This window comes from Triticum aestivum, chromosome 4B (assembly GCF_018294505.1).
Source record: "Triticum aestivum cultivar Chinese Spring chromosome 4B, IWGSC CS RefSeq v2.1, whole genome shotgun sequence".
Classification (NCBI taxonomy): domain Eukaryota; kingdom Viridiplantae; phylum Streptophyta; class Magnoliopsida; order Poales; family Poaceae; genus Triticum; species Triticum aestivum.
In genome coordinates, this window is record NC_057804.1 from 191,520,346 (window position 1) to 191,592,434 (window position 72,089).

The following is a 72,089-nucleotide window of genomic DNA, read 5'->3' on the forward strand; positions in this document are numbered from 1 at the left end:
CGCCACCATGGACAGTGACAACGTGATACTCGACAAACGACCCAAGTCCACCTCATTTAAACCCCCAGACAAGATAGTCAAATTCCAGGTCCATCTAACGGACCCCAGGAAGACAGCTTCCATCGGGACACAGTTGAGCCCCACAATGGACGCCGCACTATGAGACTTCCTACGCGAGAATTGGGACATTTTCGCCTGGCATCCTTCGGACATGCCGGGCATCCCACGCAGACTGGCCGAACACAGCCTCAATATACTGAAAGGATACAAGCCTGTCAAACAGACTCTTAGGCGCTTCTCAGAGCCCAAACGGCAAGCCATGGGAGAAGAGCTAGCCAAGCTACTTGAGGCCGGATTCATCAGAGATATCAAGCATCCGGATTGGCTGGCAAATCTGGCAATGGTACCAAAGAAGGACAAATCCTGGCGCTTATGCATCAACTTCAAAGACCTCAATAAGGCTTGCCCCAAGGATCACTTCCCCCTTCCTCGCATCGACCAAATCATCGACGCCACCGCAGGACACGACTCATTATGCTTCCTCGACGCATACTTCGGATACCATCAAATAAAGATGGCAGAGTCCGACCAAGCCGCAACGGCCTTCATAATGCCATATGGTCCTTTCTGCTTCAACACTATGCCTTTTGGGCTTAAAAATGCCGGCACAACCTATCAACACATGATTCAAACACGCCTGGAGAAGCAAATCGGCAAAATAGTGGAGGCATATGTGGACGACGTGGTCATAAAAACAAGACACGTCGAAACCCTAATCCATGACTTGAGGCTTACGTTCGATAACCTCCGAACATACGGCATCAAGCTAAACCCGAAAAAATGTGTTTTTGGAGTACCCTCCAGGAAGTTGCTCGGCTTCATTGTTTCCAATAGAGGAATTGAAACAAATCCGACAAAAATCCAAGCTCTATCACAGTTGGCTATCCCAACAGACCTCAAGCATATCCAGAAACTAGCTCGATGCGTGGCTGCCTTAAGCCGCTTTATCTCCCGATTAGGAGAAAAGGCGTTACCTCTTTACCGCCTTCTTCGCCGCACCGAACACTTCGTGTGGACGGATGCAGCCGCGGCCAGACTGGACGAAATAAAGACCTTATTGGCCAGTAATCCAATCCTAACAACGCCAAATACTGGCGAACCTATGCTATTGCACATAGCTGCAACACATCAAGTTGTAAGCGCAGTGCTAGTCGTCGAACGAGAGGCTGACGTATACAAATTCCCGCTCCAGAAGCCGGTATATTACGTATCCACGGTCCTCACCCCATGCAAATCCCGATACCCACACTATCAAAATATAGCATACGCGGTCTTCATGGAATCCCGGAAGCTACGACACTACTTCCATGAGTGTTCGATTACGGTGGCCTCCAAAGTACCACTCAACGACATAATAAACAACCGCGATGCTACGGGCCGGATTGCTAAATGGGCCATCGAGCTCCTTCCGTTTGACATAACATACAAACCACGGCGGGCCATTAAGTCGCAAGTACTGGCCGACTTTGTCACCGAATGGACAGAAGCCAAACTCCCTAAAGAGTACAGCGCATACTCTAATTGGATCATGCACTTCGATGGCTCTAAAATGCTGGCCGGATTGGGAGCAGGTGTAGTCCTGATGTCCTCCACCAGAGACACGGTCCAATACGTACTCCAAATATTATACACAGACCTCAACAACGCAGCCGGATACGAGGCTCTGTTGCATGGTCTTCGGATGGCAGTCTCTATGGGCATTCAACACCTAGAGGTGCGGGGGGATTCAAACCTCACAATATCACAAATAAACGGAGACTTTGATGCCAAGGATCCAAAAATGGCGGCCTACCGTAATGCCGTCCTCAAAATGTCAGCTCGATTCGAGGGGCTCGAATTCCACCATGTGGCTTGAGAAAACAATCAGGCGGCGGATATCCTCGCCCGCATCAGCGCTAAACGCGACCCTGTCCCACCTAACATATTCCTGGAAAGGCTGTTCAAGCCATCCATGGTATGGGAAGGGGAGTCCGGCAACACTAGCACGGATCCGAACACACCCCCAGATTCCGAACCATCAGACGTAATCAGAGGCTCTACAACCGAAATAAGTATTATTCGGCCCATAAAATCATGGCTGCAATCGCCTCGTGGACCGAGCCTTTCTGGCCCTACTGATACGTCTCCAACGTATCTATAATTTATGAAGCATTCATGCTATTTTATTATCTGTTTTGAATGATTACGGGCTTTATTATACACTTTTATGTTACTTTTGGGACTAACCTATTAACCGGAGGCCCAGCCCATATTACTGTTTTATTGCCTGTTTCAGTATTTCGAGGAAAATGAATATCAAACGGAGTCCAAACGGGATGAAAGCTTCGACAACGTCATTTTTTGGAAGAATATGATCCTGGAGACTTGGAGTTCACGTCAGAAGATCCTCGAGGAGGCCAGGAGATAGGGGGCATGCCCCCCTACTGGGCGCGCCCCCCTGTGTCATGGGCCCCTCGAGCACCCCCCGACCAACTTCTTTCGCCTATATAAGCCTACATACCCTAAAAACATCGATAACGAAGATAGATCGGGAGTTCCACCGCCGCAAGCCTCTATAGCCACCAAAAACCTCTCGGGAGCCCGTTCCGGCACCCTGCCGGAGGGGGAACCCATCACCGGTGGCCATCTTCATCATCCCGGCGCTATCCATGACGAGGAGGGAGTAGTTCACCCTCGGGGCTGAGGGTATGTACCAGTAGCTATGTGTTTGATCTCTCTCTCTCTCTCTCTCTCTCTCTCTCTCTCTCTCGTGTTCTCTCTATGGCACGATCTTGATGTATCGCGAGCTTTGTTATTGTAGTTGGATCTTATGATGTTTCTCCCCCTCTACTCTCTTTTGATGAATTGAGTTTCCCTCTTGAAGTTATCTTATCAGATTGAGTCTTTATTTGAGAACACTTGATGTATGTCTTGCCGTGTTTATCTGTGGTGACAATGGGATATCACGTGCCACTTGATGTATGTTTTGGTGACCAACTTGCGGGCTCCGCCCATGAACCTATGCATAGGGGTTGGCACACGTTTTCTTGACTCTCCAGTAGAAACTTTGGGGCACTCTTTGAAGTACTTTGTGTTGGTTGGATGCATCTGAGCTTGTGTGATGCATATCGTATAATCATGCCCACGGATACTTGAGGTGACAATGGAGTATCTAGGTGACATTAGGGTTTTGGTTGATTTGTGTCTTAATGTGTTATTCTAGTACGGACTCTTGAATAGATTGATCCGAAAAAATAACTTTGAGGTGGTTTCGTACCCTACCATAATCTCTTCACTTGTTCTCCGCTATTAGTGGCTTTGAAGTGACACTTTGTCGCATGTTGAGGGATTGTTATATGATCTATCTATGTTATTATTGTTGAGAGAACTTGCACTAGTGAAAGTATGAACCCTATGCCTTGTTTCCTATCATTGCAATACCGTTTACGCTCACTTTTATCTTTAGTTACCTTGTTGTTTTTATATTTTTAGATTACAAAAACCTATATCTACTATCCATATTGCACTTGTATTACCATCTCTTCGCCGAACTAGTGCACCTATACAATTCAGCATTGTATTGGGTGTGTTGGGCACACAAGAGACTCTTTGTTATTTGGTTGCAGGGTTGTTTGAGAGAGACCATCTTCATCCTACGCCTCCCACGGATTGATAAACCTTAGGTCATCCACTTGAGGGAAATTTGCTACTGTTCTACAAACCTGTGCACTTGCAGGCCCAACAACGTCTACAAGAAGAAGGTTGTGTAGTAGGCATCACCTACCTAAATAGGCAGGAGCTCCCCGAGGACCAAAATGAAGCACGTTGCATTGTGCGGCATTTCAAAGCCTACAAAGTCCATGAGGGAGAACTCTATAAGAAAAGTGTGACCGGAGTACTCCAAAGATACATCTCCTAAGAAGAAGGGCGCCAGCTCTTGGCTGAAATCCATGCCGGACTCGGCGGACACCACGCTGCGGCTCGGGCACTTGTCAGCAAGGCCTTCCGTACAGGCTTTTATTGGCCGACAGCCCGAGCAGACGCACATGACCTCGTCCAACACTGCGTCGGTTACCAGCTCTTTGCCAATCAGAGCCACATGCCCCCACTGCTCTCCAAACAATCCCCATTACTTGGCCCTTCGCTGTCTGGGGGCTGGATATGGTCGGACTGTTGGGGAACATAGTAATTTCAAAAAATTTCCTACGTACACGCAAGATCATGGTGATGGCATAGCAACGAGGGGAGAGAGTGTTGTCCACATACCCTCGTAGACCGTAAGCGGAAGCGTTATGACAACGCGGTTGATGTAGTCGTACGTCTTCACGATCCGACCGATCCAAGTACCGAACGTACGGCACCTCCGAGTTTAGCACACGTTCAGCTCGATGACGATACCCGGGCTCCGATCCAGCAAAGCTTCGGGGATGAGTTCCGTCAGCACGACGGCGTGGTGACGATGATGATGCTCTACCGGCGCAGGGCTTCGCCTAAACTCCGCGACGATATGACCGAGGTGGAATATGGTGGAGGGGGGCACCGCACACGGCTAAGGAACGATCCATAGATCAACTTGTGTGTTCTAGGGTGCCCCCTGGCCCCGTATATAAAGGAGTAAGGGGGGAGGCCGGCCGGCCCCTTGGCGCGCGCCAAGGAGGAGGAGTCCTCCTCCTAGTAGGAGTAGGACTCCCCCTTTCCTACTCCTACTAGGAGGGGGAAAGGAAGGGGGAGAGGGGGAAGGAAAGAGGGGGGCGCCGCCCCCCCTCCTAGTCCAATTCGGACCAGAGGGAGAGGGGGCGCGCGGCCCACCCTGGCCGCCCCTCTCTCTTCCCACCAAGGCCCATGTGGCCCATTAACTCTCCCGGGGGGGGGGTTCCGGTAACCCTCCGGCACTCCGGTTTTCTCCGAAATCACCCGGAACACTTCCGGTGTCCGAATATAGTCGTCCAATATATCAATCTTTATGTCTCGACCATTTCGAGACTCCTCGTCATGTCCGTGATCACATCCGGGACTCCGAACAAACTTCGGTACATCAAAACTTATAAACTCATAATAAAACTGTCATCGTAACGTTAAGCGTGCGGACCCTACGGGTTCGAGAACTATGTAGACATGACCTAGAACTATTCTCGGTCAATAACCAATAGCGGAACCTGGATGCCCATATTGGTTCCTACATATTCTACGAAGATCTTTATCGGTCAAACCGCATAACAACATACGTTGTTCCCTTTGTCATCGGTATGTTACTTGCCCGAGATTTGATCGTCGGTATCCAATACCTAGTTCAATCTCGTTACCGGCAAGTCTCTTTACTCGTTACGTAATGCATCATCCCGTAACCAACTCATTGGTCACATTGCTTGCAAGGCTTATAGTGATGTGCATTACCGAGAGGGCCCAGAGATACCTCTCCGACAATCGGAGTGACAAAACCTAATCTCGAAATACGCCAACTCAACATGTACCTTCGGAGACACCTGTAGTACTCCTTTATAATCACCCAGTTACGTTGTGACGTTTGGTAGTACCCAAAGTGTTCCTCCGGTAAACGGGAGTTGCATAATCTCATAGTTACAGGAACATGTATAAGTCATGAAGAAAGCAATAGCAATATACTAAACGATCAAGTGCTAGGCTAACGGAATGGGTCATGTCAATCACATCATTCTCCTAATGATGTGATCCCATTAATCAAATGACAACACATGTCTATGGTTAGGAAACATAACCATCTTTGATTAATGAGCTAGTCAAGTAGAGGCATACTAGTGACTATATGTTTGTCTATGTATTCACACATGTATCATGTTTCCGGTTAATACAATTCTAGCATGAATAATAAACATTTATCATGATATGAGGAAATAAATAATAACTTTATTATTGCCTCTAGGGCATATTTCCTTCAGTCTCCCACTTGCACTAGAGTCAATAATCTAGATTACATAGTAATGATTCTAACACCCATGGAGTCTTGGTGCTGATCATGTTTTGCTCGTGAGAGAGGCTTAGTCAATGGGTCTGCAACATTCAGATCCGTATGTATCTTGCAAATTTCTATGTCTCCCACTTGGACTTGGTCCCGGATGGAATTGAAGCGTCTCTTGATGTGCTTGGTCCTCTTGTGAAATCTGGATTCCTTTGCCAAAGCAATTGCACCAGTATTGTCACAGAAGATCTTCATTGGTCCCGATGCACTAGGTATGACACCTAGATCGGAAATGAACTCCTTCATCCAGACTCCTTCATTTGCTGCTTCCGAAGCAGCTATGTACTCAGCTTCACATGTAGATCCCGCCACGACGCTTTGTTTAGAACTGCACCAACTTACAGCTCCACCGTTTAATAAAAACACGTATCCGGTTTGCGATTTAGAATCGTCCGGATCAGTGTCAAAGCTTGCATCGACGTAACCATTTACGACTAGCTCTTTGTCACCTCCATATACGAGAAACATATCCTTAGTCCTTTTCAGGTATTTCAGGATGTTCTTGACCGCTGTCCAGTGATCCACTCCTGGATTACTTTGGTACCTCCCTGCCAAACTTATTGCTAAGCATACGTCAGGTCTGGTACACAGCATTGCATACATGATAGAGCCTATGGCTGAAGCATAGGGAATATCTTTCATTTTCTCTCTATCTTCTGCTGTGGTCGGGCATTGAGTTTGACTCAACTTCACACCTTGAAGCACGGGCAAGAACCCTTTCTTTGCCTGATCCATTTTGAACTTTTTCAAAATTTTATCAAGGTATGTGCTTTGTGAAAGTCCTATTAAGCGTCTTGATCTATCTCTATAGATCTTGATGCCCAATATGTAAGCAGCTTCACCTAGATCTTTCATTGAAAAACTTTTATTCAAGTATCCCTTTATGCTATCCAGAAATTCTATATCATTTCCAATTAATAATATGTCATCTACATATAATATCAGAAATGCTACAGAGCTCCCACTCACTTTCTTGTAAATACAGGCTTCTCCAAAAGTCTGTATAAAACCATATGCTTTGATCACACTATCAAAGCGTTTATTCCAACTCCGAGATGCTTGCACCAGTCCATAAATGGATCGCTGGAGCTTGCACACTTTGTTAGCACCTTTTGGATCAACAAAACCTTCTGGCTGCATCATATACAACTCTTCTTCCAGAAATCCATTCAAGAATGCAGTTTTGACATCCATTTGCCAGATTTCATAATCATGAAATGCAGCAATAGCTAACATGATTCGGACAGACTTAAGCATCGCTACGGGTGAGAAAGTCTCATCGTAGTCAACCCCTTGAACTTGTCGAAAACCTTTCGCAACAAGTCGAGCTTTATAGACAGTTACATTACCATCAGCGTCAGTCTTCTTCTTAAAGATCCATTTATTCTCAATGGCTTGCCGATCATCGGGCAAGTCAACCAAAGTCCATACTTTGTTCTCATACATGGATCCCATCTCAGATTTCATGGCCTCTAGCCATTTTGCGGAATCTGGGCTCATCATCGCTTCCTCATAGTTCGTAGGTTCATCATGGTCAAGTAACATGACTTCCAGAATAGGATTACCGTACCACTCTGGTGCGGATCTTACTCTGGTAGACCTACGAGGTTCAGTAGAAACTTGATCTGAAGTTTCATGATCAATATCATTAGCTTCCTCACTAATTGGTGTAGTTGTCACAGGAACCGGTTCTTGTGATGAACTACTTTCCAACAAGGGAGTAGATACAGTTATCTCATCAAGTTCTACTTTCCTCCCACTCACTTCTTTCGAGAGAAACTCCTTCTCTAGAAAGGATCCGATTTTAGCAATAAAAATCTTGCCCTCAGATCTGTGATAGAAGGTGTACCCAATGGTCTCTTTTGGGTATCCTATGAAGACACATTTCTCCGATTTAGGTTCGAGCTTATCTGGTTGAAGTTTCTTCACATAAGCATCGCAGCCCCAAACTTTAAGAAACGACAACTTTGGTTTCTTGCCAAACCACAGTTCATAAGGCGTCGTCTCAACGGATTTTGATGGTGCCCTATTTAACGTGAATGCGGCCGTCTCTAAAGCATAACCCCAAAACGATAGCGGTAAATCAGTAAGAGACATCATAGATCGCACCATATCTAGTAAAGTACGATTACGACGTTCGGACACACCATTTCGTTGTGGTGTTCCGGGTGGCGTGAGTTGCGAAACTATTCCGCATTGTTTCAAATGTAAACCAAACTCGTAACTCAAATATTCTCCTCCACGATCAGATCGTAGAAACTTTATTTTCTTGTTACGATGATTTTCCACTTCACTCTGAAATTCTTTGAACTTTTCAAATGTTTCAGACTTGTGTTTCATCAAGTAGATATACCCATATCTGCTCAAGTCATCTGTGAAGGTGAGAAAATAACGATACCCGCCGCGAGCTTCAACATTCATTGGCCACAAACATCAGTATGTATGATTTCCAACAAATCAGTTGCTCGCTCCATAGTTCCGGAGAACGGCGTTTTAGTCATCTTGCCCATAAGGCACGGTTCGCAAGTACCAAGTGATTCATAATCAAGTGATTCCAAAAGCCCATCAGTATGGAGTTTCTTCATGCGCTTTACACCGATATGACCTAAACGGCAGTGCCATAAATAAGTTGCACTATCATTATCAACTCTGCATCTTTTGGTTTCAACACTATGAATATGTGTATCACTACTATCGAGATTCAATAAAAATAGACCACTCTTCAAGGGTGCATGACCATAAAAGATATTACTCATATAAATAGAACAACCATTATTCTCTGATTTAAATGAATAACCGTCTCGCATCAAACAAGATCCAGATATAATGTTCATGCTTAACGCTGGCACCAAATAACAATTATTTAGGTCTAAAACTAATCCCGATGGTAGATGTAGAGGTAGCGTGCCGACCGCGATCACATCGACTTTGGAACCATTTCCCACGCGCATCGTCACCTCGTCCTTAGCCAATCTTCGCTTAATCCGTAGTCCCTGTTTCGAGTTGCAAATATTAGCAACAGAACCAGTATCAAATACCCAGGTACTACTGCGAGCATTAGTAAGGTACACATCAATAACATGTATATCACATATACCTTTGTTCACTTTGCCATCCTTCTTATCCGCCAAATACTTGGGGCAGTTCCGCTTCCAGTGCCCAGTCTGCTTGCAGTAGAAGCACTCAGTTTCAGGCTTTGGTCCAGACTTGGGTTTCTTCTCTTGAGCAGCAACTTGTTTGCTGTTCTTCTTGAAGTTCCCCTTCTTCTTCCCTTTGCCCTTTTTCTTGAAACTGGTGGTCTTGTTAACCATCAACACTTGATGCTCCTTCTTGATTTCTACCTCCGCGGCTTTTAGCATTGCGAAGAGCTCGGGAATAGTCTTGTCCATCCCTTGCATATTATAGTTCATCACGAAGCTCTTGTAGCTTGGTGGCAGTGATTGGAGAATTCTGTCAATGACACTATCATCAGGAAGATTAACTCCCAGTTGAATCAAGTGATTATTATACCCAGACATTTTGAGTATGTGTTCACTGACAGAACTATTCTCTTCCATCTTGCAGCTATAGAACTTATTGGAGACTTCATATCTCTCAATCCGGGCATTTGCTTGAAATATTAACTTCAACTCCTGGAACATCTCATATGCCCCATGACGTTCAAAACGTCGTTGAAGACCCGGTTCTAAGCCGTAAAGCATGGCACACTGAACTATCGAGTAGTCATCAGCTTTGCTCTGCCAGACGTTCTTAACGTCGTCAGTTGCATCAGCAGCAGGCCTGGCACCCAGCGGTGCTTCCAGGACGTAATTCTTCTGTGCAGCAATGAGGATAATCCTCAGGTTACGGACCCAGTCCGTGTAATTGCTACCATCATCTTTCAACTTTGCTTTCTCAAGGAACGCATTAAAATTCAACGGAACAACAGCACGAGCCATCTATCTACAACAAACATAGACAAGCAAAATACTATCAGGTACTAAGTTCATGATAAATTTAAGTTCAATTAATCATATTACTTAAGAACTCCCACTTAGACAGACATCTCTCTAGTCATCTAAGTGATCACGTGATCCAAATCAACTAAACCATGTCCGATCATCACGTGAGATGGAGTAGTTTCAATGGTGAACATCATTATGTTGATCATATCTACTATATGATTCACGCTCGACCTTTCGGTCTTCGTGTTCCGAGGCCATATCTGTATATGCTAGGCTCGTCAAGTTTAACCCGAGTATTCCGCGTGTGCAACTGTTTTGCACCCGTTGTATTTGAACGTAGAGCCTATCACACCCGATCATCACGTGGTGTCTCAGCACGAAGAACTTTCGCAACGGTGCATACTCAGGGAGAACACTTCTTGATAATTAGTGAGAGATCATCTTAAAATGCTACCGTCAATCAAAGCAAGATAAGATGCATAAAGGATAAACATCACATGCAATCAATATAAGTGATATGATATGGCCATCATCATATTGTGCTTGTGATCTCCATCTTCGAAGCACCGTCGTGATCACCATAGTCACCGGCGCGACACCTTGATCTCCATCGTAGCATCATTGTCGTTACGCCATCTATTGCTTCTACAACTATCGCTACCGCTTAGTGATAAAGTAAAGCAATTACAGGGCGTTTGCATTTCATACAATAAAGCGACAACCATATGGCTCCTGCCAGTTGCCGATAACTTCGGTTACAAAACATGATCATCTCATACAATAAAATATAGCATCACGTCTTGACCATATCACATCACAACATGCCCTGCAAAAACAAGTTAGACGTCCTCTACTTTGTTGTTGCAAATTTTACGTGGCTGCTACGGGCTTAGCAAGAACCGTTCTTACCTACGCATCAAAACCACAACGATAGTTCGTCAAGTTAGTGCTATTTTAACCTTCGCAAGGACCGGGCGTAGCCACACTCGATTCAGCTAAAGTGAGAGAGACAGACACCCGCCAGCCACCTTTAAGCACGAGTGCTCGTAACGGTGAAACCAGTCTCGCGTAAGCGTACGTGCAATGTCGGTCCAGGCCGCTTCATCTCACAATACCGCCGAACCAAAGTATGACATGCTGGTAAGCAGTGTGACTTGTATCGCCCACAACTCACTTGTGTTATACTCGTGCATATGACATCTATGCATAAAACCTGGCTCGGATGCCACTATTGGGGAACGTAGTAATTTCAAAAAATTTCCTACATACACGCAAGATCATGGTGATGGCATAGCAACGAGGGGAGAGAGTGTTGTCCACATACCCTCATAGATCGTAAGCGGAAGCGTTATGACAACGCGGTTGATGTAGTCGTACGTCTTCACGATCCGACCGATCCAAGTACCGAACATACGGCACCTCCGAGTTTAGCACACGTTCAGCTCGATGATGATCCCCGGGCTCCGATCCAGCAAAGCTTCGGGGATGAGTTCCCTCAGCACGACGGCGTGGTGACGATGATGATGCTATACCGGCACAGGGCTTTGCCTAAACTCCACGACGATATGACCGAGGTGGAATATGGTGGAGGGGGGCACCGCACACGGCTAAGGAACGATCCGTAGATCAACTTGTGTGTTCTAGGGTGCCCCCCTGCCCCCGTATATAAAGCAGTAAGGGGGGAGGCCAGCCGGCCCCTTGGGGCGCGCCAAGGAGGAGTCCTCCTCCTCCTAGTAGGAGTAGGACTCCCCCTTTCCTACTCCTACTTCCTACTCCTACTAGGAGGGGGAAAGGAAGGGGGAGAGGGGGAAGGAAAGAGGGGGGCCGCCCCCCCTCCTAGTCCTATACGAACCAGAGGGAGAGGGGGCACGCGGCCCACCCTGGCCGCCCCTCTCTCTTCCCACCAAGGCCCATGTGGCCCATTAACTCTCCGGGGGGGGGGGGGGTTCCGGTAACCCTCCAGCACTCCTGTTTTCTCCGAAATCACCCGGAACACTTCCGGTGTTCGAATATAGTTGTCCAATATATCAATCTTTATGTCTCGACCATTTCGAGACTCCTCGTCATGTCCGTGATTGTCACAGCCCTAGAATATTGTTTGTAAATAGTTCCATCTTCATCCAGGCATCATATTTAAATTTCTGAAACATGAATTGAGGATTGTTGAAGCCTCAAAACTTTAATTAAAAGCAGGGCAAAAGAACCCTGGAAATTGCATTCAGTGTTTCCAAAATGGCCTTAATAATGTTAGTTATATTTGGCAAAGGTTTTTGCACCAAACCAAAAATAATGAGCATTTTGAGGAATATTTTGGGCACTGAAATTAAATCATTATTTTATTTGCATTTGGAATTATATTCATAACTTGTATAGAATATATTTCCAAATACCCTGAAACATTTTATGTGCTTTTGGAAAAGTCCATCAAGCAACATAAAAATATTCAGAGGAGTTACTGGCATTGTTTGAATTATTTTAAAATTCAAACAGTGGCAAAACAAATCTAACAAAATAAAACAGAACAGAAATAATAGAAAGAGAGAGAAGGACTACCTGGCGCTCACCTGGTAGCCCACCTGGCCCAGCAGCACGGCCCAGCCCATCTCCACTTCCCCCCCTGTCGTCTTCCTCTGCCAGTAGGCAGAGGCGAGGTGTGGCGCGCGCCCGAGAGGCCTCGGCCACCTCCTGCTTCCCCTGGCCACCTCCTGCTTCCTCTCGTCGCCCTGGACCCCGTCCGCGACGCCACGCACCCTCCCAGGCCTCGCACTCTCCCCGTGCCTTCTCCCCCCTTCTCTGGCTCCCTCTCTCTTCCACCGAGCGGAGCCCCGTCGCCACCGACGCCGTTCGCCGCGGCCACAACCACCGCCTCGTCTCCCCGACGCCTCCCAAAGCTCTGCCTCGACCTACTCTTCCTCCCCACCGCTCCAAGCAACACCAGGAGCCCTGCAGTGACGCCATTGCCGCCATCTTCACCGACGGGCATCGAAGATCGCCGGCCCGATTCGCCGTCTCCGTCGCCTCCCCGAGCACGCCGACCCTCTCTTCGAACTCACCGTGAGCCCCTGAGCATTTCCCCTCTGCCCCCCTGCTTGCTCCCGCCCTCTAGCCGTAGCCCCGAGGTCACCCGAGGCCGCCGTCCGCCATGGCCGGCAAGCCCGCGTTCCCGAGCCTCTCCTGCTCGCACCAGGGGCACTGACACGCTCCTGGCGCCTCCAGGAGGATGCCTCTCCACTCCGTTTGCTCGCTCGAGCGCTGCAGCCGCGTCCCTGCCCCAGCCCGAACTCCGGCCACCGCGGAAGTGCTCGCCGCCGTCGTCTCCGGCCACCCCGCGGCCCCTCGTGCAGCCAGCTAGGTGCGGCCGTGTACGGGCTACCTTCTGGTGGCCTTCGCGCGTCCAGCCGCCGCCCGTAGCGCAACCCCGGTGAACATCCGCCGCGTCTCGGGTCGCCGCCGGCCGAACTCCGGTGGCCAGTGACGTGGCGCTGTCATTAGCCACTAATGACGCACTAACCAACCCCCTAGGCCACTGACAGTGGGCCCCACCCCTGGTCAAACCCCAGTCAGCGCTGGGTTTGACCGGATTAGGTCCTGTGTCACTGACGTGTGGCCCCCACACGTCAGGTTTGACCCGAGCCAGCCCAGTTGACCCTGCTGACGTCACAGTGACGTGGTGCTGACGCCATAATTCATTTCTGGATTTATTATTATTCAGGAAATTTCAGAAAATAGCTAAAACTTCAATAAATCATAGAAAATTAACCGTAACTCCAAATTAAATAATTTATATATGAAAAATTATCAGAAAAATTCAAGGAATCCATCTGTACCACTTTCATGCATGTTAGAACAACTTATAGCTGCTGTTTGCACAAATCAATTAAATGGCATTTGAATAATCACATATGTAGTTTAAATTTGAATCTTGTATTCAAACCAACTTCATTTAATCTGTTGCTAGATGCATTAGCCCAAAACACATTCATATTGCCATGTCATAGCATGCATCATATTGTGCATTGCATTGATCGTGTTTCTTCTGTGTTTGCCGGTGTTGTTCTCCCTCGGTAGACGTTGTACCGACGATGTGATCGTTGACACTGATGAAGACTCAATGTTATCTTCAGAAGTGCCAGGCAAGCAAAAACCCCTTGTTCATTCCGATACAATCCTACTCTCTCGCTCCTGCTCTCTTTTACTGCATTAGGACAACACCGATTCATCTGTTACTTGCTGCGGTAGCTGAACCCCTTTATCCTTTGCATGACCTGTCATTGCCACAGTAAATAGATGAAACCCACTAGAATGAGTAGGAGTTGTTTGAGCCCTGTTGTGCCTACTCATTCATGCTTGTTTGTCATGTCTGCTACTGCTTAGAGTTGAGTCAGGTCTGATTCATCGGGGATGAATCAGAGGTGTGTGAACATGTCCTACTGTTAAGAGCTAAGTGTGTGAACACGATTTGGTAAAGGTAGCGGTGAGAGGCCATGTAGGAGTACATGGTGGGTTGTCTCATTGAAGCCGTCCTTAGGAACTGAGTTCTGTGTTTGTGATACATGATTCAGCTACTACCATACATTGGGCCCTGAAATATGACCCCGCTCGACTTCTTATTCACCCTCGTCCTCTGTCCAGGAGTTGCAAGTAGTTTCTGGTGTTTGTAGTATGCTGGAGGCCGTGGACAGCGCTGACCGTAGGGGTGGGCTGTGATGCGGTAGGCACGTGGCCGGGTATACCAGGCGCCCGTTTGGTGTCACGGAACCCTGTTCACATTGTTTGGGGCTGTGAGCGAAACTCCGGCCGGATCTCCTCATGGATGGAACCCGAATAGGCGATACGCCTGGACTAGAGACTTGAGTGTTTAGGTAGGTCGTGGTCTACACCCACGTCGGCTTTCGCTTGAAGTCTGCCGAGCACATGTCGTGTGGAGACGCTAAGTGGTGGAAACATGTATGAAGAAGTACACCCCTGCAGGGTTAACATCATCTATTCGAATAGCCGTGTCCACGGTAAAGGACTTCTGGGTTGCTTATATCAGTTCATAGACAAGTGAAAGTGGATACTCTAAAATACGCAAGATAAGCGTGAGTGCTATGGATGGCGCTCTCGTAGGGAGACGGGAGCGGATCCATAGTGGTGTATTGATATGGGGAATATGTGGACTCGTGTGCGCCACCTCAAAAGAGTTACATTGCAGTCGTAGTTCAGGATAGCCACCGAGTCAAAGCTGGCTTGCTGCAGTTAAACCCCACCATCCCCTTTGTTGATAATGATGCATATGTAGTTAGTTCTGATGTAAGTCTTGCTGGGTACATTTGTACTCACGTTTGCCTATTTTATGTTTTTGCAGAGAGACTTCGGTCTCACTAGTAGTTTCGCGTGGACTTCGACGTTTAGCTTGTTACCTCAGCTACGATCTTGTGCCCCGGCAGGATCTGGTAGATAGTCAGGCTTCTCAGCCTTTTTCAGTTATAGATGTCTGTACCCAGACATGATAGCTTCCGCTTGTGCTTTGATTTGTATGCTCTGATGTTGGGTCATGAGACCCATGTTTGTAATATCTCGCTCCTCGGAGCCTATTGAATAAATTACTTGAGTCGTAGAGTCATGTTGTGATGCCATGTTGTATTTGCACATATCGAGCATATTGTGTGTATGTTATTGAAATGCTTGGTATGTGTGGGATCTGACCATCTAGTTGTTTATCTTTAGTAGCCTCTCTTACGGGGAAATGTCTCCTAGTGTTTCCACCGAGCCATGGTAGCTTGCTACTGCTCCGGAACACTTAGGCTGGCCGGCATGTGTCCTTCTTCGTTCCTGTGTCTGTCCCTTCGGGGAAATGTCACGCGATGAATACCGGAGTCCTGTTAGCCCGCTACAGCCCGGTTCACCGGAGTCCTGCTAGCCCAGTGCTACAGCCTGGATTCACTCGCTGATGACCGACACGTTCGATGCTGGGTCATGGATGCCTGTCCCTGTAAGTCTGTGCCACTTTGGGTTTACGACTAGCCATGTCAGCCCGGGCTCCTTATCATATGGATGCTAGCGACACTGTCATATACGTGTGCCAAAAGGCGCAAACGGTCCCGGGCAAAGGTAAGGCGACACCCGTGGGAATACCGTGCGTGAGGCCGCAAAGTGATATGAGGTGTTACATGCTAGATCGATGTGGCATTGAGTCGGGGTCCTGACAGCGTTGGTATCAGAGCTTGACTGCCTGTAGGATTACCAAGCCAAACTGGTCGAAGTTGAGTCTAGAAATTCTTTAGTTATATAAGGGAATTGATTGTGGGATGGAACGTAAGGCTCTTTTTACTCCTTATACCTCATGCCTTCTGATCTGAGTCATCATCTTCTCTTCTACGGGGATTAAGAACTAGGCTATCTCTTCTTTCTATCAGGATCACGTGTTACTAATCCGTAGACTTATAAGATTGTTGGACTTAAGCCTCGTTTCAGTTCCTACTACGTCTGTATGATTACTGTTGATCTCGGAACCTTGATACTGTGATGTTGAGTGGTTATGCCACCATTTTGTGATTGTCTCAAATCTTTTTGAGCATTTACAGCCGTTATGCTGTCCGAGTCATCCCAGGTCTCTAAACAGTCTGATGCATTTGCAAATCCTTTCCTTCCGTCTCCGATGTCCCTTTTGGTCGGAATAAGCACACTAATCGGTAGGTTGAGGTACTTTGTTACCTCGGCGTAGATGTTGGAGCTATTATTATGACCTTAGGTGTTTAGGAAGTCACCTAGCAATTTAGCAATGCTTTTGTATCCCCAGTGTGATGATTCTGGCCATTATTTTTGAAAGCATCCCGTGATGTTATTAGTTAGTAGGCATTCTATTTCTGGGTTTTGAACCCGAGATTCACTCTACTTACTTCATGTTGATAGTGTTTGCTAGTTCCTTCAGGATATTAGTAACTTTGCGATAGTCCTCGAGGTCCATGGTATTTCCTTCTTCCAAATACTATGAACCGCTTATGGCAGATGTTTATTGGATCAAAGATCACAATTAGAGTACTCTTGAGGAGATCTCCATTCATAAATCGTGACTCTGCCAGTCCTACCTCTCTGCATGGGTTATCTGGAAGAAATGTTGATCTCGCTCGACATACTAATCTATGCATCCACAACTCAGAAAATTATATGTTCCTTTGAGTTGTCCCTCTTTAGTTGTCTACTGACCTTCGTCTATCAATTGATAGTCAAGGGTATGCATGCATTCGTTTATCGATGCCTATTACCCTTGTGGTCCGTCAAGCCATTCTGTCCTGGATGACTTGGAGAAACAAACTCCAGTACCACATCCATATCTAGGATTGGGTCAAAGTAGTTGTATTCCGCAGATCAAATGCCAATCCAGCTTTTGGTTCTGTTCTACCTTGGAGTATTACCCCCTTTATGTCAGAATTGTCATGAGAACTGCACCAACTCTCATGAATTTTGACGTAGTGATACTTCTCACCATCATTAGTCATTCCTCGGCCCTCGTGTTGATGCAACCGGAATACCGACAAATGAATTGTGATGTGTGAAATCAATACTCCCAGCGACCTCGTTGCTTGGTAGTTAAAGGATAATAATTTCATTCTTAGCATGTTGGTTTTTGAATCATCCTTCTAAGACTGATCGTGCTACCTAGTCCTTATTTCGGTGCACCCTTCGATTGATGAGTTAGGATCTTGTCAAGTCCTCACTCATTTGATCATATCGTCTTGCCCTCAAAAGCGAGATTGTTCTCGAGCTTAGTAACATACCGGTGGTTCGTGATTTTCCGAATATCTTCTCGGAAGTATTACCAGGTTGTCCCCTAACTGTTATGTTGAGCTCGTGATCAAGTTGGTTTCTTGTGAACCACCTTCTCTCCAAGAATCGGTGTTAGATATCCCTGAGCTAGTTGGTTAAGCTAGACAACAACTTGGAGAGTTGGAAGATAAAAGCTTGCCTGACTTAGTTCGTTCAAAAGGGATATCCTTGTGTAGTGTGTGTTGAAGAAAGATGATATCTTCATCGATTGGTCCCTGTGATCAGTTGCTGGACCTATTGTCTTATCAAAACTTTGATTTGAGTATGGGCTATCCTCAAATCAAGTTAGAACCAACGATGTTCGTAATGTTGTCTTACTCGTGGATTTTCCTCGAGCATACACCATTACATCTTTTGGTCTGATCAATGCTATCACTGTGTTCACTTAACTATGGAATTCCTTTTATATGGAAACCTGGATGAATTGTTGTTGAGCCCATCGACAACATCCTTGTCTTCTCCATAATTTTGTTGAACATTAAGTTAGTGTTGGAAACTTTTGAAGCATTTGTTCATGCTAGCTCATGAAGCATATGTTCGGATGTAAGAAGTGACTTCCTCTAGTTCATGTGCATTTGATGCAAGTTGCTGCCGTGGACTCGAGAAAGTCAATGTTGCTTCCTCTGGAATCATCGCAAGTCAGTCATGCATACGTGCGAAGTATTCTGTGGTTCGGAGACTTGCAACCTCCATTCCATAGGTGTCCCGAGCACACCAAGCCACTGATTGATTTGTTCAAGGAGAAGGAGTTCCTTCATAATAGCTAATCCGGACTTATGTAGGGATTTCGATACCCTCGTTGATGGTTCCCCCTCCTGAACTCGGTAGTGTTTTATTATAAGACTACTTTGTGGTCATGCTTGTCTGGAACAACGTGTTCACATGTTTGTAGCAGAACCAGCTCATGTTTTGGAGCTTACTATCATAGTTCATTTCCCGAGAATCTCGCAACGTCATCTCGTCGATTTGTGTTGCAAACTTTCGTTTTTCTTCCTAGACTCGATGAGTCTGGAATATCCTAACACCAACCAGATCTGAATCTCAAGCAGATGTGATGGTTGGAACATTTCCCAAGAACTATATATTGGTCTCTCGATAACCGGTAAGGTGGATGTCGTGGCCAACACACCCATCCGGTAGACCTATTATTATAGTATCTTATTTGAGGAAGTTGGCCACCTTCCCATAAGGACTTCGTAGGATTTACTCCCTAGTTGTGCCTTATGATTTTTTGTCATCCCGAAGTCCGACCTTTTTGCTTGATGTTCTAGATATCAAACCATATCTATGAATGGGTTACACTAGCACATCAAGGAGAACATTAGAAACGGAGTGCTAAATGTCTCTCGGTCGATCATCCAGATTTTATTTCCTTGGCCCCGCCAAGGGTGAAATCTGAGAAGGTGTTATCTTCCTTGCATCTGCATCCTCCATCACCCTTCATCATGGTAGTAAGTTGTGTTACCGGACCCTTGACACGGATGTTGGTAAAACCTTAATGATTATGGAATTGCTCAAGTTCTTGAGAGCACGCGCAAGTGCTAGGTTTGATCGTCGGCATTAACTGTATAGCGCTCTCAATTTCCTCGGTTATGCTATAACCATTCCAATAGTGGAATAACTCTCTATTGTTGAGCCTCTCCCCAGTTACCAGAATCATTCCCAGCATTTGCATTTTGTTCCCAGTTTGCACCGCCAATGTGCCATTCTACCATGGGTCTCTTCCATTTCCGGTGATAAGCAAATTCATCCATTGCGTTGTCTTCAACAAGGTAATCCACATCATCCAAGTCCGAGTATGCCATTCTACTGACCCCCTCCAAACGATCGGTCGAGAATTGCCTTAGGTTGGTTTAAAGAGTCTCAATGATCTCTGAATCAAAGGTAATTCTTTTTGCCACTTAAGGGGATATTTCTATGAGTCACCTTCCCTAAGGTGCATCGTTATGGTATTATGGAAACTCAACTCCTCGCTACGTTGACAACCGTTCACCACCCTCTTAGGTGTGGAATTGTGGTCTACCTAGTGAACCTTCGTCATCTGCTTCACTCCATTCCTATAGATGTGTGCTTCGCCTCTCAGCTCGAGAGATGTTGCTATGTCTCATTCCGTGAGTTAATCCTGAGTTGTTCGACCTTCGAGAAGAACCATCCTTTTAGGGTCTTTCCTTTCCTCTCGTTGTCATGTTAGTTGGAGTTCTCAGAGCAAGACTTCGAGACAATAATGGTGAACGAATCAACGTTCAATTGGAGTGCAACTGGATCGTGAAGATTATACTAGTTTGCGTTTCCCCTTCACCTTACCCTACACTTGAATCTCGGGTCGAGATTCTTGTTTAGTGGGGGTGAGTTGTCACAGCCCTAGAATATTGTTTGTAAATAGTTCCATCTTCATCCAGGCATCATATTTAAATTTCTGAAACATGAATTGAGGATTGTTGAAGCCTCAAAACTTTAATTAAAAGCAGGGCAAAAGAACCCTGGAAATTGCATTCAGTGTTTCCAAAATGGCCTTAATAATGTTGGTTATATTTGGCAAAGGTTTTTGCACCAAACCAAAAATAATGAGCATTTTGAGGAATATTTTGGGCACTGAATTTAAATCATTATTTTATTTGCATTTGGAATTATATTCATAACTTGTATAGAATATATTTCCAAATACCCTGAAACATTTTATGTGCTTTTGGAAAAGTCCATCAAGCAACATAAAATATTCAGAGGAGTTACTGGCATTGTTTGAATTATTTTAAAATTCAAACAGTGGCAAAACAAATCTAACAAAATAAAACAGAACAGAAATAATAGAAAGAGAGAGAAGGACTACCTGGCGCTCACCTGGTAGCCCACCTGGCCCAGCAGCACGGCCCAGCCCATCTCCACTTCCCCCCCTGTCGTCTTCCTCTGCCAGTAGGCAGAGGCGAGGTGTGGCGCGCGCCCGAGAGGCCTCGGCCACCTCCTGCTTCCCCTGGCCACCTCCTGCTTCCTCTCGTCGCCCTGGACCCCGTCCGCGACGCCACGCACCCTCCCAGGCCTCGCACTCTCCCCGTGCCTTCTCCCCCCTTCTCTGGCTCCCTCTCTCTTCCACCGAGCGGAGCCCCGTCGCCACCGACGCCGTTCGCCGCGGCCACAACCACCGCCTCGTCTCCCCGACGCCTCCCAAAGCTCTGCCTCGACCTACTCTTCCTCCCCACCGCTCCAAGCAACACCAGGAGCCCTGCAGTGACGCCATTGCCGCCATCTTCACCGACGGGCATCGAAGATCGCCGGCCCGATTCGCCGTCTCCGTCGCCTCCCCGAGCACGCCGACCCTCTCTTCGAACTCACCGTGAGCCCCTGAGCATTTCCCCTCTGCCCCCCTGCTTGCTCCCGCCCTCTAGCCGTAGCCCCGAGGTCACCCGAGGCCGCCGTCCGCCATGGCCGGCAAGCCCGCGTTCCCGAGCCTCTCCTGCTCGCACCAGGGGCACTGACACGCTCCTGGCGCCTCCAGGAGGATGCCTCTCCACTCCGTTTGCTCGCTCGAGCGCTGCAGCCGCGTCCCTGCCCCAGCCCGAACTCCGGCCACCGCGGAAGTGCTCGCCGCCGTCGTCTCCGGCCACCCCGCGGCCCCTCGTGCAGCCAGCTAGGTGCGGCCGTGTACGGGCTACCTTCTGGTGGCCTTCGCGCGTCCAGCCGCCGCCCGTAGCGCAACCCCGGTGAACATCCGCCGCGTCTCGGGTCGCCGCCGGCCGAACTCCGGTGGCCAGTGACGTGGCGCTGTCATTAGCCACTAATGACGCACTAACCAACCCCCTAGGCCACTGACAGTGGGCCCCACCCCTGGTCAAACCCCAGTCAGCGCTGGGTTTGACCGGGATTAGGTCCTGTGTCACTGACGTGTGGCCCCCACACGTCAGGTTTGACCCGAGCCAGCCCAGTTGACCCTGCTGACGTCACAGTGACGTGGTGCTGACGCCATAATTCATTTCTGGATTTATTATTATTCAGGAAATTTCAGAAAATGCCTAAACTTCAATAAATCATAGAAAATTAACCGTAACTCCAAATTAAATAATTTATATATGAAAAATTATCAGAAAAATTCAAGGAATCCATCTGTACCACTTTCATGCATGTTAGAACAACTTATAGCTGCTGTTTGCACAAATCAATTAAATGGCATTTGAATAATCACATATGTAGTTTAAATTTGAATCTTGTATTCAAACCAACTTCATTTAATCTGTTGCTAGATGCATTAGCCCAAAACACATTCATATTGCCATGTCATAGCATGCATCATATTGTGCATTGCATTGATCGTGTTTCTTCTGTGTTTGCCGGTGTTGTTCTCCCTCGGTAGACGTTGTACCGACGATGTGATCGTTGACACTGATGAAGACTCAATGTTATCTTCAGAAGTGCCAGGCAAGCAAAACCCCCTTGTTCATTCCGATACAATCCCACTCTCTCGCTCCTGCTCTCTTTTACTGCATTAGGACAACATCGATTCATCTGTTACTTGCTGTGGTAGCTGAACCCCTTTATCCTTTGCATGACCTGTCATTGCCACAGTAAATAGATGAAACCCACTAGCATGAGTAGGAGTTGTTTGAGCCCTGTTGTGCCTACTCATTCATGCTTGTTTGTCATGCCTGCTACTGCTTAGAGTTGAGTCAGGTCTGATTCATCGGGGATGAATCAGAGGTGTGTGAACATGTCCTACTGTTAAGAGCTAAGTGTGTGAACACGATTTGGTAAAGGTAGCGGTGAGAGGCCATGTAGGAGTACATGGTGGGTTGTCTCATTGAAGCCGTCCTTAGGAACTGAGTTCTGTGTTTGTGATCCATGATTCAGCTACTACCATACATTGGGCCCTGAAATATGACCCCGCTCGACTTCTTATTCACCCTTGTCCTCTGTCCAGGAGTTGCAAGTAGTTTCTGGTGTTTGTAGTATGCTGGAGGCCGTGGACAGCGCTGACCGTAGGGGTGGGCTGTGATGCGGTAGGCACGTGGCTGGGTATACCGGGCGCCTGTTTGGTGTCACGGAACCCTGTTCACATCGTTTGGGGCTGTGAGCGAAACTCCGGCCGGATCTCCTCATGGATGGAACCCGAATAGGCGATAAACCTGGACTAGAGACTTGAGTGTTTAGGTAGGTCGTGGTCTACACCCACGTCGGCTTTCGCTTGAAGTCTGCCGAGCACATGTCGTGTGCAGACGCTAAGTGGTGGAAACATGTATGAAGAAGTACACCCCTGCAGGGTTAACATCATCTATTCGAATAGCCGTGTCCACGGTAAAGGACTTCTGGGTTGCTTATATCAGTTCATAGACAAGTGAAAGTGGATACTCTAAAATACGCAAGATAAGCGTGAGTGCTATGGATGGCGTTCTCGTAGGGAGACGGGAGCGGATCCATAGTGGTGTATTGATATGGTGAATATGTGGACTCGTGTGCGCCACCTCAAAAGAGTTACTTGCAGTCGTAGTTCAGGATAGCCACCGAGTCAAAGCTGGCTTGCTGCAGTTAAACCCCACCATCCCCTTTGTTGATAATGATGCATATGTAGTTAGTTCTGATGTAAGTCTTGCTGGGTACATTTGTACTCACGTTTGCCTATTTTATGTTTTTGCAGAGAGACTTCGGTCTCACTAGTAGTTTCGCGTGGACTTCGACGTTTAGCTTGTTACCTCAGCTACGATCTTGTGCCTCGGCAGGATCTGGTAGATAGTCAGGCTTCTCAGCCTTTTTCATTTATAGATGTCTGTACTCAGACATGATAGCTTCCGCTTGTGCTTTGATTTGTATGCTCTGAATGTTGGGTCATGAGACCCATGTTTGTAATATCTCGCTCCTCGGAGCCTATTGAATAAATTACTTGAGTCGTAGAGTCATGTTGTGATGCCATGTTGTATTTGCACATATCGAGCATATTGTGTGTATGTTATTGAAATGCTTGGTATGTGTGGGATCTGACCATCTAGTTGTTTATCTTTAGTAGCCTCTCTTACGGGGAAATGTCTCCTAGTGTTTCCACCTGAGCCATGGTAGCTTGCTACTGCTCCGGAACACTTAGGCTGGCCGGCATGTGTCCTTCTTCGTTCCTGTGTCTGTCCCTTCGGGGAAATGTCACGCGATGAATACCGGAGTCCTGTTAGCCCGCTATAGCCCGGTTCACCGGAGTCCTGCTAGCCCAGTGCTACAGCCTAGATTCACTCGCTGATGACCGACACGTTCGATGCTGGGTCATGGATGCCTGTCCCTGTAAGTCTGTGCCACTTTGGGTTTACGACTAGCCATGTCAGCCCGGGCTCCTTATCATATGGATGCTAGCGACACTGTCATATACGTGTGCCAAAAGGCGCAAACGGTCCCGGGCAAAGGTAAGGCGACACCCGTGGGAATACCGTGCGTGAGGCCGCAAAGTGATATGAGGTGTTACATGCTAAATCGATGTGGCATTGAGTCGGGGTCCTGACAGTGATCACATCCGGGACTCCGAACAAACTTCGGTACATCAAAACTTATAAACTCATAATAAAACTATCATCGTAACGTTAAGCGTGCGGACCCTACGGGTTCGAGAACTATGTAGACATGACCTAGAACTATTCTCGGTCAATAACCAATAGCGGAACCTGGATGCCCATATTGGTTCCTACATATTCTACGAAGATCTTTATCGGTCAAACCGCATAACAACATACGTTGTTCCCTTTGTCATCGGTATGTTACTTGCCCGAGATTTGATCGTCGGTATCCAATACCTAGTTCAATCTCGTTACCGGCAAGTCTCTTTACTCGTTACGTAATGCATCATCCCGTAACCAACTCATTGGTCACATTGCTTGCAAGGCTTATAGTGATGTGCATTACTGAGAGGGCCCAGAGATACCTCTCCGACAATCGGAGTGACAAAACCTAATCTCGAAATACGCCAACTCAACATGTACCTTCGGAGACACCTGTAGTACTACTTTATAATCACCCAGTTACGTTGTGACGTTTGGTAGTACCCAAAGTGTTCCTCCGGTAAACGGGAGTTGCATAATCTCATAGTTACAGGAACATGTATAAGTCATGAAGAAAGCAATAGCAATATACTAAACGATCAAGTGCTAGGCTAACGGAATGGGTCATGTCAATCACATCATTCTCCTAATGATGTGATCCCATTAATCAAATGACAACACATGTCTATGGTTAGGAAACATAACCATCTTTGATTAATGAGCTAGTCAAGTAGAGGCATACTAGTGACTATATGTTTGTCTATGTATTCACACATGTATCATGTTTCCGGTTAATACAATTCTAGCATGAATAATAAACATTTATCATGATATGAGGAAATAAATAATAACTTTATTATTGCCTCTAGGGCATATTTCCTTCACGGACCCCTTAAGGGGGGAAGCCATAAGAAAAAAAATACTTATTGGTCATGGTGGACAAGTTCACCAAATGGATAGAAGCCAAACCAGTTAAAACGGCCGAATCCGGACCAGTGATAGACTTTATATCCGGGGTTGTACACCGTTACAGCGTCCCCCACAGCATCATCACTGATAATGGCTCAAACTTCACAGCCAATGAAGTGAAAACTTGGTGTGGCAACATGGGAATTAAGCTCGATTACGCCTCCGTCTAGCATCCCCAAACAAACGGCCAGGTCAAACGTGCAAATGGTCTCATCATGAGCGGCATCAAACCCAGACTAGTGCAGTCCTTGACTGAATCGGACACGCACTAGGTCGAGGAGCTCGACTCTGTACTCTAGGGGCTGCAGACCACGCTGAATCGCACCACCAGATACACACCATATTTTATGGTGTACGGCGCAGAAGCAGTAGTATCCCGCGACATAATCCATGACTCACCTCGCGTGCGCATGTACGAAGAGAAGGAGGCCGATTTAGATCGGCAGGACAACTTAGATGCCCTGGAGGAGGAGTGCGACGTCGCAAAAGCCCGTTCCGCATTCTATCAGCAACAGGCTCGACGGTATCAAAGCAGAGAAGTGCAGGCCAAAACTTATAATATTTGCGGACTTGTTCTACGCCTACCGGAGAAGAAGAAGGACAAGCTCAAACCGAAGTGGGAGGGTCCCTTCATTATTGATAAAGTTCTCACTGGAGGAGCGTACCGCCTGCGTAATGCATCCGATAACAGACTCGAGCCGAACCCATGGAACGCGGCCAGACTCCGGAGATTCTACGCCTAGCGCCGAACTCAGTGTTCGTCTCCTTACCCCCCTTTTTTTCAATTATGTTCCTCCCCTTTTTCCCTTTTCTCCCTTTTTTACTTCTTCACACAAAGTACTATGCGGATTCTCGGATCACTCCGACCGCACTATGTGTGTAAACCATACCTGGGGGCTTCCTATACCTAAGCTAAATATAATTACTTTCATGGCTTCTTGCCCATCACATATGCGTTCTTTTTTCATATGTGCCTTTTCTTCACGATTATATGCATCGATATGACTTAAGATGTGGCCATGCTGGGTTGCCTGGCTCTTGTGTTTATGCCCTACGTTCGCTTAATTCGGCTAGGGCATAAGGGGAGCACCTCTGCGATCGTTACTGCCGGTTCAGCCGAATGTGTACCTCAGACTGGGTGAAGCCGAAAGCTAGCGTTCTTAAGGGAATATTCGGTCGGTGAACAAAAGATGTTTCTTTCGTTTATTACAACGCGGATCCCCAGAAGTTTTGTATCCTGCGTTTCTGTTCACAGTCCGGACATGTACGTCGATGCATGCGTACCCAGGGAAAGGAACCCCTAACGGAACTATTCTCCCTGGAAGATGTTTCTTACTACCCATGTAATATAACATAACTAGTTGGGTACTTGTCTGTTCAAGCACTTATGACCCCTACGCCTGGTTTCCACGCATACCCCGGTTCTGCATAACTGAGCAGGTATTCCGATACACCCCAGACTGTCGGATCCGGGGGCTGAAGCGAAAAGGTCCGCCATGACAAATGATTTTTAATCCGGCTAGGGACTACATATGTCCATTGAATTACATAGTCACTTGGACTGACTATATTCTTCCTCCATACCGTCCAACAGGCTATCTAGCTTACAATCCTGTTGGGAATACTTTGCGGCTAACGCTACCTGGTCATACACCAGACTCACGGGAATTTCTTGCCCATCTGGCCCCGCCGGTCTGACTTCGGCCATATGGTTCGGGTCCAGCTTGGTGTAGTGCGTCTTCACCATGGCCCAGGCTTCTCTTGCACCTTGTCGGCAGGCTGACATCTTCCATAATTAGAAGCACCGCCGTGCTCCTTGGAGCATATCTACGAGCCCCCATACCTTTTGGCAGTGAGGTGGATGGCCACAAGGCCTGGGCAATACCCTGCATCACCTGCCGAGCTCGCTCGTGCAGTTGTGAGAGGTCTTGCAGTAAATCACCTGCGGACGTGGGCATCTCCTCTTTAGGGCGGCCCGTCAACATAACTACAGATATAAACTCTTTCAATATGCTTCCTCGCCGAGCTGTACTACAGTTCGTCTAGGCACTTACCATAAATGCCACGATGAAGCCTTATGTTCTCCTTCACGGAGTCCGCCAGCTGAGCGCGAACATCTCCTAATTCGACTCCTAGCCGGACATTGGCGCCTTGAAGATTGTTCTTCTCCCACCTAACTTGCGTAAGAACACACTCACCAACTTTTAGCTGCCTTTGGAGATGTGACTCGCTATCTCTTACGGTCTCCGGATTCTCCCCGGGATTGTCTGCAGAATTTTCTGTTGGACTTATCAAACAAGCCACTTATTAACTGGTACATTTCCATAAAATTTCTCTATTGAGACAAATGTTACCAGATGAGGCCTTTTGGGATTCCTCTAGTTTGGCAACCACGGCCCTCAGCTGGGTCTTGCACTCCTCCAGCTCTTGAGACAATTGGGCATTCTTATCTACAAGGACCTGTGCATAAATTGATCCTTAAAACAGTTGTTCCGACCGCTTCAAGTCTCAGGGGCTACTGCTATACATGCTTATCAAATTTTCTTACCCGTATATCTTTGGCATACTGGTCCGTCGCCCGGGCGAGCCCGCCTTGAGTAGCTCGGATGTATGTGTCTCCCAAATTGAAAGCATTAAATGCCTCTTCGGAAAATATGTTATTGCAAAGTACGGCCCGTCGGCGCCGGTGATTCATGGTACTCTCTACTTCGGAATTCGTGGCGGAGATCATATCCGCATCCTCTGTCGGAGGACAATTCGGCATCGGCTCCACATTGGCCTCCTCTCTCGAAGCCGGTTCTGGAATCCGGCTGGTGGAGGCGTGATCGGCAGGATCTCCGGATATAGTACGACAACTCCTCTTTCTGCCAGGACACAAAGGACGCTGTTTCATTTCAAACACAATAATCAGAGAGCAGGTTTTTACCGTACCTCTATAACGGCGTTTCGGCCCTAACCGCCTTCCTCTTAAGCCTGCCCGAGCCAGACGCCCTTTGCCGATGAGCCCCCATGGGCTCGGCGCGGCGTTCCGATGGTCGTCTCTACAAAAATACGATATTTTAGGCATAAGGCATGGTATCAGAAAGGAGTCCTCTTCAGAGGATAAGGTTTCGGCTTTGCTTACACGCGATGCAGGTAGCAGTCCGGGATAGTCGGCGACAATAGTCATCGAGGTGCCATCGCAGCTGGCCTGATAAAACGTCTCATTGACAAGCTCCACAGTAATATCCGGATCTTCTTCGAGTCCTGGATCAAAGGCCCTTCTGGGGTCCTCTGGCTGCAGGGAGGGGCTGTTGAATCCTTCTACGGCCCTCCTCAGTTCCTGCTCAGAAATATCGAGGTAAATAATCAAGACGAAGGACGCCAGAATGAATGGAGCGGGGGAAAAAGTGACGACTTACCCAGCTCGTGGGGTTGTACATAGAAAACCCATCCCACGGTTTAATATGAAGGAATTCTTCTTCTTCTCCTTTATACAAATCGGACAATATCCTCACTAGAGTAGTGGTGGAGTCCGGACCTTTACGACCACAGGGGGTGGCATCATCTTCCCCGTTGTAATGCCAGATGGGCTTCCCCCGATATTGATGCGGCTGCACTCCCCGTGTTATGCATATTGCTATAACCTCAACTATTGTCAACCCTGATTTGGCCAGTATCTTTATCCTGCTCATCAGGAAGTGTACTTCTCTGGTATCCTCCTCTTGGGGGCCCTGCGGGCGCCAACTTCGGCGTGCCTTCGGCGGAGTGTTACTGAACTCAGGGAGACCTGTTCGGACTGGATCCGGAAGGGGAACGTCATCAACATAAAACCACTCCGAGGGCCAGTTTTCAGGTGCCTTCTTGGGAGTACCGGACAGGTATCCGATCTCGGCGACGCGCCGTACTTCGGCTCCGCCCACTTGACATATGGATTCCCCCTAGTTGCGAGGGACGGGGCAGAACAACTTCTTCCATAACCCGAAGTGAGCCTCGCAGCCAAGAAATAGTTCATAAAGGGCAACGTATCCTGCTATGTGCAGCACGGAGGCGGGGGTGAAGTTGTGCAGCTGGAGGCCATAGAACTCCAGGAGCCCGCAAAGGAATGTGTGGATTGGAAACTCGACGCCTCTTAGCAGATGCGGGATGAGGCATATTCGCTCCCCCGGGAATGGATTAGGAGATCTCTCCGCTTGCTCTCTGCCATTATAGGTGGCTAGTCCAGCTCGGACAGGAACCATGAACACCGGTGGAAGAAACCCTTGGGTCTGTAACTCTATCAAACGGCTTTGAGGAACTGAACACTCTTCCCAGTCGCCTGGCTTGGAGCGAAGGGAACAGGAAGAAGAGCTGCGGCGACCGGCCATGTTGGAATGGTTTTTTCTGGAGCGCTCTGTTGGATGCTTGCTCAAGGGAAGAAGGAGAGGTTTGGATCTGAGGATCCCCGTCCCTTCAAATAGACAGTTTGTTTGCAGGGCCGGGGTGGCAAATGCAAAAATACCCCGGCTCCTCGTATTCACTCGACACGTGGAGATGGCCATTATTGAAGCACAGAAGCCAAGGAGTACAACATTGATGGGAAGCCGAACACTGTTCATTGCAACAGGTACTTTGGAGTATTCGGAGATGGAACCCGCCTTGCAATGCCGAAGACAAACTGCGCATCAGACTCATCGTCATTGAAGCCTGGTTCAGGGGCTACTGAGGGAGTCCTGGATTAGGGGGTATCCGGACAGCCAGACTATATACTTTGGCCGGACTGATGGACCGTGAAGATACAAGACTCAAGACTTCGTCCTGTGTCTGGAGGGGACACTCCTTTGCATGGAAGACAAGCCTGGCGATCCGGATATTAGATCTCCTCCTTTGTAACCGACTCTGTGTAAACCCTAGCCCCCTCCGGTGTCTATATAAACCGGAGGGTTTGGTCCGTATAGGGACAATCACAATCATCATAGGCTAGCTCCTAGGGTTTAGCCTCTACGATCTCGTGGTAGATCAACTCTTGTAATACTCATATCATCAATATCAATCAAGCAGGAAGTAGGGTTTTACCTCCATCGAGAGGGCCCGAACATGGGTAAAACATCATGTCCCTTGCCTCCTATTACCATTAGCCTTAGACGCATAGATCGGGACCCCCTACCCGAGGTCCGCCGGTTTTGACACTGACAGGTGCCGCTCTCCGACGTGGAGGACATGTAGCTAGAGATGTGGCGGAGGAGGCGTTGCTGCTCCTTTGTGTGGCAGCCTCCTTCTCTCTCTTGAGGTGCTTGGACTCTTCGAGACCGAGGTAGAGTGCCTTCATGTTCTTGCGTCGGAGGCGCCGCTTGTCGGTCTCCTCCGTGGTCATCGACCGTGACCATGCAGAGGAGCGCTTCCTCCGGATCGACAGGGATGGAGTGTGCCCGCTGGCGAGAAGAGCTGGGCTCTGTCACCGCCGCCTGCTATTGCTCACACCGGACCACCTTCTCCTGCTATTGCTCGCGTTGGACTACCTTCACCTCCGGCTCCGGCATGCGCATCCACACTAGAACCGCGGGTGCAAGCACCCACCGCTACCCGGGTGGTGCACGCGCTAGAAGGGAAGGGAAGACACCCGCACTCCAGATCTGGAGCGGCGTTGATCTAGAAAGGCGAGTGCAGGACAAGCTGGCGCGACCCACATTCCGTTGTCGAGACATGGAGGAGCTTGTTGCGGAAATGATGGAACTCGAGCTCCCGCTAGTGTCCACGTGTGAGCTCCTCTTCGTCCACCACGTATGAGCTCCCGCTAGTGTTCACGAGACTATCCCAGTCCATGGGAACAACCTTGCTGCCAGATTCCTGACTAGAGTTGGCCATGGCGGATGGAAGGGTCAGAGGAGCTGAAGGAAGCGGATGAGACGAGTGTGGATGGAGAAAGTGGGTCTTACTATGGTTTTGTCTAATGGGATGGGGTTTTTCCGGGGTCATCGACGTGGGGACTAGCGGACCAGGCCTACGTGGCGGTCAATCCGGGCCTTTTGGCCGGCCATGAGGAAGCAAGTTGGGTGACGTTTCTACATCCGGACATTGACCGGGGAGGTTGTCTGGACGTTTAGGGTTGGTATGGGGTTTTAGTTGTAGATGTAAGAGCATCTACGGCCGCATATGACAAATATGAGCCCTGAAAGAACATGCGGTGCCCCCATGTTTGGTTTTGGTAATTGATGACAATCTTTGAGGACTAATGGTTTCCTTGAGTTATATTTGAAGGTTTGTCCATAGGCATTTCTTGAAGTACATGTGTTGGTTTCAAGGAGTTTATGAGATGACCAAGGTGCTATTCAAGGAGTTATCCAAAGATTGGTCATGTAGAAGACATGATACAAGGTTGATCAAGACCAAGTAAAAGAGTGAATCAAGTTGATCAACACACGAAGTGTACAATATGTACCGAGAGGTATCAAGTGATCCCGTGGTATGTGTGCAAGTTCAAGTGGAGCATCACAAAGAGACCATGCTTGAAGCTTGCCGTCAATTGTGGTGAAAATGGACTTATGAAGATGCTCCAAAGTGTGGCTCACCCATAGTGGAGTATGGGGGAGAAATCTACTAGTCTTCATCAAGCCAACACAATCAACAAAGGTGGTACAACTTGAGAGAGTCAAGATCGTCATCATCTAGCTCAAGTGGACTATGTGCAAGGCAAAGGTTTGCCTGTGATAGGTTTTCTATTTTACCGGTCTCATGGTGGTAGTTGGGAGACCGGGTTATAGGATCGATTGCCATACTATGAAGGGGGGCTCTCAAGTTAGTAGTTTGATCGTATCATTCCTAGAGAGCTCAGACCATTGCATTCTTGCATCATCTTTCTTCGTTCTTGTTTGGTGTTTCTCTTTGTGTGTTTTAGAGCTTATGGTCATCTTCATGACAAGCTCGAGTTCATCGAAAATGGAGTTAATATATGCATCTTCTATGATGTTTTTGATGTTGGAGTTTTTGTCGGTTATTGATTCATAGAGGTTTCACATCTCTATATCTTAGGCATACTCGTTGTTGGATAGTATTTGTCGTCATCTATCCAACAAGCTTGAGTTTGCTCAATTCGGAGCTCATTTGCAGAAGTTATGGCAGTTCAGGCTTTCCTGCACATCCATTTGTTTTGTATAGGCCTTTTGTTGCTCTCTAGCGGTAGTACCGCCCTGGGCAGTGGTAGTACCACTTGCGCGGTACTTCGGCAGTTCCAGTGCCGCGGGCACTACCGCTTGTATTTGGGATTTTGGACTCGCTTTTGCTTCGATAACAGTAGGGTGGCAGTTGGGCAAGGTAGTATAGTTTCGGAAGGTAGTACCGCACCAGTCCAGCAGTAGTACCGCTTGTCACGCTACTTCCGTGCCCAACTACTGTCACTCTTCTGCTTAGTTTTTAGCCTCTGTATATGTTTTACCTCTGCGCGGAAGTAGAGCGGCAGTACTGCGCTGCTTTATTTTACTACCACGGCTTCACCTGTACTCACAACACCTAGCGGTAGTACCGCTCCAGCAGCACTACCGCCTCCTTGAGTTTCTCAGTTGCACGTTACGACTGAAATTATCGTGCAAGCGGAAGTACTGCTCGCCCGAGCGGTACTACCGCTTGTGTGCGGACTGAGGGCATAATGGTTAGATTTGGGGGTGCCTATAAAAGGGGGTCTTCTTCCCCAATGAACTGAATCTTTTGAGCTTGTGTTCTTCCCCCATTGCTGACCTTCTTCGAGCTTGCTAACTCTCAATCCCTCCAATGATTCTTGCTACTTCTTGAGGGAAAAGAGAGAGCAGATCTAGATCCACATTTCCACCAATCACTTTCTCCTCTTTGTGGGGGGGAACCCTTTTGATCTAGATCTTGGAGTTCTTGGTGTTCTCCTTCTTGTTCTTTGTCTCATTTTTCTCCATAGATTTCATTGCTTTGGTGGGATTTGAGAGTGAGGGACTTGGCAAGTCCGTGTGCCCTTGTCATTGCATTAGTTGCATCGATTTGAGTTCTCCATGGTGATACGTGGAAGTGAAAAGTTGAGAAGCTTATTAGTCTTGTGTGCTTGGTACCCTAGAGCTTGTTCCTCTTGGGTGCTTGGGGCGCCCTAGACGGTTGGTGGTGTCTCGGAGCTCAACCATTGTGGTGCAAAGCTCCGGGCTTGCGTCAGGGTCTCCAATTAGGTTGTGGAAATTGCCCCGAGCAATTTGTACGGGTTCCGTTGACCGCCCCCAAGGGTTGGAAAAGTGTATGGGTTCGGTGACCGCCCACAAGGGTTGACATTTGTACGGTTCGATGATCGCCCTCAAGGGTCCCTTAGTGGAATCACGACATCTTGCATTGTGAGAGGGCGTGAGGATATTACGGTGGCCCTAGTGGTTTCTTGGGAAGCATATTGTGCCTCCACACCGCATCAAATGGAGAGTAGCATCCACAGGTGTGTGAACTTCGGGATACATCATCCTCTCCGCGTGCCTTGGTTATCTCTTACCCGAGCCCTTTACTTATGCTCTTCACTTTGTGATAGCCATAGTGTTTCATGTTATATCTTGATATCACTTAATTGCTTATCTTTCTTAGCATAAGTTGTTGGTGCGCATAGGTGAGCCTACACTACTGCAGAATGTTGCTAACGCGACACTACGATCAGAGACCCTTTGACGAAACTGTGTGCGATGCGTTAATCACAAACGGTGTTGTAAAAAAACATCATAAATGACACGAAATGTTTGAGATGGCAGAGACATAAAAAATGATTCAGGTTATAGTTGCATGTGGGATGTGTGGCATATGGTTCACTCCAATGAACTGTTTGCGATGAGCCAGAACAACAGAAACAGACAGCCAGTTGACGGTGTGTGCGATATACGACATACAATTCACTCAGATGAATGGTTTGCTACTAGGGAACACAACAGAAACGGTCGCTCAGATCAAGGTGTGTGCAATAGAGGGCATACAGTTCACTCGGATGAACTGTTTGTGTTGAGCCATGATGTCTGCTAGAACTACGTTGGTATTTCCCCAAAGAGGAAGGGATGAAGCAGTATAGCGACGGTAGGTATTTACCTCAGTGATGAGACCAAGGTTATCGAACCAGTAGGAGAACCTCCTCACACCACGTAAACAGCACCTGCACACAAATAACAAATACTCGCAACCCAACGTGTTAAAGGGGTCGTCAATCCCTTTCGGGTACGGCGCCTCTAGATAGGCAAATAACGTGAGGTAAAAGTGGTAGATAGGATAAATAGATCGCAGAACAAATAAATTGCAGCATGGTATTTTTGTATTTTTGGTTTAATAGATCTGAAAATAAATGCAAAGGAAAATAGATCGCAAAGGCAAATATGATGAAAAGAGACCTGGGGCCGTAGGTCTCACTAGTGGCTTCTCTCGAGAAAAACAATTACTGTTGGGCAATTGATAGGACTTCAAATAATCATGACGATATCTAGGCAATGATCATTATATAGGCATCACGTCCAAGATTAGTAGACCGACTCCTGCCTGCATCTACTACTATTACTCCACACATCGACCACTATCCAGCATGCATCTAGTGTATTAAGTTCATGGAGGAACAGAGTAATGCAATAATAATGATGACATGATGTAGACAGGATCTATTTATGTAGAAATAGACCCCATCTTGTTATCCTTAATAGCAATGATACATACGTGTCGTTTCCCTTTCTATCACCGGGATCAAGCATCGTAAGATTGAACCCATAACAACCTTTTCCCATTGCAAGAAAAATAGATCAGTTGGCCAAACAAAGCCCAAATATCGGAGAAGAAATACAAGGCTATAATCAATCACGCATATAAGAGATCAAAAAGGATTCAAATAACTTTCATGGATAAAAACATAGATCTGACCATAAACTCAAAGTTCATCGGATCCCAACAAAAAACACGGCAAAAAGACTTACATCATACGGATCTCCAAGAGACCATTGTATTGATAATCAAGAGAGAGAGAGAGGAAGCCATCTAGCTACTAACTATGGACCTGTAGGTCTACAAAGAACTACTCAAACATCATCGGAGAGGAACTAATGGAGATGATGCACCCCTCCGTGATGGTGTCTAGATTGGATCTGGTGTTTTTGGACTCTGCGGCGTCTAGAATTGATTTTCATCGACTCCCCTAGGGTTTCTGGAATATTGGGGTATTTATAGAGCAAAGAGGCGGTTCAAGGGGCACCCGAGGTGGGCACAACCCACCAGGGCGCGCGTGGGCCTCCAAGCGCGCCCTGGTGGGTTGTGCTCCCCTCGGAGCACCCCCAGGTGCTTTCCTGGCCCATTGGATGTCTTCTGGCCCAAAAAAATCCTCAAGAAGTTTCGCTGCATTTGGACTCCGTTTGGTATTGATTTCCTGTGATGTAAAAAACCTGCAAAAACATCAACTGGCACTGGGCACTATGTCAATAGGTTAGTACCAAAAAATGATATAAAATGATTGTCAAACATCCAAGAATGATAATATAACAACATGGAACAATAAAAAATTATAGATTCCTTGGAGACGTATCAGCATCCCCAAGATTAATTCTTGCTCGTCCTCGAGTAGGTAAGTGATAAAAACAAAATTTTTCATGTGGAATGCTGCCTAACATGTTCATCGCATTTCTGTTCTTTATAGCATGGACATTTGGACTTTTATATGATTCAAAGCAATAGTCTAGTTTTGACATGAAGACTTTAATACTCAAGCATACCAACAAGAAACCATGTCTTTCAAAATATCAACACTAAAGCAAGTTATCCCTAGCCCATTATGCTCAGTCATTGATCCATTCATCAAACACACTCGAATATTAGGTACGCCTAGTGCTCAAATACGATCATAGTGCCCCTTAGTTGGTGCTTTATAAGAGAAGATGGAGACTCAAATTCAAAATAAAAATTGCATAAGTAAAAGAAAGGCCCTTCGCGGAGGGAAGCAGGGATTTGTAGAGGCGCAAGAGTTCAAAGCTTAAATGAGAGATAAAAACATTTTTGAGAGGCATACTTTTCCCACCAATGAAAATGACTTAGAGCTCCCAACACTTTCCATGCTAGATACATCGTAGGCGGTTCCCAAACAGAAAATAAAGTTTATTCCTTTTCCATCATTACTTTCACTTTCCATGGTTAGTCGAATCCACGCTTGCTCTCCATACCAACACTTTCCAAGGAATTTATTATTTGACAATATAAAGTAAATTTATTTTTCTTTTAGGGCCTGGGCATCCCTAATACCTTTGCCGTACTCTCGTGCAATGACAAGTGAATAAACACTCATCATGAGAATAACACATCTAGCATGGAAAATATTGGCCACCCCTCACCGCCTCGCGAGCGGTAGAGCACACAAAAGAGAAATTTATTTTGAAAATTAGAGATGGCACATGCAAATTTGCTTAGAACGGCATGGAAATACCGCATATAGGTAGGTATAGTGGACTCATAAGGCAAAGCTGGTTTAAAGGGTCTTGGATACACAAGTAGTGATCATACTTAGTGCAAAATGAAGGCTAGCAAAAAGATTGAGAAGCGACCAACCAAAAAGCAAAAAATCTCGTACCCGAGCATTAAGCATAAGTAATACCAAATAATGCACCACAAGTAGGATGTAAATTTCATTGCATAACTATTGACTTTCGTGCTTTCATAGGGAATCACAAACCTTAACATTAATATTCTTACTAAAGCACAATTACTCATCAACATGACTCACATATCATATCATCATATCTCAAAACCATTACTAAGAATCAAGTTTATTTTGTCCAATGATCTTCAGGAAAGTTTATGTTATATCCTCCTTGGATATCTATCACTCTGGGACTATTTTCATATGTTGCTTTTGATAAGCTCAAACAAATATAAGTGAAGAACATGAGCATAATTTTTCATTCTCTCAAAATAATCTAAGTGAAGTAAGAGAGAATTTCTGAAAATTTTACTAACTCCTAAATAAATCTAAGTGAAGCATGAGAGCAATTCTTCAAAAATAACAAAGCACACCGTGCTCAAAAAGATATAAGTGAAGTACTAGAGCAAATCCATGGCTCTAAAAATTTAAGTGAAGCATAGGAGCAAGTATAACATAATTTTTGGCTCTCTCAAAAAGGTATGTTCAGCAAGGATTCAACACTTAAAACACAAAGCAAAACAAGCAAAGACTCATATCATACAAGACGCTCCAAGGAAAACTCATAATATGTGATGAATAAAAATATAGCTTCAAGTAAAATACCGATGGTTGTTAGAAGAAAGCGGGGATGCCACTCAGGGCATCCCCAAGCTTAGTTGCTTGCTATTTATTGAATATTATCTTGGGGTGCCTCGGGCATCCCCAAGCTTAGCCTTGTGCTAATCGTTATTCCTTCATCCATCATAAGATCACCCAAAACTTGAAAACTTCAATCACACAAAACTCAACAAAACCTTTGTGAGATCCGTTAGTATAAAAAAGCAAACCACTACTACAAGTACTGTTGCAAACCTATTCTTATTTTGTTTTTTTAATTATATCTACTGTATTCCAACTTTTCTATGGCAAAAACTCATCAAAGAAAACCATAGAATCATCAAAACAAGCACACAACGCAAAGAAAACAGAATCTGTCAAGAACAGAACAGTCTGTAGCAATCTGACTATTTCTTTAAATCCAAAAATTCCAAACAAATTAGGTTGACGTGAGAAATTTGTATTTTAATCTTTTGCAAAAAGAATCAACTCAAAATCACTCTTCTGTTAAAAATGCCAAATAATCTCGTGAGCGGAAAAGTTTCTGTTTGTCAGCAAGATCAAATCAACTTTTACCCAAATCATCCCAAAGGCCTTGCTTGGCACAAACACAAATTTAAACCACAAAAAACACATCTTACCAGAGGTATAATTGGGTATTTTATTGAAAACAGCAAGAAAACCAAAAAGCAAGAAGATACGAGTTGGGTTGCCTCCCAACGAGCGCTATCGTTTGACGCCCCTAGCTACGCATAATGCGTAGGATCTGAGTGTTGCCCTCTGTTATCTTTGCCACTTCAGTAAGGGTCTTTTCAAGCACAGGAGGCTCTTTGCGCTTCCCTAAATTTTCCGAAAAAGAAACCATCTTGAGATCTAATATCCAACCATTTATTGCAAAGGGAAGTCAAAGTGTTCATACGATTAATACTACCATTGAGATGTTTGAGAGGTTCATTATATTTTTGCAATTCAACCATATGCTTATGCAAATCACCGAGTTTGTCCAAAATTTGGACTCCCTCTGGGTTAAAAGAAAACCCTTTCTTTCGTCGTGGAACCCCCAAAATTCCTTCTAAAATTTCATAGGCAGCATTGACATCAAGCTCAATAAAATTCCCTTTTCCGGCAAAATCCAAGAGTTGTCTATGATGCAAAGCCAATCATACGTAAATATTTCTAAGCAAAATTTTTGCATCTCCCTTTTGATTGCAAACACGGTAAGACTCCATAAGCCTATACCAAGCATCTTTCAAATTTTCTCCTTGTCTTTCTTTGAAGTATAAAACTTCAAAATCTGGTAACAAAGTAGGAGCATTCAAACTAGCCATAGTGATGAGAAAACAAGAACACGAATAGATCTGATGAGAAAATGGCGGACGAAAAAGAGGGTGAATAAAATGGAAATTTTTTGTGAAGTGGGGGAGAGGAAAACGAGAGGCAAATGGCAAATAATGTAAATTGCAAGGAGATGAGATTTGTGATTAGGAACATGGTTGATGTTGAAGATCCTCCCCGGCAACGGCGCCAGAAATTCCTTTTGATGTCTGCTAGAACTACGTCGGTATTTCCTCAAAGAGGAAGGGATGATGCAGTATAGTGACGGTAGGTATTTCCCTCAGTGATGAGACCAAGGTTATCGAACCAGTAGGAGAACCTCCTCACACCACGTAAACAACACCTGCACACAAATGACAGATGCTCGGAACCCGACATGTTAAAGGGGCTGTCAATCCCTTTCGGGTACGACGCCTCTAGATAGGCAAATAACGTGAGCTAAAAGTGGTAGATAGGATAAATAGATCGCGGAACAAATAATTTGCAGCAATAAATGCAAAGGAAAATAGATCACAAAGGCAAATATGATGAAAAGAGACCTGGGGGCCGTAGGTTTCACTAGTGGCTTCTCTCGAGAAAAATTGCAAACGATGGGAAAACAATTACTGTTGGGCAATTGATAGAACTTCAAATAATTATGAAGATATCCAGGCAATGATCATTATATAGGCATCGTGTCCAAGATTAGTAGACCGACTCCTGCCTCCATCTACTACTATTACTCCACACATCGACCACTATCCAGCATGCATCTAGTGTATTAAGTACATGGAGAGACAGAGTAATGCAATAAGAACGATGACATGATGTAGACAAGATCTATTTATGTAGAAATAGACCCCATCTTGTTATCCTTAATAGCAACGACACATACATGTCGTTTCCCTTTCTGTCACTAGGATCAAGCACCGTAAGATCGAACCCATCACAAAGCACCTCTTCCCATTGCAAGATAAATAGATCAAGTTGGCCAAACAAAACCCAAATATCGGAGAAGAAATACGAGGCTATAATCAATCACGCATATAAGAGATCGAAGAAGACTCAAATAACTTGCGTGGATAAAAACATAGATCTGATCATAAACTCAAAGATCATCGGATCCCAACAAAGACACCGCAAAAATACTTACATCATATGTATCTCCAAGAGACCATTGTATTGATAATCAAGAGAGAGGGAGAGAGAGAGAGAGGAAGCCATCTAGCTACTAACTACGGACCCGTAGGTCTACAAAGAACTACTCACGCATCATCGGAGAGGCACCAACGGAAATGATGCACCCCTCCGTGATGGTGTCTAGATTGGATCTGGTGTTTCTAGACTCTGCGGCGGCTGGAATTGATTTTCATGGACTCCCCTAGGGTTTCTGGAATATTGGGGGTATTTATAGAGCAAAGAGGCGGTTCTAGGGGCACCTGAGGTGGGCACAACCCACAGGGGTGTGCCTGGGCCTCCAGGCGCCCCCTGGTGGGTTGTGCTCCCCTCGGAGCACCCCCTGGTGCTTTCCTGGCCCACTAGATGTCTTTTGGCCCAAAAAATCCTCAAGAAGTTGCACTGTGTTTGGACTCCATTTGGTATTGATTTCCTGCAATGTAAAAAACATGCAGAAAACAACAACTGGCACTGGGCACTATGGCAATAGGTTAGTACCAAAAATGATATAAAATGACTATAAAATGATTGTAAAACATCCAAGAATGATAATATAACATCATGGAACAATAAAAAAATTATAGATATGTTAGAGACGTATCAAGCCAAGGGAATAGAAACGTGCACAACCAAATTAAACATCCAATTCAATAGGTGGCTAGTACACGCATGACATTTGCACACACCAAAGTAAACTATTACATGCATAATTAACTAGGATAAATGATCATCTAATCATCATCTACTTCTTCTTGTGACGCTTGCCTCCACTGCTCTACTGGTAGCTCGATCCGGCCTCATCGATTACGGGAAGGAGGCACTCCCTCATGTCAACGATCCGCTTGTGCATCTCGTAGCATGTGTACACGTTCTTGGCCGCAAAACTGAGGTGAGCTTCATCCAGTTGCTGCATCCAGGCCCCGTGCCATGATACGGGGTGTGTTCTATTGGCACCCTGCTTCATATTTTCGTAGTAGGGGTCGATGATGGCCGAGGCGAGTTCAACCAGGGAGTCCTTCTTTGTGCTTCCCCAGACCTTGTAGTGGGCACGGATTTGGACAAGGTTCTTGCAGGCCAAGCCCGTAACCTTGAGCGCTTTTACATTGTCGGAGGTTTCCACCATAGCGAACTTGTAGTCAGTGTTGTTGACAAACCTGGAAAAACGATCGGAAGGCTCTGTGGCCATGCAGTAGTGGTAGATGAGTACATGATGGTGCACACACAACTGGGTGATGGCAACCTTCTGATCTTTCTCGGGATGACCACCGGTGTACTGGAGGTCGATGCCGACCACTTTGTACTTATCTCAAGCAAGCAACTACACAGTGTTGATGTAGTCCTCCACCATGGCCGGGTCGATGGTATACACCATAGAGAGTTATCAGTTTCCCTCGCGTGGGTCTCCACTTGATGCACGCCAAACTCCATTGGAGCACCGCTAGATTTCCTCTCTGTATGTGTCATCGTGGGTGTGCTTGTTGTGTTGTGGGGCGCGATCGAAAGGTTGAAGAGACTAAGGTTATAATGGCCACGAGAATTAATGGGGAAGCCATATGGCCTGGAATATTGGCATGCCCGGATGGCGGTTTTTGCAGCGGGTAACTCCATTGTACCGCACGTAACTCCATCGTGCTGCACATAACAGCATCGTGCCGCACGTAACTGCATCATGGCAACGCATCGGCACAACCGCATGCATATGGGCCCCCCCAAGGTGATCGGTTGATGCGCCAGCCCCAACCGCTGGCAGAGCGCAGGCGCGGAGGGACGCGAGAGCAGAGCGCACGGAGGGACACCAGCAGAGCGCTCCGCGGCTGCCTCAGCGGCGATCAACCATATGCATATAGCAGTCAAACACACAAGGAAAAGCCGTCCACAATCCGAGCGCATGGAAGGACGCGAGCAGAGCATGCAGTGGCGTCTAACGACGAGCAGAGCGCACTGAGGGACACAAGTAGAGGCCAGCACAGTGAGGTGAACTCGGGCAATTGACAGGGGTGCACCGGCTAATTATGTGGGAAGACCGATAAGAACAATGACATTTCCTAAGTTGTGTGTGTTCTTGGCAAACGACGCTTGTTGGTAAATTATGGTCTGCCATTCTTGGAATCATCATCAACATGTTCCTTAGTTTAATCATTTTCCATGATCTGCTCTGTCTACACAACATCTACGCTCTTTGAGTATAGAACAATATTATTTACTATGAATAGTGTGCTCTGTTGGGCACACAAGTATATGGATCATAGTCTTGGGCGAGCAAAGTGCCCGCACACGCCATGCTAGCTCGTTGTTCCTTCTATGCTAAATTTCCATTAATTGATGTCGTTTTATGAACACGCCGCAGTTTCCCACCATTTCCTCATTGATTTCCCGCCGCCACCCAATGATATTGCACATAAACCTAGGAGGCATGCGACACATCGAGGCAACAAGCGCAGCCTAGCCCATCCACCTTTTCCAAGCATGGAAACCTATCAAAGCGCCACCTCTGATATCAACCTCCTCGACGAGGAAAATGAGAAGGCGCTGAAGGAAATATGCCCTAGAGGCAATAATAAAGTTGTTATTTTATATTTCCTTATTCATGATAAAGGTTTATTATTCATGCTAGAATTGTATTGATTGGAAACTGAAATACACGTGTGGATACATAAACAAATACTGTGTCCCTAGTGAGCCTCTAGTTGACTAGTTCGTTGATCAATTATGGTTAAGGTTTCCTAGCCATATACATGTGTTGTCACTTGATAACGGGATCACATCATTAGGAGAATGATGTGATGGACAAGACCCATCCGCAAGCTTAGCATTTGATTGTGCAAGTTTATTGCTATTGCTTTCTTAATGTCAAATACATATTCCTTTGACTATGAGATTATGCAACTCCCGAATATCGGAGGAATACCTTGTGTGCTATCAAACATCACAACATTACTGGGTGATCATAAAGATACTCTACAGGTATCTCCGAAGGAGTTTGTTGAGTTGGCATAGATCGAGATTAGGATTTGTCACTCTGTGTATCGGATAGGTATCTTTGGGCCCTTTCAGTAATACTGTCAAGCCCAATATGCGATACTATCCTAAAGAGACTCGAAGGTCCCACCAAGGATAGAACCACATATTGATATGCTTTTGCAAGGTGGATATCATTACATCAACATTACATAATAGATGGGGATACATACAAGGCATACAAATGCCACAAGAGTACATCAATACAACATACATAAGATCAACATCCGACTACGGATGAAACACAAACAGAAGCTCAAACAATATCCACCCTTCTAGCCCAGGCTGCCGACCTGGAACCTATCCCCTGATCGAAGAAGAAGCGGAAGAAGAACTCCAAAACAGGTAAGCATCGCTCTCGCGTCATGATCATCGCATTACATATACCTGCAACTGTTGTTGTAGAATCTGTGAGCCACGAGGACTCAGCAATCCCATTACCATGGGTATCAAGACTAGCAAACCTTAATGGGTAAGGAAGGGGTAAAGTGGTGAGGTTTCAGCAGTGACTAAGCATGATATGGTGGCTAACATACGCAAATAAGAGCGAGAATAGAAGTAAATGGAACGGTCGAGAAGCTAGAAGTGATCAAGAAGTGATCCTGAAACTACTTACGTTCATACATAACCCAAAACCGTGTTCACTTCCCGCACACCGCCGAAAAGAGACCATCACGACTACACACACGATTGATGCGTTTTAATTCATATCTGGTGTCAAGTTATCTACAACCGGACATTAACAAATTGCCATCTACCACATAACCGCGGGCACGGCTCTTGAAAGTTTATACCCTGCAGGGGTGTCCCAACTTAGCCCATCACAAGCTCTCACGGTTAACGAAGGATATTCCTTCTCCCAGGAAGACCCGATCAGTCTCAGAATCCCGGTTTATAAGACATTTCGACAATGGTAAAACAAGACCAGCAAAGCCGCCCGATGTGCCGACAATCTCGATAGGAGCTGCACATATCTTGTTCTCAGGGCAACACCGGATGAGACATCCTACGAGTAAAACCAGCCCTCAAGTTTCCCAGAGGTGGCCCCGCAGTCTACTTAGTTCAGACCAGCACTTAGAGAAGCACTGGCCCGGGGGGGCTAAGATAAAGATGACCCTCGGGTTGGCCGACCCAAGGGAAGGGTATAGGTGGTGGTGAAATGGTAAAACCAAGATTGGGCCATGTTGGAGGAGTTTTATTCAAAGTGAACTGTCAAGGGGGTCCCATAAATCACCCAACCGCGTAAGTAACGCAAAATCAAGGAACATAACACCGGTATGACGGAAACTAGGGCGGAAAGTGTGGAACAAAACACCAGGCATAAGGCCGAGTCTTCCACCCTTTACCAAGTATATAGATGCATTAATTAAATAAGAGATATTGTGATAACCCAACATAATCCTGTCTAGTATGGAGCAATCTTCAACTTCACCAGCAACTAACAATGCTATAAGAGGGGCTGAGCAAAGCGGTAACATAGCCAAGCAATGGTTTGCTAGGAAGGGTGACAAGGTTAGAGGCTGACATGGCAAATTGGGAGGCTTGAAGATCAAGTGATAGGTAGCGCAGCAAAGCGATAGAACGAAGCAACTAACATAGCAATGATAGTAGTGAGATCCAAGGTGATAGTCATCTTGCCTAAAATCCCGCTAGGAAGAAGAACGAGTCCATGAAGAGATGAAGCCACGAAGACGAACCAAGCGTAGACGAATGAATCCTCATGATCAGAACGAAACAGGAACTAACGAGAAGAAGCACAACCGGAAAGAAGCAAACAACAAGGTAAACATACAACACATAGACATGGCATGATGCTCAACCAAGTATGATGCATGACAAAGCTAGATGAGTCTACTCATGGCAAGAGATGATGCAAACAAGAACAACACATCAAAGCAAGTTTAAATGAGGCCGGAAACAATATATAACAAATCCAGTAAGTCCTCATATGCAAATTTCGAAATTGGTCCAGATCTGAATAAACCTTATGTTCAAGTTGTTAACCAGCAAGTTAAGATGCACCATGACGATCTACACGAAATTCTAGTCAAGTTACATATAAAGTTCATTTAGTTCGGAGCTACGGCCTAGAAGATATGAGCAAAACAAGTTAAACATGACATTGATGCAAACTGCATACAAACATCAAGCAAACACTCTCAAAACATGGATGAAACAGGATAATATGAAACTTCATGCAAATCAAGCAAGTTTCATATAGATCACACTCAAAATGGAGCAACGGTTCAAGACACACACCAAACAAGATATGACAACAAACTGTCCAAAACAACAACTAGGCATCTAGCAAGCATCCAAACAATATGCTACATCATCTGAACGTGAAAACAAAAGGCATGGGCATGAATTACATGTAAAGCATGACAAAACATGAACACTGAGGTATCTCCAGAAAACACTATAACATGCTCAAAAGAACATGGCAAGATTGCAAATAATAACAGTTCATAGACTTGGCAGAAATCACTGGACATGGCAGAAATAACATCAGGATGCAATGTTTAGAGCTATCAAACAACATGCTACAAGAACTTAACATGGCAAACAAAGGCATGGTATGCTAATACTAAGTACAAAGAACAAAGAACCCTTACTGAACTTATTCCAAAGATCAATAGAAAAGATGGTAGCATCCATGCAAACATGACAAATGATATGACAGATTCAGACATGGCAGGAACAACGATAAGTAGGCATGTTGGTGAGCTTGTACCACTCACCATAGAGCAATACATGGCATTACAAGGTGATCAACAATAATATGACATATTTATGAAGCTAATAATGGCAAGAGCAAGTTCATAGGGTGCATGGATCACTAGCAAAACTCATGGCAAAACTGAACTTAATGTTAACAGGCTAACAACAACATTATTTAGCAACTTGAGAGCAAGATTACAACAAGCTACAGCAGGCTATAAATGCCACCAAGGGCAGACATGGACATAGCTTGACATGTATAACAAAACATCCTTATTGAACATCTCTAGATTATGCATAGAATGCCTTGTAGCAGCAGGTTTACATAGCATCATGATATAACAGATTCAGACTAGCAAAACAGCAACAACAAGTACCCTACTTCACGAGCTCGATGCACTCACTACAAGACTCACAAAAATACATGGATTGCATCACTGTAAAGATGGCATGATGTAGCTCAAAACTCATGTGGACATCAAGCTCAAAGGATGCACACACAAAATGCAATGAAAAAGACAAATGACCAAGTTATGATAACAGGCAGCAGTTGACATCATATGGCACTCTTGCAACGATGATAATGGCATCAAGATGAACTCAAACAAGCATGGAACATCAGAATGAAATGAAGGTCATCTCATGATGAACATTTTGATATATCAAACATGCAAAACGGATCTACACAGAGGAAGTTATGGCCCGATGAACATGGGTACAGAATGCTGAAAAATTAGAGACTTAGAGATGAAAACAACCTGGGGGGGGGAGTCAATGCCGGCGGAGGAGCGCAGTCGGAGCCGGAGTCGCACGGGGTCGGATCCGGGCGGCGGCGCGGGGAGATGGGCCGGGAGGGCCCGATCCGGGCTCTCCGGGCCGCAGCGGCGGGGACGGCACGGGGCACCACGTGGCGGCCGCGGGTTGGCCAGGAGCGGCGGTTGGACGCATCTGTCGGCGGGTTTTTCGTCCGGCGGCGCGAGGGGAGTGGGGCTAGGGTTTGGACCGAGAATTTCGGGGGAGAAGGCATATTTATAGGTAGACGGAGCTAGGAGAGTCCAAATGAGGTGCGGTTTTCGCCCACACGATCGTGATCGAACGACCGAGAGCATGGAGGAGGTTTTTGCTGGGTTAGTGGGCTGATTTGGAGGGGTGTTGGGCTGCAGAGAGAAGTGGGTCCCGGGCTACGCGGTTAACAATTGGGGCATCAAACGACCTCCAAATGGAACGAAATTTGACGGGCAGTCTATCGGTGCTATACCAAGGCCACTCGGCAAATCTCGGTCCATTTCGAGAGCGTTTTTATCCCACTCACGAAACAAGGTCTGAGAGGGGCAACAAGCGCGTGCGAGAGTGTCGGATCGCGAAACGGACAACGAGGAAAAGGACCGGATGCAAGTTTTGAAAAACATGCAGATGAAATGTAGATGATGACATGGAAAAATGCAACACGCAAGAAAATGACATGGCAACAATGATGAATTAATGGATGATACCTGGCGCATCGAATCCGGGGCGTTACAACTCTCCTCCACTAACAAGAGATCTCGTCCTGAGATCTTAGGAATGAGACGGAAGGGAAAGAGGAAGAGGTGAAGAAAGAACGCAAGAGAGAAGAAGAACAAAGTCGAGAGCAGTCGGTTAGAAGAGATGAAGGGCGAATATAACGAGAATCAAAAGCTCATGGGAACAAGATAGACTCTGAAACCACTCCGGTTAGAGCGAGGTAGAAAAGGAATGAATAAAAGAATTTCGGCAACACTCCGACTGAAAATGGAAGGATTAGAACATGAACTTCACAAGATGGGATGGCACTTGATGAGATGAACAACGCAATGCCTCCGGAAGAATTGAAATAGAATGAAAAGAACTTAGAAGGAAGGATTGAATGGAGTTGTTGAGAAAATTAACAACGAAAGAATAAGCTTGTTGTGGACTTATCAAGAACATCTCAAAACTAGAGGTGAAATTATACCACAACCAAATGTCTGAATAGCTGAGAAGAACGAAGAAATGCAAAACTCCACTTCAGAAGAAAAGGAAGAATTATTTGCACTTCGAGACGCGAGAAGAAAAGATAGTTGAACTCCTCCAACAAAATCTTGATGAACTCTTGAAGAATGAATTAAATCATGAAGAACCTCCATGAAGAACTCCGATGACAAAAGGATGATGAGATAGAAATGAAGGATGAAAGAATAAGATTAAGTCTTGCGATGATTTGGATGGGGGTTTCGACGACATGGCCGAGGAAATTTGAACTCTGGAAAAGAAAAGATGAAAACACTTGGAACTAGAATTTATTCATCAAGAACAAACTCCGAAGGAAGGGATTACTCCCTTTGATGAAATAAGAATAAGATTTATTGTATGCTTATCCTTCATCAAATTAAATTGATGACAAGCAATGAATTTTGCATACTACTTATTCTTCTTGAAAAGGATTGAGGAGTATATGGCGCCAAACTTGAGAAAGTCTTCATGAACCACCGGTAGGATTGGAAAGAACGAATGAATTAATATGATAAACAAAGAAAAAGAATTTGAAGGAACCACCATAAGAATTCGAAAATGACTGATTAAAGAGAATGAATCACCAGGAAGAATTTAGAAAAGCACAAAGATACTTCAGGGAATTAAGAGACAAGATAACGAAGGGATCGCGAACTGATTGAAGTATACTTGAATGAAGCACCGGGATAATTGGATAACGGTAGCTGAAATGTGAGGACAAAGAATTCTTCTGGAATGATGGCCTCCGGTGAAAAGAAATGGAAAAACAACTTCTCACATACTCTGGATGGTTGAAAAAGAATTGCACGACTGGAAACAATTTGAGCGGATAGCATCAAGCTAGCGACATGAGTCTTCGGGAGAACGGACAAGATTTAAGAGAAACTCTTCTTCTGTCTTGAAAATTTGAGAGTGACAACGAGAAAGAACACCAAAATTGCTGAGATACTCCGGGAGAATGAAAAGCGAAGAGGTTGAGTCAACAATGAAAAATAATTTGAAATTGATCTTGGAAAAGATCTGACTGATGAAATTCATACTTATGTCAAACTTGAAAAGAATTGAGAATAACTTCGGGGGAATTAGAAGAGTCAGGTAAGATCCTAGGAAAAGATCTGTGGGTTAGGGCCCACTGAAGAGAAAAACACCATTGGAAAAGGGATGTTAAACAGATAGATGATGCACCGAAACAACTGAAATATTTGAATGAGGTGATAACCTCGAATTAATTGGAACACAGACGAATCTCCTGAGATGTCTTGAACTCCGGAATCATTGAATGGCGAGAGGCAAATGAGTAAGGAGAACACTTGATCCTAGGAAAAGAATGTGATCAACCCGAAAAACTTGAATTGAGTGCACGGGAAAAAGAAAGGGGTGAAGAATGACGAACGAGACGAGAATTCACCGGTTGAAATAATTGAGGGAAGACCGAAGAGGCTCCGTACGAATGAAATTGATGCTCGAAATAGACTCAGGCTCCGGGAAGAAGAGGGTGGGCGTGCGGGAAAACAAAGGCAACTTGGAAGGGGGAACCGACGAATATCTTGAAGAGAAAACACCGGTTGAAATCATTGAGTAAAGAAAGCAAAGACTTCGCACGAGTATGGTGGATACTCGATTACGGACACCGTCTCCAAGAAGAAAAGGGTGGGCGGGTGGGAAAAGAAAACAACTGAGGATGGGGAAACAACTTCATTGAGAGCAAACTGAGGATTGAACTTGGCAAAGATGAAGAGGCTCGAGTCAACTTGACGAGAAATGCACCGGATGAAAAGAGATGAGAACCAACGATCGGAAAACCAACTGTGTGAACCTAAAGAAAAATTTGAAGGGGAAGAGGAGCAATTCAAAACACCTACGTCAAGATGCCTCACCAAAGCGACGAAGGGGTTGAGAAGTAAAAAGAATTCCTACTCTCCGATATAACTATACTCCGAAAACAATTTTCTTCTATACTCGACAATGGCCAAACTACACGATCAATCAAGGGGCCTCCTATGGTCGGTCGAGGCTCTAATACCAACTTGGCACACCCAATATGCGATACTATCCTAAAGAGACTTGAAGGTCCCACCAAGGATAGAACCGCATATTGATACGCTTTTGCAAGGTGGATATCATTATATCAACATTACATAATAGATGGGGATACATACAAGGCATGCAAATGCCACAAGAGTACATCAATACAACATACATAAGATCAACATCCGACTACGGATGAAACACAAACATAAGCTCAAAAAATATCCACCCTGCTAGCCCAGGCTGCCGACCTGGAACCTATCCCCTGATCGAAGAAGAAGCGGAAGAAGAACTCCAAAACAGGTAAGCATCGCTCTCGCGTCATGATCATCGCATTACCTATACCTGCAACTGTTGTTGTAGAATCTGTGAGCCCGAGGACTCAGCAATCCCATTACCATGGGTATCAAGACTAGCAAATCTTAATGGGTAAGGAAGGGGTAAAGTGGTGAGGTTGCAGCAGCAACTAAGCATGATATGGTGGCTAAAATACGCAAATAAGAGCGAGAAAAGAAGCAAACGGAACGGTCAAGAAGCTAGAAGTGATCAAGAAGTGATCTTGAAACTACTTACATTCATACATAACCCAAAACCGTGTTCACTTCCCGGACTCCGCCGAAAAGAGACCATCACGGCTACACACACGATTTATGCATTTTAATTCGTATATGGTGTCAAGTTATCTACAACCGGACATTAACAAATTCCCATCTGCCACATAACCGCGGGCACGACCCTCGAAAGTTTATACCCTGCAGGGGTGTCCCAACTTAGCCCATCACAAGCTCTCACGGTCAACGAAGGATAATCCTTCTCCCAGGAAGACCCGATCAGTATCGGAATCCCGGTTTAAAAGACATTTCTACAATGGTAAAACAAGACTAGCAAAGCCGCCCGATGTTCCGACAATCCCGATAGGAGCTGCACATATCTCGTTCTCAGGGCAACACCAGATGAGACATCCTACGAGTAAAACCAGCCCTCAAGTTTCCCCGAGGTGGCTCCGAAGTCTACTCAGTTCGGACCAGCACTTAGAGAAGCACTGGCCGGGGGGGGGGGGGCTAAGATAAAGAGGACCCTCGGGTTGGCCGACCCAAGGGAAGGGTATAGGTGGTGGTGAGGCAAATGGTAAAACCAAGGTTGGGCCTTGCTGGAGGAGTTTTATTCAAAGCAAACTGTCAAGGGGGTCCCATAGATCACCCAACCGCGTAAGGAACGCAAAATCAAGGAACATAACACTGGTATGACAGAAACTAGGGCGGCAAGAGTGGAACAAAACTCCAGGAATAAGGCCGAGTCTTCCACCCTTTACCAAGTATATAGATGCATTAATTAAATAAGAGATATTGTGATATCCCAACATAATCATGTCCACCATGGAGCAATCTTCAACTTCACCTGCAACTAACAACACTATAAGAGGGGCTGAGCAAAGCGGTTACATAGCCAAGCAATGGTTTGCTAGGAAGGGTGAAAATGTTAGAGGCTGACATGGCAAATTGGGAGGCTTGAAGAACAAGTGATAGGTAGCCCAGCAAAGCGATAGAACGAAGCAACTAGCATACCAATGATAGTAATGAGATCCAAGGTGACGGTCATCTTGCCTGAAATCCCTCTAGGAAGAAGAATGAGTCCATGAAGAAGATGAAGCCACGAAGACGAACAAAGCATAGACAAACGAATCCTCACGATCGCAACGAAACAGGAACTAACGAGAAGAAGCACAACCGGAAAGAAGCAAACAACAAGGTAAACACACAACACATAGACATGGCATGATGCTCAACCAAGTATGATGCATGAAAAAGCTAGATGAGGCTACTCATGGCAAGAGATGATGCAAACAAGAAGAACACATCAAAGCAAGTTTAAATGAGGCCGGAAACAACATATAACAAATCTGGTAAGTCCTCATATGCAAATTTCGAAATTGGTCCAGATCTGAATAAACCTTATGTTCAAGTTGTTAACCAGCAAGTTAAGATCCATCATGATGATCTACATGAAATTCTAGTCAAGTTACATATAAAGTTCATTTAGTTCAGAGCTACGACCTAGAAGATATGAGCAGAATAAGTTAAACATGGCATTGATGCAAAATGCATACAAACATCAACCAAACACTCTCAAAACATGGATGCAACATGATAATATGAAACTTCATGCAAAATCAAGCAAGTTTCATATAGAGCACACACAAAACGGAGCAACGGTTCAACACATACACACCAAGCAAGATATGACAACAAACTGTCCAAAACAGCAACTAGGCATCTAGCAAGCATCCAAACAATATGCTACAACATCTCAATGTGAAAACAAAAGGCATGGGCTTGAAGTACAGGTAAAGCATGACAAAACATGAACACTGAGCTATCTCCAGAAAAGAATATAACATGCTCAAAAGGACATGGCAAGATTGCAAATAATAATAGTTCACAGACTTGCAGAAATCACTGGACATGGCAGAAATAACATCAGGATGCAATGTTTAGAGCTATCAAACAACATGCTACAGGAACTTAACATGGCAAGCAAAGGCACGCATGCTAATACTAAGGACAAAGAACAAAGAACCCTTACTGAACTTATTCCAAAGATCAACAGAAAAAATGGTAGCATCCATGCAAACATGGCAAATGATATGACAGATTCAGACATGGCAGGAACAACGATAATAGCTTGTACCACTCACCACATAGCAATACATGGGATTACAAGGTGAACACTAGTAATAGGACATATTTTTGAATCTAAGCATGGCAAGAGAAAGTTCATAGGGTGCATGGATCACTACCAAAGCTCATGGAAAAACTGAACTTAATGTTAATAGGCTGACAACAACATTATTTAGAAAATTGAGAGCAAGATTTCAACAAGCTACATCAGGCTATAAATGCAACCAGTGGCATGGATGGATAGAGCATGACATGTATAACAAAACATCCTTAGTGAACATCTCCGGATTATGCATAGAATGCCTTGTAGCAGCAGGTTTACATAGCATCATGATATAACAGATTCAGACTAGCAAAATAGCAACAACAAGTACCCTACTTCACGAGCTCGATGCACTCACTACAAGACTCACAAAAATACATGGATTGCACCACTGTAAAGATGGCATGATGTATCTCAAAACTCATGTGGACATCAAGTTCAAAGGATGCACACACAAAATGCAATTAAAAAGATAAATCACCAAGTTATGATAACAGGCAGCAGTTGACATCATATAGCACACTTGCAACAATGATAATGGCATCAAGATGAACTCAAACAAGCATGGAACAATGGAATGAAATGAAGAGCATCTCATGATGAACATTTTGATATATCAAACATGCAAAACGGATCTACACAGAAGAAGTTATGGCACGGTGAACATGGGTACAAAATGCTGAAAAATTAGGGACTTCAGAGATGAAAACAACCTCGGGGGGGGGGGGGGGGAGTCAACGCCGGCGGAGGAGCACAGTCGGCGGCAGGGAGATGGGCCGGGAGGTCCCGATCCGAGCTCTCCGGGCCACGACGGCGGGGACGGTGCGGGGTGCCACATGGCGGCCGCGGGTTGGCCAGGAGTGGCGGCTAGACGCGTCCGTCAGCGCGAGGGGAGCGGGGCTATGGTTTGGACCAAGAATTTTGGGGGAGAAGGCATATTTATAGGTAGAGGGAGCTAGGAGAGTCCAAATAAGGTGCAGTTTTCACCCACACGATCGTGATCGAACGACCGAGAGCATGGAGGGTTTTTTTGCTGGGTTAGTGGGCTGATTTGGAGGGGTGTTGGGCTGCAAAGAGAAGGGGGTCTCGGGCTATGCAGTTTACCGTTGGGGCATCAAACGACCTCCAAATGGAACGAAATTTGACGGACGGTCTACCGGTGCTATACCAAGGCCACTCGGCAAATCTCGGTCCATTCCGAGAGAGTTTTTATCCCACTCATGAAACAAGGTCTAAGAGGGGAGACGGGCGCGTGTGAGAGTGTCGGATCGCAAAACGGACAACGGGGAAAAGGACCGAATGCTAGTTTCGAAAAACATGCAGATGAAATGCAGATGATGACATGGCAAAATGCTACACACAAGAAAATGACATGGCAACAACAACGAATAAATGGATGAGACCCAGCGCATCGAATCCGGGGCATTACAAATACACATCATAATAAGCTTGCAAGCAAATGACTAAGGAGTTAGTCACAAGATGATGTATTACAGAATGAGTAAAGAGACTTGCTGGTAATGAGATTGAACTAGGTATGAAGATACCGACAATCGAATCTCGGGCAAGTAACGTACCGATGGACAAAGGGAATTACGTATGTTGTCATAAGATTCGACCGATAAAGATCTTCGTAGAATATGTAGGAGCGAATATGGGCATCCAGGTTGTCCTATTGGGTATTGACCGGAGAGGTGTCTCGGTCATGTCTACATAGTTCTCGAACCCATAGGCTTCGCATGCTTAACGTTCGTTGACGATATAGTGTTATATGAGTTAAATGATTTGGTGACGGAATGTTGTTCGGAGTCCTAGAATAAATCATGGACACGATGAGGAGCTCCGGAATGGTCCACAGGTAAAGATTTATATGGACGATGATATTCAGACATTGAAAGAGTTTTGGAGTGCATCGGGTAGTCATCGGATCGCCGAATGGGGTTTCGGACACCCTCGGGAGGTGTATGGGCCTAATGGGCCAAGGGGGGAGACACACGAGCCCACAAGGGGGCTGGCCCACCCCTCTCCTTGGCTGTGCGGCCCTAGGGAAGGAAAAGGGTAGGGCTAGCCCCTCCTGCCTTCCCCTTCTCATGGGAGAAAGGAAGGAGGGTGGCACCCTCGCCCGCCTTTCCCCGCTCACCTAAAAAAGGCAAAGGGGAAGGGGGAGGGGCAAGACCCCAAGTGGGATTCAACCCCACTTGGGGCGCCTCCTAGCTGCCTCCTCCACCCCCACCTATATATATGTTGGAGGGGGCACCACACAAAGCCATGACAATCTCTTAGCCGCGTGCGCCGCCCCTCTCCACAGTTTCGTCCCTTGGTCATTTTCCGTAGTGCTTAGGCGAAGCCCTGCGAAGATAGCATCACCAGCACCGTCACCATGGTGTCATGTTGTCGGAACTCATCCACTACTTCACCGTCTTGTTGGATCAAGAAGGCGAGGACATCACCAAGCTGAACATGTGCTGAACGCGGAGGTGTCATACGTTCGGTACTCAATCGGTTGGATCGCGAAGAAGTTCGACTACATCAACCGCGTTAACAAATGCTTCCACTTACGGTCTATGAGAGTTCATAGACACACTCTCCCCTCTCATTGCTATGCATCTCCATGGATACACTAATGCAAGATGCTGCTAACATGACACTACGATCAGAGACCCTTTGGCGAAACTATGTGCGATGCATTAATCGCAAATGGTGGTGTAAAAACCCCGTCAAAAAAGGTTCAAAATGATTGTGATGACAGATGCATCAAACACGGTTCAGGTTTTAATTTCGTGTGTGATGTCGGGCATACGGTTCAGTGTAATTAACCATTTGCGATGAGGAGCAACAAAAGAAACGGGCAGCCAGATGAAGGTGTGTGCAATAAACGACATACGGTTTACTAGGATGAACTATTTTTGATTCGACAACACAAAAGAAACGGCCAGCCAAATCAAGGTGTGTGTGATATACGGCATGCGGTTTACGCGGATGAACTGTTTGTGTTGAGACAAGAGAACATAAACGGTTCAATATAACAAGATGTGTGTGATACGTGAGAAACAGGTCTGTAATCAGAAATGTGCGTGAAGACCGATAATAACTCCTCATCTACTTCTTGTGACGCTTGCTCTGCTTGTGGCTCGACCCGGGCTCATCGATCTGGGTAACGAGGCACTTCCTCATGTCAATGATCCGCCTGTGCATCTCGTAGCATGTGTACACGCTCTTGGCCGCGAACCTGAGATGATGTTCATCCAGTCGCCGCATCCAGGCCCTGTGCTAGGATATGGCACTTGTTCTTTGGGCATCCTACTTCATCTTTTCATAGTAGGGGTCGATGATGGCCGAGGCGAGTTTGACCAGGGAGTCCTTCTTCGTGCTGGCCCAGACCCTGTAGTGGTCACGAATTTTGACAAGGTTCTCGTAGGCCAAGCTCGTAACACTGAGTACTTTTACATCGTCGGTGGTTTCCACTGTGGCAAACTTGTAGTCGGTTCTGTTGAAAAACCTGTTGAAATGGTCGCAAGGCTCTCTGGCCATGCAGTAGTGGTAGATCAGGACATGATGGCGCATGCACAATTGGGCGACGACAACCTACTGATCTATGCCGGGACGACCGGTGATGTACTGGAGGTCTATGCCGACCACCTTGTACTTGTCTCCAGCAAGCAACTACTCGACGGTGTTGATGTAGTCATCCACCACGGCCGGGTCGATGGTGTACACCACCGAGAGATCTATCTCCCTCGCGTGGGTCTCCACTTTATGCTCGCCGAACTCCATTGGAGCGCCGCTAGACATCCCCTCTCTATGTGTCATCGTGGGTGTGCTTGAGGTGTTGTGGGGGGCGTGATCGAAAGGTTGAAGCGACTAAGTCTATAATGGCCGCTGCAATTAAAGGGGAGGCCGGACAACACGTCCTGATGGCAGTTCTAATTCACAGCGCGTAACTCCATCGTGCCACATGTAACTGCATTGCATGGCAACGCGTGTGGTGCAACAACATGCATATGGGGCCCCCGATGTGATCGTGCGCAGGCCCAACCGCTGGCAAAGCGCGCGTGGAGGGACGCGAGCAGAGCGCTCCGCGGTCGCCTCAACTACGAGCAACCATATATATGCATATAATAGTTGAACACGCAAGGAAAAGCTGTCCACAACCCGAGCGCGCCGACGCCTAATGGCGAGCACAGCGCGCCGACGCCTAATGGCGAGCACAGCGCGCCACGGCGCCTAACGGTTGAACTGTTTGTATAGATTAAGCACGACTGGTTAATCTATGAATGAAATATATGCTTAATTACTGAATTTTAGTTGCAAAAACTAGATAGTGCTAGTGATTTTTAGCTGCATATTTTGACAAATCGCCATTGGAACCGCTGGATGTCCTCTCTGTATGTGTCGTGTGGGTGTGCTTATTGTGTCGTGCGCTGGCCCCAAACACTGGCAACACAACTTATAAATTGATAGGATGGAGTACTAATTACAGTGATGCATACAATTAAGCAAAGGGATCACACATATCTGTATTGAGTGGAACGAGAATGCAATAGCACAATAAGAATTAAGGAGGCAATAAGAAAGATGCATCCATCATCGTATTACCTCCTCCTCCTCAACTCAGTGCGCCAGGCCACCGACCGGCGGCTAAGGATCGGTGACTTTTGTGGCGAGGTAAAGGTGCTTCTCAGAAAATGCATCCAAGGCTTCCAGCCGGTTGAAGATGTTGGAAATATGCCCTAAAGGCAATAATAAAATCATTATTATTATATTTCCTTGTTCATGATAATTGTATGTTGTTCATGCTATAATTCTATTAACCTGAAACCGTAATACATGTGTGAATAAATAGACCGTAATATGTCCCTAGTAAGCCTCTAGTTGACTAGCTCGATGATCAATAGATGGTTGTGGTTTCCTGACCATGGACATTGGATGTCGTTGATAACGGGATCACATCATTAGGAAATGATGTGATGGAGAAGACCCAATCCTAAGCATAGCACAAGATCATGTAGTTCGTTTGCTAAGAGCTTTTCTAATGTTAAGTATCATTTCCTTAGACCATGAGATTGTGCAACTCCTGGATACCGTAGGAATTCTTTGGGTGTACCAAACATCACAACGTAATTGGGTGGCTATAAAGGTGCACTACATGTATCTCTGAAAGTATCTGTTGAGTTGGCACGAATCGAGACTGGGATTTGTAACTCCGTATGACGGAGAGGTATCTCTAGGCCCACTCGGTAATGCATCATCATAATGAGCTCAATGTGACTAAGGAGTTAGTCGCGGGATCATGCATTACGGAATGAGTAAAGAGACTTGCCGGTAATGAGACTCAGTTAGGTATTGGGATACCGATGATCGAATCTCGGGCAAGTAACATACCGGTGGACAAAGGGAATTGTATACGGGATTGATTGAATCCCCGACATCGTGGTTCATCCGATGAGATCATCATGGAACATGTGGGAGGCAACATGGGTATCCAGATCCCACTATTGGTTATTGGCCGGAGAGATGTCTCGGTCATGTCTACATGGTTCCCGAACAGGGTCTACACACTTAAGGTCCGGTGACGCTAGAGTTTTCATGGGAAATAGTATGTGGTTGCCGAATATTGTTCGGAGTCCTGGATGAGATCCTAGACGTCACGAGGAGTTCCGGAATGGTCCGAAGGTAAAGATTTATATATGTGAAGTCTAGTTTCAGTCACCGGAATAGTTTCGGGGGTTATCGATATTGTACTGGGACCACCGAAAGGTGTCCGGGGGTCCACCGGGTGGGGCCACCTGCCCCGGGGGACTTAATGGGCTGAAAAAAGGGTGGGAACCAGCCCCTGGTGGGCTGGTGCGCCCCCCAAAGGCCCAAGGCGCCTAGGGTTGGAAACCCTAGAGGCTGGGGCGCCTCCCACCAAACTTGGGGGGCAAGCTCCACACTTGGCCGCCCCCCCTAGATGAGATCTAAGGGGGCCGCCCTCTCTCCCCTTCCCCTATAAATAGTGGGGGGTGGGGGAGGGCTGCCACACCCTTCCCCCTGGCGCAGCTCCTCCCTCCTCCAACACCTCGTCCTCCTCTGTAGAGCTTGGCAAAGCCCTACAGAAATACCACAAGCTCCACCACCACGCCGTCGTGCTGCCGGAGCTCTCCCTCAACTTCTCCTCTCCCCTTGATGGATCAAGAAGGAGGAGATGTCCCCGGGCTGTACATGTGTTGAACGCGGAGGCGCCGTCCGTTCGGCGCTAGATCGGATCTTCCGCTATTTGAGTCACCATGAGTACGACTCCATCATCCGCGTTCTTGTAACGCTTCCGTTTTCGCAATCTTCAAGAGGTATGAAGACACACCTCCTCTCTCTTGTTTCTAGCATCTCCTAGATTGATCTTGGTGATACGTAGGACAATTTTGAATTATTGCTACGTTCCCCAATAGTGGCATCATGAGCTAGGTCTATGCGTAGATTCTATGCACGAGTAGAACACAAGTAGTTGTGGGTGATGGTTTGTTCAATTTGCTACCGTTACTAGTCCTATATTGGTTCGGCGACATTGTTGGATGAAGTGCCCGGACCGAGCTTACACGTACGTTTACGTGAGACATGTTCCACCGACTGACATGCACTTGTTGCATAAGGTGGCTACCGGGTGTCTGTCTCTCCCACTTTAGTCGGATCAGATTCGATGAAAAGGGTCCTTATGAAGGGTAAATAACAATTGGCATATCACCGTTGTGGCTTTTGCATAGGTAAGAAACGTTCTTGCTAGAAACCCATAGCAGCCACGTAAAACATGCAATAACAATTAGCGGATGTCTAACTTGTTTTTGCAGGGTATTCTATGTGATGTGATATGGCCAAAAGGATGTGATGAATGATATATGTGATGTATGAGATTTATCATGTTCTTGTAATAGGAATCACGACTTGCAAGTCAATGAGTATGACAACCGGCAGGAGCCATAGGAGTTGTCTTAATTTATTCTATGACCTGTGCCAATGAGAACGCCATGTAATTACTTTACTTTATTACTAACCGTTAGCCATTGTAGTAGAAGTAATGGTTGGCGAGACAACTTCATGAAGACACGATGATGGAGATCATGATGATGAAGATCATGGTGTCATGCCGGTGACGAAGGTGATCATGCCGCGCCTCAAAGAAGGAGATCAAAGGCGCAAGATGATATTGGCCATATCATGTCACTTTATGATTTGCATGTGATGTTTGTCATGTTTACATATTATTTGCTTAGAACGATGGTAGCATAAACAAGATGATGCCTCACTAAAAATTTCAAGAAAGTGTTCCCCCTAACTGTGCACTGTTGCGAAAGTTCGTAGTTTCGAAGCACCACGTGATGATCGGGTGTGATAGATTCTAATGTTGGCATACAACAGGTGTAAGCCAGATTTACACATGCAAAACACTTAGGTTGACTTGACGAGCCTAGCATGTACAGACATGGCCTCGGAACATGAGAGACCGAAAGGTCGAACATGAGTCGTATAGTAGATACGATCAACATGGAGATGTTCACCGATGATGACTAGTCCATCTCACGTGATGATCGGACACGACATAGTTGACTCGGAGCATGTATCACTTAGATGACTAGAGGGATGTCTATCTGAGTGGGAGTTCATTAAATAATTTGATTAGATGAACTTAATTGTCATGAACATAGTCTAAAATATCTTTACAATATGTCTTGTAGATCAAATGGCCCACGCTAATGTTTCCCTCAACTTCAACATGTTCCTAGAGAAAACCAAGCTGAAAGACGATGGTAGCAACTATACGGACTGGGTTTGAAACTTGAGGATCATCCTCATAGCTGCCAAGAAAGCATATGTCCTTGAAGCACCGCTAGGTGACGCACTCATTTTCCCAGCAACTCAAGACGTTATGAATGCCTGGCAGTCGCGTAATGATGATTACTCCCTGGTTCAGTGCGGCATGCTTTATAGCTTAGAACCGGGGCTCCAAAAGCGTTTTGAGCAGCACAGAGCATATGAGATGTTCCAAGAGCTGAAAATGGTTTTCCAGGCTCATGCCCGGGTCGAGAGATATGAAGTCTCTGACAAGTTCTATAGTTGTAAGATGGAGGAAAACTGTTCTGTCAGCGAGCATACACTCAAAATGTCTGGGTTGCACAACCGTTTGTCTCAGCTGGGAGTTAATCTTCCAGATGACTTGGTCATTGACAAGATCCTCCAGTCGCTCCCACCTAGCTACAAGAGCTTTGTGATGAACTACAATATGCAAGGGATGGAGAAGTCCATTCCTGAGTTATATTCAATGCTGATATGAGCGGAGGTGGAAATCAAAAAGGAACATCAAGTGTTGATGGTGAATAAGACCACTAGTTTCAAGAAAGGCAAGGGTAAAAAGAACTTCAAGAAGGACAGCAAGGGAGTTGCCACGCCCGGTAAATTAGTTGCCGGGAAGAAGCCAAACAATGGACCCAAGCCCGAGACTCAGTGCTTTTATTGCAAGGGAAATGGTCACTAGAAGCGAAACTGCCCCAAGTACTTAGCAGATTAGAAGGCCGGCAACACCAAAGTTATATGTGATATACATGTTATTGATGTGTACCTTACCAGTACTCGTAGTAGCTCCTGGGTATTTGATACCGGTGCGGTTGCTCATCTTTGTGACTCAAAACAGGAGCTGCACGGAATAAGCGGAGACTGGCGAAGGACGAGGTGGCGATGCACATCGGGAATGGTTCCAAGGTCAATGTGATCGCCGTCGGCATGCTACCTCTACATTTACCTACGGGATTAGTTTTAAACTTCCACAATTGTTATTTAGTGCCAGCTTTGATCATGAACATTCTATCTGGATCTCGTTTAGTGTGAGATGGCTACTCATTTAAATCCGAGAATAATGGTTGTTCTATTTATATGAGAGACATGTTTTATGGTCATGCCCCGCTGGTCAATGGTTTATTTTTACGGAATCTTGAACGTGATGATAGTCCCAAAGATGTAAGGTTGATAATGATAGTCCCACATACTTGTGGCACTGCCGCCTTGGTCACATTGGTGTCAAACGCATGAAGAAACTCCATGCAGATGGACTTTTGGAGTCTCTCGATTATGAATCATTTGACATGTGCAAACCATGCCTCATGGGCAAAATGACCAAGGCTCCGTTCTCCGGAACAATGGAGCGAGCAACCAACTTGTTGGAAATAATACATACTGATGTGTGCGGTCCAATGAGCGTTGAGGCTCGCGGTGGCTATCCTTATGTTCTCACCCTCACTGTTGACTTAAGTAGATATGGGTATGTCTACTTAATGAAACATAAGTCTGAGACCTTTGAAAAGTTCAAGGAATTTCAGAGTGAGGTAGAGAATCAACGTGACTGGAAAATAAAGTTCTTACGATCAGATCATGGAGGAGAATATTTGAGTCACGAGTTTGGTACACACTTAAGGAAATGTGGAATTTTTTCACAACTCACGCCGCTTGGAACACCTCAGCGTAATGGTGTGTCCGAACGTCGTAATCACACTCTATTGGATATGGTGCGATCTATGATGTCTCTTACCGATTTACCGCTATCATTTTGGGGTTATGCTTTAGATACAACCGCATTCACTTTAAATAGGGCACCATCTAAATCCGTTGAGATGACACCGTATGAATTATGGTTTGGGAAGAAACCTAAGCTGTCATTTCTAAAAGTTTGGGGATGCGATGCTTATGTCAAGAAACTTCAACCTGAAAAGCTCGAACCCAAGTCGGAAAAATGCGTCTTCATAGGATACCCTAAGGAAACCATTGGGTATACCTTCTACCTCAGATCCGAAGGCAAGATCTTTGTTGCCAAGATCGAATCCTTTCTGGAGAAAGAGTTTCTCTCGAAAGAAGTAAGTGGGAGGAAAGTAGAAGTTGATGAAGTACTACCTCTTGAACTGGAAAGTAGCGAAGTAGCGCAGCTCAGGAAGATGTTTCTATGGTGCCTGCACCGACTGCAAAGGAAGTTAATCATGATGGTCATGATACTTCAGATCAAGTTGCTATTGAACTTCGTAGGTCCACAAGGGCACATTCCGCACCAGAGTGGTACGGCAACCCTATCCTGGAAATCATGTTGTTAGAGAACGGTGAACCTTCAAACTATGAAGAAGCGATGGTGGGCCCGGATTACAACAAATGGCTTGAAGCCATGAAATCCGAGATAGGATCCATGTATGAAAACAAAGTATGGACTTTGACAGACTTGCTCGATGATCGGCAAGCCATAGAAAATAAGTGGATCTTTAAGAAGAAGATTGACGCGGATGGTAATGTGATCGTCTATAAGGCTCGGCTTGTCGCTAAGGGTTATCGACAAGTTCAAGGGGTTGACTATGATGAGATCTTCTCACCCATAGCGAAGCTAAAGTCCTTCCAAATCATGTTAGCAGTTGCCGCATTCTATGATTATGAGATATGGCAAATGGACGTCAAAATGGCATTCCTTAACGGTTTCCTTAAGGAAGAATTGTATATGATGTAGCCGGAAGGTTTTGTTGATCCTAAGAATGCTGACAAGGTGGGCAAGCTCTAGCGCTCCATCTATGGGCTGGTGCAAACATCTCGGAGTTGGAACATTCGCTTTAATGAAATGATCAAAGCGTTTGGGTTTATGCAGACTTATGGAGATGCCTGTGTTTACAAGAAAGTGAGTGGGAGCTCTATATCATTTCTCATATTATATGTAGATGACATACTATTGATGGGAAATGATATAGAACTTTTGGAAAGCGTAAAGGCCTACTTGAATAAGTGTTTTTCAATGAAGGACCTTGGAGAAGCTTCTTACATATTAGGCATCAAGATCTATAGAGATAGATCGAGACACCTCATTTGTCTTTCACAAAGCACATATGTTGACAAGATATTGAAGAAGTTCAATATGGATCAGTCCAAGAAGGGTTTTTTGCATGTATTGCAAGGTGTGAGATTGAGCACGGCTCAATGCCCGACCACGACAGAAGATAGAGAAAAGATGAGTGTCATCCCCTATGCCTCAACCATAGGGTCTATTATGTATGCCATGCTGTGTACCAGACCTTATGTAAACCTTGCCGTAAGTTTGGTAGGAAGGTACCAGAGTAATCCCGGCATGGAACACTGGACAACGGTCAAGAATATCCTGAAGTACCTAAAAAGGACTAAGGATATGTTTCTCGTTTAAGGAGGTGACGAAGAGCTCGTCGTAAAGGGTTACGTCGATGCTAGCTTCGACACAGATCTGGATGACTCCAAGTCACAAACTGGATACGTGTACATTTTGAATGGTGGGGCAGTCAGCTGGTGCAGTTGCAAGCAAAGTGTCATGGCGGGATCTACATGTGGAGCGGAGTACATGGCAGCCTCGGAGGCAGCACATGAAGCAATCTGGAGAAGGAGTTCATCACCGACCTAGGAGTTATTCCCAATGCGTCAGACCCGATGACTCTCTTCTATGACAACACTGGAGCTATTACCCTTGCCAAGGAGCCCAGGTTTCACAAGAAGACCAGGCATATCAAGCGTCGCTTCAACTCTATTCATGAAAATGTTCAAGATGGAGACATAGATATTTATAAAGTGCATACGGATCTGAATGTCGCAGATCCGTTGACTAAACCTCTTCCATGAGAAAAACATGATCAACACCAGAACTCTATGGGTTTATGATTCATCACAATGTAACTAGATTTTTGACTCTAGTGAAAGTGGGAGACTGTTGGAAATATGCCCTAGAGGCAATAATAAAATGGTTATTATTATATTTCCTTGTTCATGGTAATTGTCTATTGTTCATGCTATAATTGTATTAACCGGAAAACGTAATACATGTATGAATACATAGACCGTAATATGTCCCTAGTAAGCCTCTAGTTGACTTGCTCGTTGATCAATAGAAGGTTGTGGTTTCCTGACCATGGACATTGGATGTCGTTGATAACGGGATCACATCATTAGGAGAATGATGTGATGGACAAGACCCAATCCTAAGCATAACACAAGATCGTGTAGTTTTTTTGCTAAGAGCTTTTCTAATTTCAAGTATCACTTCCTTAGACCATGAGATTGTGCAACTCCTGGATACCGTAGGAATGCTTTGGGTGTACCAAACATCACAACGTAATTGGGCGGCTATAAAGGTGCACTACAGGTATCTCCGAAAGTGTCTGTTGGGTTGGCACGAATGGAGACTGGTATTTGCCACTCCATATGACGGAGAGGTATCTCTGGGCCGACTCGCTAATGCATCATCCTAATGAGCTCAATGTGACTAAGGATTTATTCACGGGATCATGTGTTATGGAACGAGTAAAGAGACTTGCCGGTAACGAGATTGAACGAGGTATTGGGATGCCGATGATCGAATCTCGAGCAAGTAACATACTGGTGGACATAGGGAATTGTATACATGATTGATTGAATCCTCGAAATCGTGGTTCATCTGATGAGATCATCGTGGAACATGTTGGAGCCAACATGGGTATCCAAATCCCGTTGTTGGTTATTAGACGGAGAGATGTCTCGGTCATGTCTGCATGGTTCCCGAACCCGTAGGGTCTACACACTTAAGGTTCATTGACGCTAGAGTTGTTATGGGAAATAGTATGTGGTTGCCGAATGTTGTTCGGAGTCCCGGATGAGATCCCAGACGTCATGAGGAGTTCCTGAATGGTTCGGAGGCAAAGATTTATATATGGGAAGTCCAGTTTCAGTCACCGGAATAGTTTCGGGGGTTATCGGTATTGTACCGGGACCACCGAAAGGTGTTCGGGGGTTCTTCGGGTGGTGCCACCTGCCCCGGGGGACTTAATGGGCTGAAAAAAGGGTGGGAACCAGCCCCTGATGGGCTGATGTGCCCCCAAGGGTCCAAGGCGCCTAGGGTTGGAAACCCTAGGGGGTGGGGGCGCCTGCCACCAAACTTGGGGGGCAAGCTCCCCCCTTGGCCGCCACCTCCCCTTAGATGAAACCTAAGGGGCCCGCCCCCTCTTCCCTTCCCCTATAAATAGTGGGGGGGGGGTGGGAGGGCTGCCACACCCTCCCCCTGGTGCAACCCCTCCCTCCTCCAACACCTCCTCCTCCTCCTCCTCCTCCGTAGAGCTTGGCGAAGCCCTGCAGAAATACCACAAGCTCCACCACCACGCCATCGTGCTGCCGGAGCTCTCCCTCAACTTCTCTTCTCCCCTTGCTGGATCAAGAAGTAGGAGATGTCCCTGGGCTGTACGTGTGTTGAACGCGGAGGCACCGTCCATTCGGTGCTAGATCGGATCTTCCTTGATTTGAATCGCCGCGAGTACGACTCCATCATCCGCGTTCTTGTAACACTTCCGTTTTCGCGATCTTCAAGAGGTATGAAGATGCACTCCCTCTCTCTCGTTGCTAGCATCTCCTAGATTGATCTTGGTGATACGTAGGAAAATTTTGAATTATTGCTACATTCCCCAACAGAAGAAGGCTAATGTCATAGAGTCCTCACTGGCCTTGTAGATACCTATGTACACGATTTGCTCGTACACGTGGATGTGTAGGTCGATGAATTCTTGCAGGGCGAGCCGCCTCGCGGCGAGCGCGACCTCTAGGTCGACATTCTTCGTGGCGTCGGCGGGCAGTCGCAGGGCCACCAATGCTTGAAAGAGGTTCCGACCATGGAGGCCAATTAGGGTGGCAGGCAATGAGGAGCCCGGGCGCGTGGGCTAGAGGAATATGGCGATGTCGTCCACGAGCTTCTTGACGACAACGAACTTGTTGGTGGTGGCAACAATCATCTGGTCCAACTGAGAGTCGTAGCTGGCGTCGATGGCGTCCATCCACCATTCGATCGCCAGCACTGTCTGGAGACAATCCTCGGTGCCATGCCGCAGGCCGGCATCATGGACCGTCTGGCACAACCGCTGGTCGCTCGCGCGCATCGCCGCCATGGGTCTGGAGTGAGCACTTTTGCGCTTAGTGTAGGTGCTTAGGCAAATGCTTAGGTGCGTACGATGTGGTAGATGCATTGGAATGGAGGGGCGCCTTTATATGAGTGCAAACTGCGTTGCATTCACATCGTGATGCCTCTTTTCCCCGTCCTCCTCCCATTACTTCCCTCATGCATTCATGATGCTAATTGAAGGAGGATGCATCATTGTCCGTTCAATATTTCGGGAACCGCTACCCTCTCCCTCGTCTGCATTAAAGCCGTATCGGGAACTGCACCGCCCGCTATCAAATCGAATAGTACTGCGCCGCCCGCTGCACGCTCGGCTGAACACGCCTCCTTGCCTCCATCTATGCTTAATTACTGAATTTTAGTTGCAAAAATTAGATACTGCTAGTGATTTTTAGCTTCACATTTTGACAAATTACAGTGTTACAAGGTTGACAAATGGCAATGTTACTATATCAACAAATGTCAATCTTTCCAGTTTGACAAATGGAAACATACCCAATATGACAGATGCAAATCTACCAAATTGTTTGTAAAGTGGTTGCACACGGGTCATCCAAAACGACCGTTTGCGTTGAAGAGATGCACAAATCCTGCTCTCACTTTGCATATGAGTGTTCTTTCTATAACATTTGTGATCAAGAGCCATTAAAACCTATAGCCATTAAAACCAAGACACTCACTACTGCAGGATGCTATAAATGCGACACTACGATCAGAGACCCTTTGACGAAACTGTGTGCGATGCATTAATCGCAAACGGTGGTGTAAAAAACCCGTCAAAAAAGGTGCAAAATGTTTGTGATGACGAATGCATCAAACATGATTTAGATTTTAGTTCCGTGTGTGATGTAGGGCATACGGTTCAGTGCAATTAACCGTTTGCAACGAGGAGCAACAAAAGAAATGGGCAGCCAGATGAAGGTGTGTGTGATAAACAGCATACGGTTCACTAGGATGAACTGTTTGTGATTAGGCAACACAAAACAAACGGTCAGCCAAATCAAGGTATGTGCGGTATACGACATGTGGTTCACACGGATGAACTATTTGTGTTGAGACAAGAGAACATAAACGGTTCAATATAACAAGATGTGTGTGATACGTGGCAAACAGGCTTGTAATCAGAGATGTGTGCGAAGACTGATAATAACACAGACGATTGCTGCTAATAAGACGTGTGTGCTGTGCGATAGGATTGCATACAGAACAACAACATATATATTACATGCATGATTAACCAAATTAAACATCCAATTACATAGGTGGCTACTACAACCATGTCATTTGCACACACCAAAGTAAACTATTACATGCATAATTTCATAGGTGGCTACTACACACATGACACTTCCACACATCAATAAAGTAACTATATATTACATGCATGATTAACTAGCATAAACAATCATCTAATCATTATCTACTTCTTGTGATGCTTTCTCTGCTTGTGGCTTGATACGAACTTGTCGATTTGGGTAATGAGGCACTTCCTCATGTCAACGATCCACCTGTACATCTTGAAGCATGTGTACACGCTCTTGGCCATGAACCTGAGGTGAGATTCATCCAGTCGCTGCATCCAGGCCCTGTGCCAGGATATGATACTTGTTCTCTGGGCATCCTACTTCATCTTTTTGTAGTAGGGGCTGATGATGGCCGAGGCGAGTTCGACCAGGGAGTCCTTCTTCGTGCTGCCCCATACCCTGTAGTGGTCACGGATTTTGACACGGTTCTCGCAGGCCAAGCCCGTAATGCTAAGCGCTTTTACATCGTCGGTGGTTTCCACCGTGGCGAACTTGTAGTCGGTGCTATTGACAAACCTGTTGAAATGGTTGCAAGGATCTCTGGCCATGTAGTAGTGGTAGATGAGGACATGATGGTGCACCCACAACTGGGCAACGACAACCTTCTTATCTATGCTGGGACTACCGTCGGTGTACTGGAGGTCGATGCTGACCACCTTGTAATTGTCTCCAGCAAGCAACTTCTCAATGGTGTTGATGTAGTCGTCCACCATGGCCGGGTCGATGGTGTAAACCACGGAGAGATCCGTCTCCCTCGCATGGGTATCACTTTATGTTCGCCGAACTCCATTGGAGCGTCGCTAGACATCCCCTCTCTATGTGTCATTGTGGGTGTGCTTGTTGTGTTGTGGGCCGCGATTGAAAGGTTGAAGAGACTAAGGCTATAATGGCCGCGGGAATTAAAGAGGACACCGGACGACACATCCTGATGGCAATTCTAATTCACAGCGCGTAACTCCATCATGCCGCACATAACTGCATCGCGTGGCAACGCGCGTGGTGCATCCACATGCATATGGGTCCCCTGACATGATCGTGCACAGGCCCAACCACTGGCAGAGCGCGCGCGGAGGGATGCGAGCAGAGCGCTTAGCGGTCGCCTCAATGGCGAGCAACCATATATATGCATATAGCAGTTGAACATGCAAGGAAAAGCTGTCCACAACCCGAGCGCGCCGACGGACGCGAGCAGAGCGCGCCGCGGCGCCTAACGGTTGAACCGTTTGTATAGATCATGCATGACTGCTTAATTTATGAATAAAATATAGGGATAATTAGATTTATGCCCCTAGTTGTGTCCCAGTCGTCTGTTTTACCCCTAATTCTCAAAAGTCACCGGTTCTGTCCAAGTCACTTTGCTCCTCTTATGCTTTTGCCCTTTGACCTTTTGACCGTCAGTTTGAAAACTTCATAACTAATTCATACTAAATTAGAAAAATGCAAATAATATACCAAAATGTTCAGAAAAAACATCACCTATATGTTAGTGTCACTTGTATTCATGAAAAAAGTGTTGGAAAGTGCACATCCGAGTTTTAGCTCTTTTGATACCACCATGAATAGTAAACTCTAAAAAAATTCAAAAAAATCAAAAAAAATGGTGGCAAAGAACGACAAATGTTCTAAGTGCTTGCCAAGTTTCATTACGGAATGACATTCGTGGAAGTCATGGCAAAAAAATAATATATTTTGGAGTGCTGATTGTTTTTTTTTGCCGCGGTACCCACGAATGTTATTCCCTAATGAAACTTGGTAGACACCTAAAACATTTGTCATTCTTTGCCACCAAATTTTTTATGAATTTTTTTGAACTTTTTTATATTGTACTATTCATTGTGGTAGCATAAGTGCTAAAACCCGGATGGGCATTTTCCAACACTTTTTTCATGAATGCAAATGACACTGACATATAGGTGATGTTTTTCTGAACATTTTGGTATCTTAGTATGAATTAGTTATGAAGTTTTCAAACTGACGGTCAAACGGTCAAAGGGCAAAAGCATAAGAGGAGCAAAGGGACTTGGACAGAACCGGTGACTTTTGGGAATTAGGGGTAAAAGAGACGAGTGGGACACAACTAGGGGCATAAATCTAATTATCCCTAAAATATATGCTTAATTACTGAATTTTAGTTGCAAAAATTAGATAGTGCTAGTGATTTTTAGCTGCATATTTTGACAAATTGCCATTGGAACCGCTGGATGTCCTCTCTGTATGTGTCGTCGTGGGTGTGCTTATTGTGTCGTGCGCCGGCCCCAAACACTGGCAGCACAACTTAGAAATTGACAGGATGGAGTACTAGTTACAGTGATGCATATAATTAAGCAAATGGATCACACATGTCTGTATTGAATGGAATGAGAATGAAATAGCTCAATAAGAATTAAGGAGGCAAGAAGAAAGATGCATCCATCAACGTACGGCCACCTCCTCCTCCTCCTCAATTCAGTGCGCCGGGCTACCGACCGACGGCTAAGGATCAACGACTTTTGTGGCAAGGTCAAGGTGCTTCTCAGCAAAGGCATCCAAGGCTTCCAGTCGGTTGAAGAAGGCCAACATCGTAGCGTCCTCACTGGCTTTGTAGATACCTATGTACATGGTTTGCTCGGACACGTGGATGTGTAGGTCGACGAATTCTTGCAGGGCGAGGCACCTCGCTGCGAGCGCGACCTCCAGGTGGACATTCTTCGTGGCGTCGGCGGGCAGTCGCAGGGCCACCAATGCTTGAAAGAGGTTCCGACCATGGAGGCCGATTAGGGTGGCAGTCAATGAGGAGCCCGGGCACACGGGCTAGAGGAGTACGATGATGTCGTCCGCGAGCTTCTTGACGACGTCGAACTTGTTGGTGGTGGCAACGATCATCTGGTCCAACTGATAGTCGTAGCTGGCGTCGACGGCGGCCATCCACCAGCTGGTCGCCAACACCGTCTAGAGACGATCCTCGGTGCCATGCCGCAGGCTGATGTCGTGGACACGACCATCTGGCACAGCCGTTGGCCGCTCGTGTGCATCACCACCATGGGTCTGGAGTGAGCACTTTTGCGCTTAGTGTAGGTGCTTAGGCAAATGCTTACGTGCGTACGATGTGGTAGATGCATTGGAATGGAGGGGCGCCTTTATATGAGTGCAAACTGCGTTGCATTCACATTGTGCTGCCTCTTTTCCAGTCCTCCTCCCATTACTTCCCTCATGCATTCATGATGCTAATTGAAGGAGGATGCATCATTGGCCATTCAACATTTTGGGAACCGCTACCCTCTCCCTTGTCTGCATTAAAGCCATATCGGGAACTGCGTCGCCCACTTCATGCTCGGCTGAACACGCCTTCTCGCCTCCATCTATGCTTATTTACTGAATTTTAGTTGCAAAAATTAGATACTGCTAGTGAATTTTAGCTTCATATTTTGACAAATTGTAGTGTTACAAGGTTGACAAATGCCACTGTTACTAGATCAAAAAATGAAAATCTTTCCAGTTTGACAAATGGCAACATACCCAATATGATAGATGCAAATCTAACCAAATTGTTTGTGAAGTGGTTGCACACGGGTCATCCAAAACAACCGTTTGCGTTGAAGAGATGCACAAATCCTGCTCTCACTTTACATACGGGTGTTCTTTCTAAAGCGTTTGCGATTAAGAGCCATTAAAACCTATAGCCATTAAAACCAAGACACGTGGCGTCACGTGAATGGTTAAAATTTGAACTACACACATAAATGCATTGAAAAACTGAATTAATGCATAAAAATGTCCAAATGAACCCCGAATGATCCCAAAAATTGACATAACACTCCTGTTCTTCTATGTTGACACGAGAAAATTTTCCAAGGAAATAAGAGGCAATGGATATCGATTTGTCCCCAAAGGTGGGACGTTCTCTACCGAAACCATCAGGCTTATTGTGAGAAGCTCTGGTTTGTGAGAAGCATATCCCCAAACCCGCCCAAATGGGACAAATTTTTTACCACGACATGTTGATGCCGCCCCATGATAGCATGCATGCCAAGTTTCATGAATTTCAAATGAGCTTTGGATTTATACTAGAATTAAAAAACCAGGTATCTCAATGTTTGCGGCCGAGTGACGGTGGCAGGGTGTTTGACGACATTCATTCTCATTTCTTGCTTGGGACCTAATTAAGCATGCAACCGAGGACACAAATTTGAATTTTCAACCAATTTATATGCATTAGAGCATATGTGTGCATGTATAGTTCAAATTTGAATTATGCACATGAATGCATAGAAAACTCAGTTAATGTACAAAAAAGTCCAAGCGAACCCCCAAATATCCCAACAATTGACACAACACCCCTGTTGTTCTATGTTGACACTAGGAAAAAATTGAAATCAGGAAGAGGCAATGCATCTCGTTTCGTCCAGAAAGGTGAAATGTGGCCTGTTGTGAGAAGCTCTGAT